Raw genomic sequence first — 72089 nt, forward strand, 5'->3', positions numbered from 1 at the left:
ATGTAACCATTACAAAATCTACATAAGACATATTATCTGATTTTCAGCAGCTTATAATCTCACAGTGAAGATTTTCACCCAGAAGGATGTCTTGAGGAATAATTAAACATGTATATACTGGAGAATTACAAGGCCCTATTTTTAGAATTCATAATATCCTAGAAGCCTGTAAGTCCTTTCCTCATCTCTTGCTCAGAACTCCCACTAACAATGAGTTGTCTCCAGTTAACTATCGTCTCAGTATCCTACCACTGTTATCTCTGTTTCCGTCGTACTTTCACATATAGAAAATTCACATGGGTACACATGCACACCCTGCAGAAGAGATTTAAGTGTAGAAGGCTATACTGAAGATTTGAATGGTGGGGTGGGAAGAAAAGAAGAGATATCAATGTTCGTACAACATACATTGATTTAAATAGAACTTTAAAGGGCAGCAATGACAACCATTCTTTCCCTCCAATAAGAATTTTTTATAAGCCACTTCATTTCATATGGTCCCAAATTCCATATAATTTCAGTATTTATTTATCCAGACAATGCCCTCCCCTTATAATTCACTGTCCCTTCTTTCCTAAGAACAGAAACACATCCCATTAATTAATTTTCTACATAGTACACTTGGTTTCTCTCTTTGGTTTCTGAGGCACTTAGCTAATACCGATACTCTAAAGGTCAACTCCTCTATACCCTAGACATTAAAATATTTTATTACAAATGCATGATTATTTTTAATTAAAATCAATTATTTTCAAGATGCTACTTTTCACCTGGTAATGGAGGTAGACCATGATCTAATTTAAGTAGGCGCTATGGACCCTGAGGTATCCTCCCCTTTTTAGGAGAGAAGCATTCATTTCCCCCTCGCTGCTTAGGCTGACAACTGAACCTCACAGCTGAATGCCCTATGCTAAAGAGAGTCACCTTGTCCAAATGTGGGACATTCCTTTTGAGGGGCAGTCTGCTCCAATGACTGGCCAATGTTGGGGTATAAAGATCTCAGCTCCTTGCCACAATATTTTTCCTTTGCCTAAGTTTGTTCCTACCCCCAAGTATGTTGGTCATTCCTCACTTTCTGCATATATACTCTGTGTATAGAACTTATGTGTTTATCACTGCCAATAAACCTTTGCCTTAGAGTTTTATTCCTAGGGAAACTTACCTGCAAATATTGGCAGGATAGAACAGCAGACTTGAAGAGGATGTTAATGAGATGGATTTTAGATATGTTGGATTCTGTATACTATTAGACAGCCAGTGTAAATTGTTCACTAGGTAGCCGAGAGAATAAAGAAAACAAATTTGAACATACAGATGTTGGCATAATCAATACACTAATATATTTTAAATCACAGGAGTTAACTACTCTCTTCTTATTGACACACACACACACACACACACACACACACACACACATGCACACAGACACACACCAATGACACAAAAAACTGTCTTTTGGTTTCCAATCAGCCAAATTGGTTTCTCTCCGAGAATTTTCCCAAGTTTACTCCTTCTCCTCACCTGCTTATCAAACAGTCTAATTATTCATTAAGTTAAATAACTACTTCATTTGGAGAATATCAACTGAACTCCTATAATGTACCATAGAAGGTCTAAGATATGTTGTTATGAACAAAAGAGAAAAATTTTCACCTAATAATTAGAAGGAGACAGACACGAATGATGTGACAGAATAATAATTGAAACAAAGATTCTGATGGGTGACTTTCTTTGGTGTGCTTGAGATCACAAATAAGACCAGTGTAGAGTTGGAAAGTAGTAAATGAAGCAGGCATACTTACATACAGATGAGTTAAGAGTTTGGCATGTGTTACAAATTATAGGGATTTGAGACCATGCTTTGAATTTGTTATTCATTTTAATAACAGTAGGAATAAATTGGAGATTTTATGCAACAGATAAATTTATGTGTTAATTATTAGAATTTACTAGCACCTACTCTGTGCTAGTTTATATCTTTTAGTACTATGGTTTCAATGGTGAACAAAACAGGTTACCTACTGGTATCTACAATCTCATGATACAAGAAATTGCCAATAGAGAAATAGATACTAGAGAAGAATAGTAGAGGAGAAAAGTAACAATAAATGACTAAATACTAAATACTTGTGTAATAAAATATCAGGTAGTGATAAGATTCATACAAAAAATAACGCAGCATAAAAAAATAATGGCAAAGGATATTAATTTAGAATGTGTAATTGAGGAAGACTTTTCCAGCACAGACCTGAATAAAGGACAAGAATATATATGAGAATAATGGTATTTGTTACAATCATATTTACAATTTAGAATATTGTATTAGCTGTAAAAAATTTCATAGAGACATGAGATTCTCAAGCAAATAGATGACTTTTAGAATACCGATATTGGATAAGTCCACTTTAGTAGAGAATGTAGAAAGGAAAAAAATAAAAACAACAAAAGCAAGGGAACCTCAACAAGAGTCATTCAGTTGAAAAGAAAGAAGAGAGTCCAACTGAAATAGAGTAGAGTATAAAGTGAGAAGAGTATAAAGTGGTGAAAAGTTGTAAGTCTGAGAGCATGACTAAGTTCTGAGAAATTCTCCTGGGAATGGAAAAAGATGTGATAGCTTGGGTTGGGGAGACATGTGGGATCAAATGAGTTTTTTGATGTCCTATTTTATATTTTGTTTGCTGGTGAAATATGTTCTTCATCGTGTCCAATTGGTGATATGGCAGAGAGCAGAAATAATTTTTGGAACAAAATTCTTAATTATGGAGTAGAGACTGTGAACCATGGCAGAAATGGAGGAATCGGCAACGGGCAGGAAGATAACTCTTTCCACTGAAACGTGGGAGAGACTCCCAATTAAAAGCGTGACTATCCCCTCAAAATTAAAAAGTACAAAATGAACTTACCAGGTTTCCCCCAATCTTCTCCTTATGTGTTTCCTAGCTCGGTCACTAGAATAAACTAAATGTCTAAGAAAAAAAAAAAACAAAACCACCATCAAATCCCTTTCTTCATCAATAAATTCCAATAAAACCATCAGAATGATCTCTAAACCCTTAAACTTCAGTGAGAGTGAGACATACGGATGGGGTACAGGTGAAGCTCTTCAATAAGGTCTCAGCCCTGGGGTGATGCCTCCTGTGGCTCTTTCTAAAGATGATGGTTGCTTGTTACACCTGCTGTATTCTGTTCTCCAATATTCTCCTTACTTCTTACTAGTCAATCTTTTATTAATCCAATACCCTATTTTAGTTTATAATTCTTTAGTATCAGTTTTTTCTGCTCAAATTATTGTGTGGGTTCTCTCTCCCAGTTTTAATTTGAACAATTATGCCTCCATCAGTTCACATAAGAAGTGAAACAAAAATTCAAAACCAGATCTATTAAAAACAGATAGTAATATTTATAAAACTGGATGATCAACATTCTATATCTTACTTGAACAAGGAACTCAGATTTTTATTAGATTCTTAGTGATCAGAACTTTTGCAATGGTAACATTTATTACCCATTTAAGTTTTGTCAAGCAGTTCAGTTAGTGATTAGAAAAACCATTCCTTTCGTAAATTTTGAGAGAGCACTTGCCATATTCAGTGTATTGTTCTAAGCCCTTGAAATAGAGAAATAAATTAAACTGATAACATTTCTAATTTCACCGACTACTTCTGAAAAAATAAAAAGTCATAAGTTCTACCAGTGATGTTTTGGGTGCTTCAGCATTGTTTCATAGAGGAAATGGATATGTATATGCTTTGTGTTCTTAGGATTATAAAAACTCATGGTCAAACTTTGTGCATTTCTATACACTAAGTTATTATTGACTGTTACTACTTTACTCATCATATTCTGTATTATGCCCACTAAGTTTACATACATACATGTATAGGAGAAATAAAGAGCAAATGAAGATAGAATTCTAAGTTACTGTTTTATTGGGCTTTAAAAATCATACATTACAGAATATAGAAAGAGATTTGACACCTTTTCTGAAAGACAGAATAGAGCACTCATAATGATGTTTTCTATTCACTCAAAGTACCATTCTAAATGTATGGTTCCACACTAAGTCCCTATTACATAGTTCCACCTCTTCCAGATTAAAATTCCTGATGGGTTGATATCCCTTACGGGCACTTCTAGCCCTTCCCATTTACGTTTTGAAGATTGTTGTGACAGAAGAATTCTTTCTGCTCTGAACTAATGGCAATATGAAATACATTTTCATAAAGGTTTCTTATTTTTATGGAAGTTATCAAGAACTTTTCTCTTTATACTCTTCACATCAAGCATTATACTTTTTTTTTCAGGTGGAAATAGGTTATTTCTTTGACTCTGCACATCAGAATTTTGGCTTTATGTGTGCCTTTGAGATGTTACTCATTAAATAGCAAATGCTCTGGTTAAAACTTACTCTTCTTTGGGGCGCCTGGATGGCTCAGTCAGTTAAGCGTCCGACTTCAGCTCAGGTAATGATCTCACAGTTTGTGGGTTCAAGCCCCACGTCAGGCTCTGTGCTGACTGCTCAGAGCCTTCAGCCTGCTTCAGATTCTGTTTCTGGCTCTCTCGGCCCCTCCCCCACTTGTGCTCTGTCTCTCTGTCTCTAAAATAAAAATTAAAAAAAAAACCCAAAAAACAACAAAAAAAACCACTCTTCTTTAATGAAATAGGTGTCTTTACAAATTAGACAACTACAGAAAACCCACATATTAAAAATCAAGTATCACTTTAAAAATAGACATTGATATGTTTACTTAATAATCAACACCTCCAGCATTTCCTATTTAAAAACGTAAATATGTCGCCAAATATGTGTTTCTAATCATAGTCTACTGATGCCTTTTAAAGAATCGCATGAAAATATGCACAGCATGGTGATAAGACAGAATCTTTAGTAGAACAGACAAAGTTTTGGAATCTAGGAATGCCTTTTTTCTTGAATATTATTACCACTATACACTATTAATTTCTAAATCCCTTTTTTATAATTTCAAGAGAAAGAACTAAAAACTTAATATACTTTCAAATTTAGGAAGGATTCTTATATTTGCACCACAAAACTAATTCTGAAAAACATATAATTTTTAACTTTTTTCTTTTTTAAAGTTTTTATTTAAATTCCAACTCAAAAATTTATAATTATTAAAGTATTTCTTATCAGCTTTTTTTTACTACAAAAAATAGTTACAAAAAATCCCAAACCTTAACCGTTTATTTGAAAAGAATATAAATTGCAATAAGTAAACAATTTAGATTTATGCTAATAATTTGTTAGACATATAAATTCTGTGAAAATATATTCATAGTTAATCTTTCTTAATATGTAAATCATCTTAAGATATCCAAATTCCTTGGTAGTGAAATATTAGATGTAAGTAGTAATATAGTAAATATGGTTTAATATAACATGTTTTATAGCTGAAATACCTACATTCTAAACAAACAAAATCATGTTTAATATGTTAAGAGATGTTTCAAACACACAAAATATTTAAGGACATAATATGCTTTAGAGAAAAATGTATGGGTACTTCATTTTTCAACCCAAGGGAATTTAATTTTTACGCTTACTAAGGATTCCCCAGGTGCCAAGAAAAAAAGTGTCCTCTGTCTCCATTTACTTTGTGTGAATGTGTGAGAGAGACTGTCCAAGTCACTGGAAATATAACAGTAATCAGCTCTACCCTATTGTTTTATTTTTGTCCTCAAACTGTACTGTGAGTTATTAATATCCCCTGTACAACAGGTCATAAAACTGGGAATAATAGAAGTTGTAAGTTACAAAGTCACCATTACAACTCTTGTCTCTCTGAAGAAATAGGCAATTTGAGGCCAACACCAGTTTACTATACTTATTAATAGAAAAAAAAAGTTAATAAAGTCAGCCTTGCCACTTTGTTCCTTACTTCTATTTGTTTAGGATAGAGTTAGTTAATGAAAATGGTTTTACACAAGTTTTACATTTATTCATTCATTGCTGTGTCTGTGTTGAACATTGATTAACTTAGATCCCATATAAAAAAGATTTCTTTTTTTCATTAACAAAGAATCACAGTTTTAAACATCTATTTTCTCTGACAAAGAAAGGGATTAAGTTGTTCAATTACAATCAATAAGAGCATGATTTGAAGGAGATACTATTCTACAGAGTTACATCAGGCAGGAATATTATAAAGATATTTGCTTCTGATTGATAAACCTGAATATATGTAATTAAAATTGTAAAGTCATAATCATAACCAAAGAATATGCAAAGTTTTGAATTTTCATCTAATAATATTTAATTATATTATACATTTTTATTTGAGTGATAATTTGCCTTCAGTTTTACAAGTGCATATGTACAATTACAAGAAATATATCATTTGTTAGGTTCAGGGATCAGCTCCCATTCTTTTGTGCCAAATTATCTATTCTTAAACTTTTCTTGTTGAAGTCAATCTTTTCCTTGTTATGAAATTTTACTCCTGTTTCCAAGAAGTTACCTTCTTATATCATATAGAAGAAGCTAACCCATTATCTAACATTTCTCTTGTTTCTGTAATAAAATATTGTCAAAGTTTATTGAATAAAACTACCAACAAACCATTATTTAATGTTGCCTTTAATTCAGATGATAGAATTTCATCAATGTTTAACCATAGAAATAGTGTCTACTACTAAGTATTTATGTTGTAAAACTCATTTTCCCCTCTTACATCTTCTCATTGATGGCCACATTTGGACTTTTGGATATTTTCCCAGTAATTCAGGACAGAATCACTTGAATTTCGATTTCACTCTTTCTCTCATTTTACACATCTGCTAAAACTTATATTCTACTTTCATCATTTATTTTCCATCCCCACAGTCATGGCTTATCCTTATATAACTCACAGACACATTCACTTAGTGAAACCTGGTGACCCAGCACAGGGCTAGGTGCTGGGGATGCCACCATGCTGACACGTTCCCAGTCCCTGTGGACCTAAAGCCTTATAAAAAGGTACCTCTTGTGTCCTTTAGAAATGTTACCTTTATTTTACCATATTCTAATATAAATCTGTTGACTTCCCTTATTTTTTTATTTTTTAAATTTTTATTTATCATTTTTTGTTTATTTATTTTGAGAGAGTGAGAGAGAGAGAGTGGGGGAGGGGCAGAGAGAGAGAGAAAGAGAGAATCCCAAGCAGACTCCATGCTGTCAGTGTGGGCGGGGCTCAAACTCATGAACTGTGAGATCGTGACGTGAGCCTAAATCAAGAGACAGAGGCTTCAACGACTGAGCCACCCAGGATCCCCACTATTTTTTCCTCTTTTAATACAGGAGAAACATAAATAGATTCTATGCCTGTCAAATGGCAGAGTTCATGGGACGTATTTGTTTTGTTTTTGGTTTCACTCCACTGTGCACTTAAGTAAGATTAAAGCCCTTCTCAGAAGTACTTATGAAAGCAGAGTAATACGCAAGGTAATTTCTAAGGTATTTGTTGTATCAAATATGATTATCTCCTTTCCTACTGCCTGAGTTTCAGGCACTTGAAAGGTGGACCAGGTGAGTTTGTTCAATCTTGACTATACTTTGCAATCCAGACGTTCTCTGACTCTTTCCTTTGTACAGGAGTTTCTTGTAAAGTTATACATTTTCCAGGATGCAATGTGGTATCCTTCAACACTTGATATTTCCTTCCATATTAGTTTGAAGAAATTGCACTCTCTGAAAACATGTAAAAGTGGCCTTGGGAAGTCAAGGGTGGAAAACAGTAACGTTGAGCAGATGGTTATTTTTAAAAAGGTGGTAGCAAGAAAGAGGAGAGAGATAATGTCCAAGTTTTCTGTTTGATATAAACTCTGTTTCTTGGAATCAGGGGAAAAAGGTCAAAAAGAGTCCATGGCCCCATGTTTTTCCAACCGTGCAGGACTTGCAGTTGTTTCACGAGGTGATGGAAGGCTCTGCCACTGATGGGTTTTATAAATGTAATTCACATTTAGTTGAGATTTATACCAATTTCCAGCATTTGTTTTTCGATTAGTCTCAGATTTAGTACTTTTAATGCGTTTTCACGTGTTTCCTGTTTTGGGAATTGTTTAAAAGAAAGCAAGAAGAAGTTGACTCCATTGTAATCCAGAAGTTACCACCCCCAATTTTTTTTTATTGTAGTATAAATATTGAATAGGTTTATTTTACTTTTCTTTTGAAGATTCCATTAAGTAGTTGATTTATTCATCATGCCATCTGTTTTTTCCCCATTTTTACTGTTAGGACACCAAAGGAGGAACATGTTTTGAAACTTTAGTTTAATAAAGAGAGAGAGAAACAAAAAGAGAGAAAAAGCAGATGAACTTACACATGAACATGTACACCAGCCAGCTGTGTTTGCTTTCTTTTGTATCTTTAAACATCAGTTTAATATTACTTCTTTTTTTTTTTACATGAATGCTGCCATAGATCGCCAACAAGGCATTTTTGGACCACTTTCAAAGCATTATAGGAAAATATACCCACATGGCAAACATTTTTCTTTTCCCTTCATCCCACTTATTCCATTTGTGATGGCTGCATTACAGAAGAAATGTATACTTCAAATAAAATATAATTTTATGTAAATTTGATCAAAATAGATTTCCATCTATAACATAAAAGGAAAAAAACTATTTTTATAATAATAACAGAAAATTGAGGAATAATTATTTTAATATATAGTATTATTTTAACTACTGTTAGAATTACATTACTTTAGTACAATGCATCATATCTATATTTTAAGCATACTTTATTATAAAATAAAAACAGGTATGTCTGCCTATGAAGGTCTAATATAGAAATAAGATACATTAAAAAAACAAAGAAACATCTTATGATTTCTTGCCAGAATAATTCGGATGAAATGAAATATGTGATAAGCAGCATGTCCTCAAGGGAAAGAGTAAGAAGCCACAGCTCTAACAGAACTGGTATTCTGGGAATCATCAAATAAACAAGAAATCCAAGTAGGCTATTATTAGGCTAAACAGGAAGTCTTACATTTTTTTTTTTAAGTGCAGAATAGTATCACTTTACAGTTTCTAAAACTTTCTGTTTTATTTTTTAAATTTAATATATAACCAATTAGATAATTCCTTGCCTCACAGCATTGTGGCAAAAACAACATAGAAGAATTTTAAGAACCATTTTAACACATGAATTTTAATGCAGTTGAATAAATTTTAATCTGTAATCATAATCCTTAAACGTTTTATAATAACATTTATATAATATATATCCATTACATAAAATTTAGAACATACTAATAAGAAAAAAAATATTTGTAAAACTTAAGAAAAATAAGTAGTACAAGCTAATTATTTTTCTAATTTAATTCTCTGCTAAGAAATGTAATACATATTATGTTCTTTTTAAAAATTCTTTAAATTATTTATTTATATTAAGAGAGAGAGAGAAAATGAGCAGGGGGCAGGAGCAGAGAGAGACAGAGACAGGGAGTCTCAAGCAAGCTCCTCACTGTCAGCATGAAGCCAGATATGTGGCTCAAACCCACAAAGCCCGAGATCATGACCTGAGCCTAAACCAAAAGTCGGTAACTTAACTGACTGAGCTACCCAGGTGCCCCTACATACTATGTTCTGAGTAAGTATTTCTTGAATGACTAAATAAACGAATAACTAGAAATATCCAAAATAGTTTATAGTGGCTACCAAAATTTATTTTGTCTATGTATTATTTATATTTTAATTTTCATAATCTTTTATACCAATATATTTGGACAATAATCACTGAATAAAATAAAAGAAAAGGAAAAGGAGGAGGAAAAAGAGAACAGAGTGAAGAAGAAAAATAAGAAAGAAGACAAAAAAAGAGGAAGAAGGCAGATGAGAAGAGGGAGAAGTCAGTTAATACATAAAAAGCAACATTTTAAGTGTGGATATCAACACAATGAAATAAGTATTATTTTCATCTCCAATTTTCCAATGAGGAAATCAGGACAGAAATACATAAAGTATCTTGTCCATGTTTACATAACTATTAAATGTTATAAGCATAACTTGATTTTAGGAGTCTGGTTCAAAGTCCACACTTTTAATCAGTATTTATTCTGAGGAAAATAATTTAGACAGGTATACACAATGAAGATGAAGAAGATAGAAGAATAAAATATATTTGCTTTTGATTCTCTATTATTTGTTAAGAGAAAGAGTAAGTTCAGAGCTGGTATTGAGGTTGTGTTCCACAAAGTCCTAAAGGATGTAACTTTCTAACTTTTTGTTCCACTCTTCAAACCTCACTCATATTCCCCCAATTTCCCCAAGATTGAGCTGGATGCTTTAACCTTCACATCTACATTTTAGCCAGTCAGAAAGGAAAGGCACAAACTATACCTTAAAAGAATCATCCTGAATTCAGACACATCCTTTTTCCTATATCTTCAACAGCCAGATTATACTCAATTAGTTATAGCTAATTGGAGTTTTTTTTAACGCTATTAAATGTGATTGTATTCTGATTCAAAGGGAAAGCAAGTATGAGGTTAGAGTTAGCAGTCACTGCCACAGGGAGATACATAGATATTATCACATCTAATACATGCATTTTTTTAAGTTTGCAGTTTATATACATATTAAATACTAGAACTAGGGTTTGAATTTAGCAACCTGAGTCAAGAGAATATGCCATTAAGGAGAGATACTAATAGAAAAAAGATGTTGAATTTTTTTTTGAACAAGACTATAATGAGTATTTATCTAAAATACTAAAAAGAATCTAGAAAAATTAAGACAAATATAAAACCAATATTGACTTTTAGCTTTAGGTAAAGTATTTCCTAAGATGAAAGTAACTAATTTTCACTGGATAGAAAGCTATACATACCCAGTCCAGTGCAGAATTTGTTGAGAATTCATAAAATATATTGTTTTACTAAATATGAGGAAGGTCCCACTAATGAATAGTTAGAAATCATCCTAGCTATAAATAAATTACACTTCAGACATGATTTCAAATTGGGTAAAAAGAAATGTATTTAGTACTAAAAAGTTACATGATTAAAAGTTTTTAGATTAAAAGTTTATAAGAGATTAATCCTAACTCTTTCTTTTAGCCTATGATATAACATAATTGCACTGGAATTAAAGTTTAATGAAAAGTAAAGATCATGTATTATTATTAAATCCAGTGTTCTCTAATTATCAATACAACTAAAGAATTTATATTATAAGAAAGATTACTTATCTGAGAAAATTTATTTAATTTTTACATCTAATTGAAGAAAATAAATTGTTTGTAATTGACTTATATAACCACTTTTTAATGTGCTCATCCTAGTTTTGATGTAAAAATCTTCTATGTCTCTTATGCACAAAAGGAGCAAAAGGCATCTGCTCTTAAGCATTATAGTAATTTTCTATGCCCAATTAATGTACTCATATTTATTAGGATAAAATAAAGAACTCTGGAACTATCAGATAGGAGAATAGAAATATAAGGATCAGTATAGGAGGAAGGAAGAAAAGTATTCATCCCAACGTTCAAATAAACAATAAAGATAAATCTTAAGTACTCCGAGGTGATTTGAATTCTTCCCTGGAATTCCCTAGAGTTTGGTAGTTCATAACAAAACAAAACAAAACAAAACAAAACAAAAAAGTCAACCCATGAAATAAAGCAACAAACACACTTCAACTTCTTCATCAAATGAAGTTAGTTAATATAAAAGGAGTCAAAGATTCTCCTTTTTGAGAAAGAAAATACTCCTCCGTAATACACATTGAGAAGTGGCCATGAAAACAAGCCATTCATATCTCCTACTTTGGGCACCACACCGTTGACTGAGCTGGGGCTGCTCCTCTGGATCCACCATCACATCTGTGCCAAGTTCACCCTTCCCTAGGTTTCTTCCCGCAAGTGACTGACGGGCAGGATACTGGTGCTGAACCATTTCCATGGGAAGTAGGACTCCCCTGATAGGAGACTTTGACTTATGGATTCACCATTACCCTGGCCAAAGTTTTCTCAGAACTGTGCTGTCATCTGAGATTTCCTACTCAACTCTCCTTTCTTCCTACTCTCCTTCACAGACCAGATCTGCATTGTAGTCTGAATTTTCCCCTACTTCCTTTCCCTTATTCTTCATAGATAGTCATTTTCCTCAATAAATTTCTTGCATGTCTGATCCCATCTGAGCATTTGCTTCTTGGGGAAGCAAAACTAATGCACTTCGTTTAGGGAGTCACATCACAGACTCAATACTGGCAGCCAAGACATAGGAAATTTTATAGTAGGATGTAAATTCTCAGGATAATTTTTATTGTCAATGTGTATAAGTCTCATCATTAGAAAATAGCAGATTTTCCCAAGTTCTTTAAAGGTAAGAATAACATGAATATAGCATAATTTGGAATTTTTTATTCGATAATATTTTGACTAATTTAAGAATTTTATTTAATATGGTATACAACTGCTTATATGGGAATATATGTTCTCAGATAATGTAAAGCTTCAGAGGTGTGTTTTTTCTATGTAAAATTTCTCTGGCAACTGCAAATCTAAGTTCTTGAAAGCAGTCAATGAAAATACAATAAACAAAATTGTTGAACAAATTAATGAGATCAGTGAGACCCTTTTGATATTTATATAATGAAGGATTATGCTCTACAAGTAGATTTTGTGCTTTTTCTCATTATATAAACCAATAATTTATATCAATTTCTATGAAAAAGCTCAGTTATATAATTGCATCTTTATTCTTTTGCACTTCAACTGATAGTTTTATTAGACTAACACACAAACATGAAAATGTTTATAGGTCCCCTAGCACAAACTATTGAAAAAGTTAAATTATATTAAAATCACGAGTAGAATTGAGATCTGGAATTAATTATAAGAAAAACAAACCATATAGTCTAAACTAATCTTTTACATGATTTTCAATGATCATGATCTAGTTAATATGAAAATCTTTCTCATTGCTGAACACAATTAGCTTTCTGTGTTAGGACTAAAGGTAAATTAAGAGCCAGTTAAAAGTTACCACTTCACTGCTGTGTACAGATTATCATCCATTCTGTGCAGTCTCTGATTTTAATTAATTATAAAACAGGCATTAGAAACCATAATGCTACCAGTTTAAAAGGTGTATCATCTAGACCTGTAAGAAGACAGTACTAAATAAGCAAGTTCCATCAGCAGAAAAGTACTGCAGTGGACTGAATAATGCATTCCCCAGGCAAAAAATTTATGTCCCCCTGAAACCTCAGAATGTGAATGTATTTGAGAATCCAATCTTTATAGATGTAATTAGTTAAGATGATACCATAGGGATTAGAGTGGGACCTAAGTCCAATGTCTGGTGTCTTTCTAAGAAAATGGAGAGATTCAGACACTGACACATAGGGAAGAAAGCTCTTTGTCAACAGAGGTGCATTGAATTGATACAGCTACAAACCAAGAGTTAAGGACAATAACAAGAAGCTAGGAAAGGGCAACAAAGGATAATTCCCTAGAGCCTTCAGAGGAATAATGGCAGTGCTAACACCTTGACTTTAAACCTGTAGCTTCTATAAAGTGTCAGAGGATATATTTCTGTAATTTCAAACCACCCAATTTGTGGTAATTTGTTATTGCGGCATTAGGAAATTAATACAGATACCTTCCTACAATAAATAATTATTTTAATTATAAGCAAATATTTCTCCCTTAGATTACACACATATTATTTTACCTATTTACAAGGGGATGGGGGATTTAAAAATATAGGACATTTTTCATATCCTGCCACCCAGTATACAGAAGGAGAAATTTTTCTGATGCCAGCACAACAGCATTACCTTTGTATTAAACACATACATATGGAACATTTTAACCTGTCATCAACAAAGTGGAATCATTACTCATGATGGAACAGCATTATCTATGTGTTAATGTGCATACATATACACACTTACCTATGTTAATATTTTTTGCATTTAATGAAACTGAAGCAAAAACAGAAAAGATCATTAACTAATGTAGTATAAGCAGCCTCTGATATTCTAGTGGCAGGAAATATGATTATATTTTGTTAAAAGAAAATTAATAGGTTGTTTTCATAGAGGTTTTAAGTTTACATTATTATTAACTGAAGTCCACAGTATACATTACAATCCATTATTTCTGTCTTACAGTTCTGTGGGCTTTGGCAAATGCATAACATCATATATTCACCACTACAGCATCACATACAATGGCCTTACTGCCCCTAAAAATCCCCCATATTCTATTTATTCATCTCTCCCTTTCTACCCCCAAATCGCCAGAAAACACTGATATCTTCAATATCTCTATAACTTGACATTTTCAGAATGTCATATAGTTAGTTAGAATCATACAATGTGCATCCTTTTCAAATTGAATTTTTTTCATTAAGCCACATGCATTGGAGATTATTTCTTTTTTTCTTTTCTTTTCTTCTTCTTTTTTTTTTTTTTGTGGCTTGATAGCTCATTTTTGTATTATCATTGAGTAGTATTCCACGTATGGATGTCCAAGAATTTGTTAATCCATTCACCTATCGAAGGACATTGGTGGCTTCCAATTTGAAGCAATTATGAATGAAGCTGCTATAAATATCCATGTGCAGGGTTTGTGTGGACATACGCCTTCAACTCATTTGTGTAAATACCCAGGAGCACAATTGCTGGATCATATGGTAAACCTATGTTTAGCTAACAGCTATGTTTAGCCTACATTTAGTAAGAAACTGCCAAAATGCCTTCCAAAGTGTCTGTTTTATTTGCATTCCCACAAACAGTGAGTGAAAATGCCTATTGCTATACATCTTAGTATTTGGTGTTGCCCAGTTTTTTTGGGTTTCCCCATTCTAATAGACGTTTAGTATCTCGATTTTATTTTATTTTATTTTATTTTATTTTATTTTATTTTATTTTATTTTGTTTTACTTTATTTTGTTTTATTTTGTTTTATTTTACTTTATTTTATTTTATTGAGAGAAAGAGAAAGAGAGGAGGGGAGAGGGGCAGAGGAAAAGAGAGAGCATCCCAAGCATGCAATCCCACAACCCTGGGATCATGACCTGAGCTTAAATCAAGAGTAAGACACTCAACAGACTGAGTGACCCAGGTGCCCCTCATTGTTGTTTTAATTTGCAATTCTCTAATGACATACGATGTTGAATTTTTTTTCATATGTTTATTTACGATCTGTGTGTCTTCTTTGGTGAGGTTTCTGTTCATATCTTTTTGCCCATTATAAAATTTTTTTTTAACATTTACTTATTTTTGAGACACAGAGCAAGACATAGCACAAGTTGGGGAGGGACATAGAGAGGGTGAGACACAGAATCCAAAGCAAGCTCCAGGCTCTGAGTTGTTAGCACAGAGCCTGACGTGGGGCTTGAACCATCCATGGACCGTGAGATCATGACCTGAGCGAAAGTCCCACACTTGGCTGACTGAGCCAGCCAGGCACCTCTCTTTTTGTCCATTTTTTAATCAGGTTGTTTATTTTCTTATTGTGGAGTTTGGAAGAAGAGAATGATGAACCTCATTTTGGAAGTGCTGTAAAAACGAACAAAATCTGGAAGCAACTGCCATTGTCAGCTGAAGGGCTGGGGGTGGGCTTTGCTGGCAGGAACAAGAAGCAACTAGGGGAAGAGGTTTTTTTTTTTCCTTCTTCTAATTGCTCTCTAGAGCCCTCTATTGGCAGAGCTTAACAGGAAGTTAGCTGAAAATGAAAGATGGTGTTTCTTTCACTGTTAAGCAAAGGTGAAGTAAACTCAGCAAATGTGCAAAAAGGTTTCAATAATGTGATAGTCTATAAACTATCTTATTAGTTTTCAAAATACTTTACAATTATATGCAGTGTTTTAAAAAAGGGATTCTCAAGAAGGGAGGTTAAAAAGGCAATAACAATAATCAAAAGAGGGACAATTTATTTTTCTGAAAATGTGTTAACCTTAAAATGTCTTCTTATCCAAGGACCTATGTTTCAGTAAATTTTTTGGACTATTGGTGACCGTTAGCAAGTGTTTTAAAAATATTATTTAAGTAAACTAATGTTATAGTGTGACCTAAACTTACATGTAATGCATAAATTTTAATTTGGCTGAAGTGCACATAGAATCCCTTATATAATATAAAAACCTTCTGTGTTTTGAAGGTGCAGTTTCTATGTTTAAGAAATGAAAATTCCTCAATTTGCATGTACCTCGTGGTGCTTAGTTATTTAAGTTTTCTTTGCTGTATACCATTTTATTTTTTTTTTAATTTTTTTTCAACGTTTTTTATTTTATTTTTGGGACAGAGAGAGACAGAGCATGAACGGGGGAGGGGCAGAGAGAGAGGGAGACACAGAATCGGAAACAGGCTCCAGGCTCCAAGCCATCAGCCCAGAGCCTGACGTGAGGCTCGAACTCACGGACCGCGAGATCGTGACCTGGCTGAAGTCGGACGCTTAACCGACTGCGCCACCCAGGCGCCCCATACCATTTTAAATGGTATATAGAACCCATGTGTTTCAAAGTAAAGCTCTTAAAAAAATGTGTATGGCATTTATATTCCCATAGTCCCCATACAGTTATTATTAAAATTTACAATTAGAATTTTGTTTTTGTTTTTGTTTTTGTTTTTGTTTTTGTTTTTTGAGAAAAAGAGACAGAGAGCAAGTGGGGGAGGTGCAGAGAAAGAGAGGGAGACACAGAATCCAAAGCAGGCTCCAGGCTCCAAGCTGTCAGCACAGAGCCCGACGCGGGGCTGGAACTCACAGATTTTGAGATCATGGCCTGAGCCAAGGTTGGACATTTAACCAACTGAGCCACCCAGGTGCCCCTAGAATTTTCTTATATTAACACACAAAGAAACTGTACAAATGTAAAACACAGCACTTATAAACACCACACAGCATTTCATATTCCCCATGTATGTCCAGAGAATGGCTTAAAATAGTTCAAGTGAATTCTGTTTTATATCTTAAAAACCTGGGAATACTTCTGCAGTTCAATTTTCACAATATTGTCTAGATTAATATTTAAAAAAAATCTGTTTGCATAATGGCACCACAATTTTTATTGCTATAAGAAAGATCCAATAGAAATAAATTTACAAGGGCTGTGTGTGTGTGTGTGTGTGTGTGTGTGTGTGTGTGTGTATTTTATTTTATTACTAGACTGTTAAGTGGTTTTTCAGGAATGAATGTGACATTTTATCAAATATTTGTAAATATATCATATATGAAAATAACTTTTATATTGTTATAATAAATTTTATGTAGTGGTAAAATGTTTGGTAAAATTTAATAATAAAATTTAATCATAGAAAATGTATGAAATAAACTTGTGGCAAGACGGTTTTTAGGCCAAATGTTGAAAATTTGAGATTATTGCTGCATATAAGCTACCAAAAGAAACTGATAAGTTCAGAAAGATGTGGAAAGATTTCAAGCAGAATTTAGAGGGAATGTGGAGAGTCCATAATATTGGATGAGAAACTAAAATTTTCTCTTGCTTCCCATCTCTCCAGTCAATAACAGATTCTCAAATTAAGAGACAGTCCAGGGACACAGACAAAATCAGAACAAGGGAGGCACTTTGATAAGATCCCTGAAACAATTAAGATGGCATTTATTAGATCTTTTTATTTGGGCAAAAAGACTTATAAAAAGCATTAAGAACATGGTTTTACTGAAGAACTATGTGCCTAAATTAATTGTAGTTAAATCTACTGGAAAGTGGGTGACCCTAAAATAATTATGGGTATAGATTGAATAGAAAGAGTTGATTGGAACCAAGTATATAGAAAGTCCATGAAGTTTCTTAGAGAAATGCATTTTTTTAACATTTGTTTTGATGTTTATTTATTTTTGAGAGAAAGACAGAGCCCCAGACAGTATTGAGACCCCAGAAATGCATTTTTTAAAGTGCAACAAGCCTTGGGGCACCTGGGTGGCTCAGTCAGTTAAGCATCTGACTTTGGCTCAGGTCATGATCTCACTATTTGTGGGTTCCAGCCCCACGTCGGGCTCTACACTGACAGCTCAGATCCTGAGCCTGCTTAGGATTCTGTGCTTATTTATTTAAAAGTTTTCTGTGCTGGGGCGCCTGGGTGGCGCAGTCGGTTAAGCGTCCGACTTCAGCCAGGTCACGATCTCGCGGTCCGTGAGTTTGAGCCCCGCGTCAGGCTCTGGGCTGATGGCTCGGAGCCTGGAGCCTGTTTCCGATTCTGTGTCTCCCTCTCTCTCTGCCCCTCCCCCGTTCATGCTCTGTCTCTCTCTGTCCCAAAAATAAAAATAAAAAAACGTTGAAAAAAAAAATAAAAGTTTTCTGTGCTGTATACCATTTTAAATGGCTAGGTCATGATCTCAGGGTCTCAGGGTTATGGGATCAAGTCCTGCATCGAGATGGAGTCTGTTTGGGAATCTCTGTCTCTCCTTCCCTCTTCCTCTCTCCCCTGCTTTCTCTCTCTCTCTCTCTCTCTCTCTCTCTCTCTCTCTCAAATTATAATTAAAAGTGAAGTGCAGCAACCCTTGATTTAGTTCAAGGGTAGAAATGTTCTTTGGGTCTTAACTTGGATCCCAAGAAGAATGGGAAATCTATTCACCCCCCAAAAGTCATGTTTTGTAATTCTCACTAGAAATGGCCAAAGAAAGTGACAGTAAAAGAAGGATGTCTTTAGGACAGATCTAAGAGCCTTGGAGAATACTGGAATGGTGAAGTACTCTCAGGAAGCAGAATCAGAGCCTAATCAAATGTATTCTCTACCTCACAGATAGGGAAATCTGGCATCATTTACCCAGCAGGATTTCAGAATGGTTGGAGATGAATAAACAAGTGAGGGACTGCTTTGTGTATCAAATTATTAAAATAGTTTACTATTATAAAAATGGTTTTTACTGAGGGTATTATTTCTTTGTTGTGCTATCATGTTGGAGAGATGTTTTCTTTTTAGTTCACAAACCTTTGAATCATGAAGAACTAATGCAAAGCTGATATTGATATAGATCACAAGATCTTGGACTTGAGACCTAATACTGTAATCAGATTGGGATTCTTGGTATGAGTGTGGACATGTTTTGGATGTAGTAAATTTGTGAATGATTTTGACCAAGATAGCACACTGCATTTACTGGAATTATTGGCTGTCATTCTTTTTTCCTCCCTGATTTCATGCCCTTTGGTAGATAACTCCATAATATCTTCCATTAAAAGGCTAAGTATACTTTTCCCTTTGACTTTGGAATTGACTTTGGTCAATAGTATATGGATGGATATGATAGTGTGCTAGCTCTGAGCCTAAGCCTTAAGTAGTCTCAAGCATTTACAGCTTGTCCACTTGTGTTATGCTAACACTACTAAAAAGCATGTCTCATCTGACCCATAGATTCATTTTAACAAATAGATGTTGCTTTGAATCATTGAGTTTTTGGGTGTTCGTTACATAGCATCATGATAGCCATAGCTAAATGATACAGGTGTGAACTTCAAAGTGAATCAAATGATTAATTAGTTCCATTAAAATTTTTGTAAGATCTTCTTAAATTGTTTTCAATATCATTGTAAAAATTTATACTCTCCTTAGCAGTATTGTCTCTTGTGTCTTTACCAACAATAGTGTTTTTTTAACCAATCTATTGAGTGATTAATTAGGTTTTATTGAAAAGTAAATTTCCAGAGTTCTAGTGATTTTCTGCACCTGCTATGAATTCACTACTCATGTTTGTACATTTTCTTTTTAACAACTTTTATTATTTTATTGGTATGTATGAGGGTTTTTTTGTATCTTTTACATAATCAAATCTATATGCCTTTATTGGCAATCTGAGTTCTAAATATTTTCCTAAATATGAAGATTTTACTGTTAAGTGCTTAATTAATCATTTCCACAGGCAGGAGTATGCAATTGTAGTGTAGTCAAATTTATTATTTTTTATTTTGGTCTTTCAAAAAATCTTAGTATTCCATAATGTCCAAAAGTATTTCTATACTTTATCCCAAGCTATTTTTTGTGATCTTGCTTTATAACTACATTTATTTGTTATGGATTGAATTGTGTCCCCTTAATATATATGTTGAGGCTTAACTACGTTGTGATCTAATTTGGAAATAGGGTTGTAACAGATGGAATTAATTCAGTTAAAATGACATCATACTGTAATAGGGTAGACTCTTAAACCAATATGACTGATGTCCTTATAAGAGGGATTTTTGGACACAAAGACAGGGATAGAGAGAATGCCATGTGATGATGTAGCCATGTGCTGAGGAATGCCAAGGATTGAGGGCCACAGAAGTTATGAAGAGACAAAGAACAGTTCTGCCCAGAATTTCAGAGACAGCATGGTCTTGTTGACACCTTGATTTTGGATTACTAGCCTCCAGAATAGTGAGAGAATAAATTTTTGTATAGGCCACCCAGTTATGATCATTTGTTTCAGAAGCCCTAGGACACTGATATAGATTTTGGTACTGGAAAGTGGGTTGCTGCTATAATTAATACCTAGAAATATGGAAGTGGCTTTGAAATTGGATAATGGGTAAGCATGGGAGAATTTTGAGATATGTGACAGAAAAAGCAGAGATGGCCTCAACGATGTCATTAGTAGAAATAAGGATATTTAGAGATGAGTCAGATGAGGACTGAGGGAAAAAAAAGGCGAGGAGAGCTGCAGAGAAAACTACTGACTTACAGAAACATATATCATCATGAACAGAATGTTACCAGAAATGTGAATGTTAAAGGTGCTTCCGGTGAGGTCTCAGAGGGAAATGAGAAACATGTTTTTGGAAACTGGAGGAAAGGTATTCTTTATCGTACAGTGACAGAGCCTGGCTGACCTATAGTCTACTTTTTGTATGGAAATTAGAATTTTTAAGTGATGAATTTGAATATTTAGCTGAGGAAATGTCCAAGCAAAGTTTGGAAGGTTCATCCAGTTCTTTCTGCTCTTTTTAGTAAGACAAAAAGGATAAATTGAAGGATGAACTTTTAAGTAAAAAGGAACCAGCACTTGATGATTTGGAAAATTCTAAGCCTATCCTAGAAACATGACCCTATGCAAAAGAAGTTATGAATCCACTTAACCATCTCAGCAGAAGCTAGAAATAGACATGGAATTAGTAAAGATTTGTGGAGGACTCTCTTGTTTGATGGCTTGGAACCCTCAGAATTACATGCAAGGCCAAGGAGGTTTTTGAGAATTTTACACCAACAGAAACAATGTGAGAGTGAACTGAAAAGGAGAGAGATGAGAGGAAATGAAGAAATATTGACTCTGAAGGCAGAGCCAGGAATCCAGAGGCCAGCAGGGCTACTGCTATCACCATGGGCCAGAGGGCTCAGGATCTGGGGAAGGAAAGGACACTGCCTCAGTTTCCCTGACCAGAACCAATGGTGCACGGTTACCCCAGTGGGTCCAAAGGACAAAATATAGAGCCACAGAGGATTATTCTCAGGCCTTGACCTCTAATGGAATTTGCCCTACTGTATCTCAGACTTGCTCAGGACATGTGACTTCATTCTTTCTAATTACTTTCATTTGAAATGTAGACATTTATCGTATGCTTTCCCACAATTGTATTTTGTAGGTTAATAATTTATCAAGTCAGAGGTTCACAGCAAGAGAGGAATTTTTCCCCAGGATGAATAATATCTGAAGTTTCACACATACTTGATTTAAATGATTTGATGATGAGGGGTGCCTGGGTTGCTCAGTCGGTTGAGCGTTGGACTCTTGATTTCGGCTCAGGTCATGAGCTTGTGGTTTTTGGGGTCAAGCCCCATCCAGACTCTGAGCTGTCAGCTTGGGGCCTGCTTGAGATTTCTCTCTCCCTCTTTCTGCGCTTTCATCAGTTTCTCTCTCTCTCTCTCTCTGTCTCTCTCTGTCTCTCTCTCTCTCTCAGAATAAACAAATACACTTTAAAAAAAATAAACATTAAAAATTATTAAATTATTTGATGATGAGATTGGGGATATTAAATTGAAAATATTTAAATGAAATTTTGGACATTGAGTTGATGCTGAAATGCAGAAGACTTAGGAGATGTAGGGATAGAGCAGATGTATTTTGTACTTGGGAAGGACTTGAATTTGAGGGGGAGCAGAAGGTGGACTGTTACAGGTTAAATTGTGTTCCTCTAATAAAAGACATGTTGAAATCCTAACTCCCAAATACCTTAGAATGTGATCTGATTTAGAAATAGTCCCACTGTAGATGTAATTAATTACGTTAAAATGAAGCCATTACTGGAGTAGGGTAGCCTTTTAATCCAACATGACTAGTGTCTTTATAAAAAGAGGGAATTTGAACACAGAGACAGACAGATGAGAAGAATACCATGTGAATGAAAGAGACAGAAATTAAAATGGTACAGCTGCCAACATAAGAATGGCAAGGATTCTACTCAGGTCTCAGAAGGAGCATGATTCTATTACTATCTTGATTTTGGATTTTGAGGCTCTACAACTGTGAGAGAATAAATTTCCCAGTTTATGGCACTTTCCTACAGCAGCCCCAGAGACTACTATAATATTTAATACACCAGAGCATATTTTAAGTTATGGTGTGAGGTACAAATGTAAGTTTATCATCATTTTTTTATGTGAATAGCTATTTTTTCCCAGCAATATTTCTTAAGTTGTATCTTCCTTCCTTTCTTCCTTCCTTCCTTCCTTCCTTCCTTCCTTCTTTCCTTCTTCCTTCCTTCCTTCCTTCCTTCCTCTCTCTCTCTCTCTCTCTCTCTGTCACACACACACACACACACACACACACACACACACACACTTCTCACTGTGCAGTGGAATCCTATAAAAAATAACTCATTTTTTTGCTTTTATTTAAATTCCAATTAGTTAACATACTGTGTAATATTAAATAACCCATTTGTTTACTTTGTGTATTTTAACAGTAATTTTGTAATAAATCTTAACGTCCTGTCTCTCCTCCTGCTACTTCAAAATTTATATTTTGAACATTTAATTTTTATATCCTTTTGGCTTAGCTATGTATCATGGTACAAAATTGTAATTTCACTTAAACTATAGATGATATTGGGGAAAATGAACATCTTTGCTATATTTAGTCTTTCCATTCATAAGCCAGGTGTATGAATTCATGTATGTGGAAAAGCTCTTTCATTTTATATGTATTTTCTTTTGTTTCTATTATCCAATAAAATTTAATGAATTTCTTCAGTGAATCTTACATATTTTTGGAAGATTTATTCACAGGTACTATAGTTTTTCTTCCTATTATAATTTGTCTATTCTCTTCAGTTCAGACAGTTATAACAAACTGTAGTAGACAGGGTGGCTGAGACAAAAGGCATCTATTTATTTCTCACAGTTCTGAAGGCTGGAAATCCAAGAACAGGATGTCAGCATGGTCCTGGTGAGTGCACGATTCCTGGTTTGTAGGAAGGGCTGACTTCTTGAATCTTCACATGGCAGAAAGTGAGCTAGCTAGGTCTCTGGATTCTTCTAATGAAGTCACTTACCCCATTCACGAGGGCTCCACTGTCATGATCTAATTACCTCCTAAAGACTCCACCTCCAAATACACTGATATTGGGAATAGGGTTTCAACTTAAGAATTCTGAGGTCACAAATAGCAAATATTATAGTGCACAGAATAGTTCAGAATATATCGTTTATTTTTTGTGGAGATCTTTATTAGTCTTAGAGCTCTTATTGCTTGTTAAATACATGATACGGTTATTGTTTTGCCACGTATCTTTTGGCTACTAAGTACTGGTAAAAGTTTTTTCTATTTCTTCTAACCTTTTATGATAATAATAATAATAATAATAACTTGACTCACCAGTATATAAATTTATTATTAAATAAATAAATAAATAAATAAATAAATAATATCTGGAGCCATAAAAAAGAACTCAAATACCTTAAATAAAATAATCTCCCTCCCATGTGCCATATTATATTTTAGGATAACCAGTTTTTTATCCTCCAATTTAGTCATTAGTATCATTTTACCCTCATACTTGTTTGGATTCACAAGTTTGTATATTGGTTCACTCACTCCCGTTGTTTTAATGGGTCTCTACATCCTTCTGTATTCAATTATCTGTTTCCTGATGTACATTCTTTCCGCAAGGGTGTGAATGTGCCAGTCCCTCTGAATTTTGTCACAGATTGTCTTTGGAACTAGAATACAGAATACAAATTGTTCATTTTTTTTTTTTCTTTGAAACTTGAAAACTTATTCTCCTGACTTTGGGAATCCATTGTTGTAATTGCTCCTTTGCAGTTATTTTCTTTTGCCTTGCCTACTTTGCCTCTACTGTTGCGCATTTTTACCTTCAACATTCCTTGAGTAGATTTAGTTGTATTTCCCTTTCCCAAGATTTATTTGTTTCTTTAATCTGGAATCCATGTCTTTTAACAATTCTGGAAAATTCTTCAAATATTTTCTGTAGCCCACACAATTCTTCCTGGTCTTACATTGTAGAAGTTCTTTTAGGCTTATATGAAACTGAAAAATCCTGTTCTCCTTTTCTCCTAACCTCTCTTTCACAATTTTTATTTCTTCATTTTTTTCCTGTGCTTAGTTTTGCACAATTTCTCTAGGTCTATGCCCAGTTCTATATCTTACATAAAATGTGTACATGATATATATCCTTATATGTAAATTTAAATAATTTAAGTATATATGAATTCATATATGTGGGAAAGCTAAAAGTCAAAATTTCTTTGTTGACTATCTTTATAACTACTTTATAAAACGTTCAGCAGGCAAACCCGAAAGCATCCATGAAAATATCCCATTAGAGGAAACCACTTAAGGGGCAAAGGTATGCAAACAAAAGAAATCATCTGTTCAATTAAAGTCTGTCTGTTCCCTTACCTTTCGAATCTCTCCTCACTCACCTCTATTGACCCTGAAGATTCCCAAACAGCCATTTTCCACAAGTTAGTACTATCCCCACCTTCCCCACCCAAAATAGTCTTCAAGTCTGAAGGAGGTTTGAGACTAAAGAGAAGATTTTGACCCCAAATTAAGTTCAGTATTTTATTACCATCTTGGACTGGAGTTCTGATTTTTGAATTTTAACTGAAACCATGTTTGTAATTTAAAATAGCTGTCATATTTTTCTGTTAACTAAATGTGAGCAAAAAGCAGCTGAACTGCCTGAGTTCTCAGTCACAGTCAGAGCCAGAGAACAAAATTTCCATTGCAATGTGAGGCTTATTTATGACACTGGTTACTTACATTAAGATAGTGCCATGAGAAATAGTACCTAAAGTTTTTAGTGTTCTATTTTAGGATATGCTAGATCCATTTCACACTGTTATTTTTACATTACAATATAAGACTACTTTGCTATTGTATAGGTAATTAACTGAAATGAAATTATCCAGTTACAATCGCATACATTTAATAATTTTAGACACAGAAAGTAGGAGTTAGATCATATCAAATTCTAAAATTGAGCTTTATGGAGTGCACTCAACCTTGGTAATAGATGTTTACTGATATGCCCCGATTCGAGAGACCCCCCCCCCCCCCCCCGAAAACAAACCACCAGAGTCCAGAGCCAAAGCCAAGCGGCAAGGGTCGTTTATTGCAGGTTCGAACCCAGCCCTCCGCGCACTCATTGCCGGTGATGCAAGAGGCCCCTAGCAAGGATCTTACAGCTTCTTTTATAAACAGGCACAAACAAGTTAGGGATTTTTTTGAGGTTACAGAGTTGTTATAGGTTGACATTTAAATTTGAACGCTCAGCAGAACTTGATTAGTTCCCGCCTTTATTTCAAACCATTCAGCAGAACTCGATTGGTTCCCGCCTTTATGTCAGACTACGACCAGGCGCGCCCTGGCTGGTTTCGGGAACAGCGGGGGAAGGGAAAGATCTTTTCTTTGCAGTTGTGAGTACACCTGGTAATTTTTCTCTTAGCCTCTCATTTACCTACTAACATCAAAGAAAGTACCTATTATTTTTAGATAACCAAAAATCTATGATCACACAAAAGGATGTGGAATTTTGGTAAACAGTTCTATCATAATGATGTAGACAGCAGTAAATATGAAAACAGCATAAGTTACTGAAAACAAAACCTGTATCAGCTAAGCAAAAAGTAGAATCTATTATCTATGTTAACCATATATTAACACTGAATGAAAATAATTAGGAAAATAATACATTTATACCCCATTTAACTTTCATAATGAAGTATTATTCTCTTAGTTTAAGTAGTTAATAAAATTACTGAATGTGAAAGCAAACAGAAAGCTTAGCTCCCAGTTTTGATGAACTGCAAACCTGAATGCTTATTGTCTACGTACCTTAGTAATATTATTACCAGAACTTGATCTACAACCCAGTTTTATAAGACGTATAATAATCATGAACATTATAAACCTATGAATGTGCCTAATACCTCACTAAATTAAAAGAAAATCTGGGTTGTAAAGTTCTATTGGTTTTAATAAATGCATCATGTCACGCATTCACCATTATAGCATTATATCGAAGAGTTTTATTACCCTAAAAAAATTTCTGTGTTTTACCTATTTAGAACTCCTGTCCTCTCTCTCAGACTCCGACAACCACTAAAATGTTTTAGGTTGCTGTAATTTTTATCTTTTCCACAATGTCACATCATTGGAATCATATAGCATATGGACTTTTCAGGTTAGCTTGTTTCTATATCAATATTCATTTAAAATTCATCCATTTTTTTTATTCTGAATAGCTCTTTATTTGTTATTGCTGAATAATATTCAGTTGTGTAGATGTACCACAGTTTGTTTATCCATTTCCTTCTTGCTTGGTTCCAGTTTTTCGTGAGTATGAATACAACTGCAGTAAACATTCATGTGCAAGGTTTTATGTGGGTATAAGTTTTCAAATGAGCTGGATGTACATCTAGAGCACAATAACCAGTTTGCTTGATAGGACTATGTGAAGCTTTGTGAAAATTTGCCAAAGTGGCTGTACCCCATTACACCACGTTCCGCCAGCATTGAATGAGAATTCCAGTTGCTCGGCAATGAGTCTTTTCTGTGTTATTAGGTTCTGGTTATTTGCATAGTTTTGTTGTGGTATTTTGTAATTGCTTCAATTTACAATTTACTAATGACAGATGTTGGGCATCATTTCACATGCCTTTTGTCATCTTTATATATTTTTTGAGGAAGTGTCTTTTCAGATCATTTGCCTATTGCTTTTTGATTTGGGCTGTTTGCTTTCTTACTGTTTGCTTTCTTTGTATATTTTGGATGCAAGTTGTTTGCATTTTGCAAATTACTTTTTCCCGGTCTGTGGCTTGTCTTTTGTTAAGAGTTTTGAATTTTAATAAAGTCTAAAGTATCTTTTTTTCTTAATTTTGCCTATTGGTGTGTACTTTTCCCAGCATCATTTGTTAAAAGAATATCTTTTCTCCATTATATTGCCTTAGCTCCCTTGTCAAAGATTAATTGACTATATTATTGTAGGTCTATTTCTAGGCTCTGTATTCTTTTCTATTAATCTATGTGTGTATACATTTACCACTTCCACACTATCTTAATTACTGTAGTTTTATAAGCCTAGAAATCAGGTAGATTAGAGCCTTTTCCTTTCCTGCATCTTATATACTATTCTATGTCTGCACCATTCACCATAAACTTTAGAATCAGTCTGTCAATATAAACAAGAAAGCTCACTGGGATTTTGATTGAGATTGCATTGATCTGTAGTTAAAGCTAGGGTATATTGACGTCTTAACAATCATGAGTCTTTCAGTCCATGAACACAGAATATCTTGCCCTTTATTTAGGTCTTCTTTTATTTCTGTCATCAGAGTTTTCTGGTTTCTATGTACAAATCTAACACCTATTTTGTTAGATTTATACCTAAGTATTTTTTTTATTGTAAAGCTATGCTGAATTATACTTTTTAAAAAAATTCCAAATTCTAATTATTTATTTCAGTGGTATAGGAAAGTGATTGGTTTTATGTATTACTTTTATTATATATTCACCTTATATCCTACAACTTTGCTATACTCACATGTTAGTTCCAGAGGTTTGGTTTTGTTTTTGTTTAGTTTTTGGTCAATTCTTCAGTATTTCCTACATGTAAAATGTGTCTCATATCATCTGCTAATATAATTTTGTTTTTCTTCTCAGTCTACTCAGTCTTCTCAGTCTTTATTTTAATATTTTATTGTACTTGCTGTGACTTCTATCACAATGTTTTTAAGTTATTTTTAATTTAAGTATAGTTGACACATAATGTTATATTAGTTTTAGGTATAATATTGAATGGGTGCAATGAGAGAGGCATTCATCCCTTATTCTCAATCATAAAGGGAAATTTTCCAATGTCTCATTATCAAATATGAAGTTAATAATAGGGTTTTTTAAAGTAAATATTCCTTATCATTGAGAAAGTCCCCCTCTAATACCAGTTAGCTGAGATTTTTTTTAATCCTAAATGGTGTTAGGTTTTCTCAAATACTTTTTCTACAGTGGTTGTTATGTTCATAAGTTCTTATATTCCAGCTTCTTGATGTGATAAATAACACTGATGTCTGAATGTTGAATCTACCAGCCTTATTTACCTGAAATAAATCCCACTTGGTCTTGGTGTGTAATTTTTGTTAAGCGTTGTTAGATTTGATTTGCTAATATTTTGTTGAGGATTTACAGCTATGTTTATGAGCTTTATTAGGTATAGAATTCTTTTCTTGTAATGATTTCATCTAATTTTGTTATGATGGTAATTTTGACCTCATAGAATGAGTTGTAAAATGTTTCCCACTGTTTCTGGTTTATGGGAAAGTTTGTGGAAACTTGGTATTGTCTCTTTCTTAAATGTTTGGTAGAATTCACTGTGGAAACAAACTAGGTCTGATGCTTCCTTTTTATGAATGTTATTAATTATTAATTCAATTTATTTAATAGATATAGGTCTATTAAGATGACCTGTTTCTCTCTGAATGAGTTTGATAATTCATGTCTTTCAAGAAATTGGTTCATTTTATCTAAGTTATCAAATTTGTGGGCATAAAGTTGTTTATAGAACTATTTTATTATCTTTTTAATGTCCATAGAGTTAGTAGTGATTACTCTCTTACATTTATGTATTGGTAATTTCTTTTTTTTTTTTTTTCCTCTTTTCTTCTTGGTTATCCAAGCTAGAGATTCTTCAATTTTATTGATCTTTCCAAAGAACCAGTCTTTGGTTTTGTTGATTTTCTCTATTGTTTTTTTCTGTTTTCAATTTCACTGGTTTCTGTTTTAATTTTTATTGTTCCTTTTCTTCTACTGCTTGTAGCTTACACCGGTCTTCTTCCAAAATATATTCTTTTTAATGTTTATTTATTTTGAGAGAGAGAGAAAAAGCGTGAGTAGGGGGTTGGGGGCAAAGAGAGAGAGGAAGAGAGAGTGTCCCAAGCAAGTCCAATGCTGGACTCAGACCCACAAACCGTGAGATCGTGACCTGAGCCAAAACCAAGAGTTGGACGCTTAGCCAACCGAGCCACCTAGGAGCCCTCCAAAATATATTTTTTAAGTATTGTAAGCCTAACTACAAATAGCGCTATCACTTCACCCATAGTGCAGGTTCTTTACAACAAAATATTCCCAATTTCTCCCTTCCTTTGCTTTATGACATTGCTGTCATTCACTTCCCTTATTCATATGCTACAATATCCCAATACATTGATCTGTGTTTAATATTCCATTGTCTAGATGTACTACTATTTTTGTTTAAATAAATAGTTATCTTTTATATAAGTTAAGAATAAGAAAAATAAAGACTTTATTTTACCTCTGTTTATTGCTTCTCTAACATTCTTTCTTTTTGTAGACGTGACTTTCTATCCTAGATCATTTTCCTTTTGCCTAAGATCTTTTAACATTTCCAACAAGGAAAGTCTAGTAGTATTGAATTCCCTTAGTTGTTTTTTTTTTTTTCCTTTTCTCAGAGGATGTCTATTTGTCCTTCACTTTTGAGGAATAATTTCACTGAATATAAAATTCTAGGTTACTGGGGCTTTTTTTGTCCTTTGTATACTTTAACTATTTTACTTGACTATCTTCAGACTTTGTGTTTTTTGATGAAATACCCATTGTGATTCTTTCCTTGCTCCTGTATAGGTAAGGTACTTATTTTTCTCTGGCTGCTTTCGTGTTTTTTGTTGTTTGTTTGTTTGCTTTGCCTTAGATTTTCCACAGTTGTGTATGATATCCTCAGTGTAGTTTTGTTGTTGTTGTCTTGTTTTGATTCACATTTGTCCAGTATGATATTTTCTGACCTTCTTGTAACTCTGGTTTGGTGTCTGTAATTAATTTATGTTCTCTGCCATTAATACATCAAATGTCTCTTCTGCTTTCTTCTATCTTCTCCTTCTGGTATTCTAATTATGTGTATTTTCATCTTTTTAAATTGTGCCACATTTTTTGGTTTCCATCCTGTTTTTTTCATTCTTTTTCTCTTTGGATTTCAGTTTGAAAACTTTCTATTTACCTATCTCTAAGTTCACTGTTTTGTTTTGTTTTCTACCATGTCATTTACTGTTGAGCCCATAACAAATATTCTTAATTTCTCTTAAAGTATGTTTTTCTAACTTTTGCTTTTGATTCTTTCTTAGAGTTTTCTTCTTTTTGCTTAAATACATATCTATTTTTGCACATTTTCTACTTTTTGTCTTAGAACTCTCCACATATTAATCATAGTTATTTTAAATTTCCTGTCTGATAATTCCAACATCTGTCTCATGTCTGAGTCTGGTTCTGATGCTTGCTTTGTCGGTTCAGATTTTTTTCCTTCCATTGATATATCTTGTAATCTTTTGTTGAATACCTGATATGATGAACCATGTGAAAAAGAACTGAGAGAAATAGGACTTTATTGTGAAGTTTCTTGTTTATCTGGCTAGGAGTTGGCTAGGTTTTAATGTTTGCTATAGCTTTAGGTTCCAGCGTCTTCAGATTCCTTGTTTCTTGTTTTTATAAACTCTCTTTATTTTGGACTTCCTCAAGTACTCCTCCTCAGGCACAGTCTGTGTCCCACAGCTCTTTTAGGTGTTATCCACTGTTATACTGCAGCCCTTTGGTGTGGTGGTAAGGTGTTGGAGAGGAGAAGCATTTTCTGACCTCATGATTAAGTCAAGCTTGTGGTAGGCCTTTGTTTCCAGGCAGTGAATTTCAAAAGTGCTTCTCCATTGGTATGGCTTGTGTGTTTCCCCTTATGTGGGGACAGAGAAGGTGGAGTTTGGGGCGGGGGTTGGGGGGAGTATTAAAAAAGAGGGATAAATGCCCTTCTCCAGCTAGGATAAGGCTCAAGTAAAATCTTTTCACCTAGGAAGTAGTCCTTTGTGATGCAGAGTGTTCTGGGTGTATTTCACATTGATTAAGTTTCCCTGCTCCCTGCCAGAGCTAGAAGGAGATCTTTCTCAGATCCATGAGACCATTGTGGTCTCTGGAGGTAATATCCATAAAAATCTGTGTTCCTCTAAAATGGTAGCCCCAGGAGCTTCTCATTCTCAAGCTAGTCCACTAGCCTTCAGGCATGTTTCTACACACTCAAGTGTTTTCTCAGAGGTTTTTTGTTTGTTTTTGTTGTTTGTTTGCTTACTTGCTTGTTTGTCTTATTTAAGCAAATGGCGGAGTCTTTTACCTTGCTTAATTAATCTCTGAATAGAAATGGCACATGAAGCATGTTGTAGAAGCCAAAACTCAAACAAAGTGTGTGGACTCAGAAGCCCAGAGCTAAAGATAGTACAAATCTACCATCCCCAAGAATTTGTAGAAATCTTGGGGAATACTTAGATTTCCTTAAGGATTATTTATGGAAGTTTGATCTGATTTTATGTAGGTCTTAAGGAATTCTCAATTATTCCAGTTGATTTAAGACACAGGGTCTTCTCTGTTTCTTTGTTTCCAGTATCCCTAAGTATCAATCTTTATAGTGGTAAATTGAATCCTAGGATTTGGGGATTTAAAGAGAATAGTCTAATATTTTAGACCTCAAAGATTCTATAATTTTGTGGGGAAGCTTTGAAGCAAATATAAGCAAAACAATGACCTAGTTTTGTATTTTTAGAAGTTATTTTTAGTAAACTTTTTAAATAAATTAAAACATTTATTTAGAAGAGTATATAGATTTTAAGTGTACAGATTGATAAATCTTAAGTGAACAACATGTGTAGCCAGCGTTGATGAATTTCAAAAATTATACGCACACGTGTGAACAAGATCCAGATCATGAAACAAACTGTTACCTGTAGCCCTCATCATTCCTTCCATGTCCTTCCCAACCCAGAGCAATATAAGTGTTATGATAGCAACCATAGAGCATGTTTTGGGATACCAAAAAAGGACTCAATTTACTTTTAGGAACAATCACTAGATAAATCACTGTAATTATTATTTAAGTGTGGAAAGATAAAGCAAAACTCTTCTATGGTGTACTTTCCTTAGATGGAGTAGATTAGGATATGTATGCTACATGCAGAACAAACAAAATCTATCAAAATCTCAGCAGCACAAAAAAGGAAATTTTTTATTTCTCGTCATGTATTGAAGTCTGGGTGATATTCCAAGGGAAGCTATTTTCCATGTTGTTATTCAGTAATCCAGGCTATACCAGTCTTGTTCTATCTCAATAAAGGTTGATGTGGTTGTTCTGGCATAGGAAGAGGTCCATGGAGTCTTACACTGTTCCATATCTTCCTACAGTGCACTGGCTAGAATGACGCACCTGGTTTTGCCTAAGTCAGAAGAAGAGAAATTGTGATGTGCCTCTGTGCCTACAGGGAAAGGAAAGCTGGCTAGGGATGAGGAATAAAAGCTTCTTCTATAAGAGATTTTTGGGGTTTTATCCCTCTGGTATGCTAAATTATTCTGCTTAACAACAAAAATATATATTTTGGGTGACGGGCAGAGTTGTTCTAAATAGAATATTTCTTTTTTTTTTTTTTTTTTTTAGAATTCCTTACTTTTCTTAATCCTGAGTTAGTCTACTTTATACCAGTTTATGTTTTGGTTCTTATTGTGTGTTTTATGTCCTGTTATCTTTCAAGGAATGGCTTAAAGATAAACTGGAGGTGGAGATTCTAGTCTTCATCTTGATGTCAAGGAGAATTTCTGAGAAGTAAGTAAACTGGATTGTTTAATTTGCCTTTAAAAGCTTAGATGTTGGATGGCTGTGTTATGGTTTTGGGGAGAGGAGAGCAAAGAATGCCCACACATTTGAAGGTATTGGTCTGATTGCTCATAAAGACAAAGGATAATCTCATTGTAAATCTTTCTGTGAAAAAGTCATTATTTGGACATGGGACAAGACTCTGTAGGCAGGACTGCATCACAAATAGAGGGAAATGTCTTCTTACTAGGCTAGGCCTACATTTGGGGCATTGAGATTTCTGAAATGTTGCTAATGGTATAAGTTCTAATACACTTTTCCTCCTTAACCTTGAAAAGGAGGCAAGGAAAATATGAACCTATGGCCCAAAGCGATTTCTAAAGATGAGGCATAGAGAATTAGCACAGAATCCCAACAAAGACAAGTAGACTGGAACTCAACATTGATTCATATCCAAAGAATCAAAGCATTTTCTGAATCTTTAGCAAGGTGTACACAAACGCACTCACACACACACACACACACACCCACACACACACAAATACACAATACACACACAGTCACAGACTTAGAAATTTATTATCCATCTAAAAAATCTACAATTTTTTCACATATACTTTTTGAAAAATCTACAATTTTATAATAGATTTTAAATTATAGCATATTAGTGCATGGTGCTATGCATGGTCCTATGCTACTACTCAGTATATTAAGCCCTCACCAGTCTATGCAAAAGAAAATTATGGAATGATGTGGAGAAACAAAGTTAGGTCCACAATATCCAAAGATCTGAGTTCTAGACATTGCCTTATCATTAACTAACTTCAATGCCTTGTAGGTGATATTGAACCTGTCTGGATCCATGTTCTCATTTCCTCATTGACTTTTTCACTGATTGTTCACTGATCCTAATGGATCAGAATCACTTGTCAAAGTGTCATTTTAAGTACCATACAAATTTCCAGGTCCCATTCTTGATGATTCTGTGTTTAAGAGGTCCTGTAGAAAGAAACCATCTGAACAGGCCAGCTCCAGCCGTGTTTCCAATTAAATACTGCCAATGAGAATCCATAAGTGATACTAGCAGGGGTAAACAAACAAACAAACAAACAAACAAACACACCTAGCTTAGTCCCAGGCAATGAACTCAATTATGCAATATCATAATTTGAAGTTATTTTAAGCTTCTGAATTTGGGGATGGTTTTTATGTAACAATACCAGGTAACATAAAATGTAGATTTGAATCATGTCCCCCGGATGTCTAAAAAAAATCTCTCTAAAAGATTCTAATACCTAGACAAATTTGGAAATGGCAAAATTAGCTGACACTTGATGTATTTTCCAGTTTCAACATTTCAGGAGTCTAGGATCATGGTCTGGCCCAAAAGTGAATGAGAGTCTTAATGTGATTCAAACTGAATAAAATTCTCCACATCACCTCCTTCCAATGATCTAGCATTTAGGTTGTCTAAATAGGCACTGGCACAAATTCAGACTCCCTACCTGATATGGTAGTGCTAAATGATAGAAATACCACAAAAACTCAGTCTTTTGCAACCTTCATTGTATATTCCAATTGGCAACCTAGTAGTTGATTCTTAGGTATCATGAGAAATATTGCATATAAGACTGCAACTCAGGAAAACTTATTCTACCTTATAGGATTCCAATTTTAACACTAATCTATGTTTGATTATTGACTTCATCACTCAAAACAAAACAATAGCAAAAAAAAAAAAAACATCGCTGCAAAATTATTTCATCAGACTCAGTGGTAAATCTGAGCAAACATGGCTAGTATGTAAATATGCAGCAGAGCTGATGGTTGAAGGTTGTAAGAGACTTTCACAGCTACTCCAGGCCAAAGCACGTAAGCTTATGATCTCTAAGTAAAAACATTGGAAAGAAGACTTCTGGTCTAAAGAGATAAGGGCTTAATTTTACTGTTTCTTGAGAGTCAATAGTAGACCTTTGGCAACAATCAGTGCTATGAGCAATATTATTTAAGGAAGCAAGAAACCAGTCCTTTAATACTTTTATAAACTATCTCATAAAACTTTAAGGAAAGAGATGTTTTTTCTTACCTCCCTCTACTAAGAAATTCTCATGCATGGAGCCAGACCCTGATAAGAGAAGAGCTCTAATTGTTGCAGTAGATTCTATAACAAACTTTGCATCCGGGCTCATTTTTATGATTTATTTCTCTGGCCAGACTTTTGGCTTTTGGGATAAGAATTTTATCTACCTTCAACGTATGTTTATACAGCAATTCAAGATCCAGTTCTATACAAAAAGAAACAACTCTATTCCTTTCCTTTCAGTTTTCGAAAAATTTGAAACAAAGAAAGGAATAGATCGTTTTATAAGTTATTTAAATTATTTGTTGGGTCTTCGTGAAAACTGTGAGTAGACCACATGAACTCAACTCATGTGAATTATGGGTCTATTTTTCACCATTGCACAAAATGTTCTGCTCTAACTTCTGTTTGTAATTAGTTATTTTGGAAAGAACTAAGCAGATGTGTTACAGTTTTTTGAATTATCAGCATATATTTAAGACAAACTGCATCTTCTGAAGAAATTGTGTCCTCAGGGGAATTATTTTTCTTGTGTTAACAGACTTTTATTTGAGATGTAGAATTAGTTTTAGGCTTCAGGTGTGCTGGCCTGAAGTTAATATAGCTAATTTATAGCATAATTTTTTTAACATACAAGATCATCACACTTGGTTCTGATCCTCTGATTTCTAAGAAGGAATATATTCTCAGGATTTAAAAGGTAGAAATAATATATGTACAAGGATTTGTAGTAATTAGGATTGATGCAACAAAAAAAAGTTAATTCTACAAATGTCTTTAAATAATTGTGAAGGCTTCCCTACAGCACGTTGTGGGCTAATTCTATCACAAATGTTTGTTTTTATAGGGAAGAAAATGTTCAGAATAGAGCCATATATATCCATCAAAACAAATGAACAATTCTCAACATACAGCTTTCAGAGCAATAGTACTTTTCATTTTGGGGAGAAAAAATGTAGTATTGGGAAAAATAAGTGCTTTAATCATATGGTGTCATAAATACAATAACAATATGAAAAAAATTCAAAGGAAAGCAGTGCCCATTACTATTTATTTGAATATATATCCAATTATGATCTATCAATCAGAAAACAATGTTACTCTTTCTGTTATGTTGCCAATTTATCATCATTTTTCTACTTCATTATTTATATAACTGCTTTAAAATCCTATCAACTTCTCAATAATACTTTTAGTTCTTTTGGTTGAAGTAGTCATCCGGAAATAATGTTATGCCACTTTTATTTTATAAATGACTTGGTTCCTAACCATTAGCCAAGCAAAGCATCATTCACTTGACAAATGTACTTTGAATTGCATAACTAGTAAAGTTATGTTTGATGTAAGATAGCATTTTATGTTTTATTTAAAGTTTTCTCCACATATTTTATTCTTTTATGTGTATTATAAACTAACAATCTAAAGCAAATATATCAAAATTAAAAAGAATATTACTTTTAATGAAAATATTGCATGTCAATATACCATGGCTTAAATATTTTCAGGGCCTTTACTTTATAAACTGCATTAATAAGATTTTCATATTTGAAATCTCTCTTTAGTGTTTGTCTATACCTGGCCATCTTACTTATGACAACGATGACACCTTTTGAAAAAATAAACCACATTTTGTCAAATCTCAAAAAGAACACTTGGTGCAGCCTTCTCTAATTCTTAAAATGAACATAACTGATATCTTAAGAAAAATTTAACTTGAATATTATTCACTCCATAAAATATATTAATTCAATTTAGTTACATAGTTCATCGTTTCTAGTTAGCTATATGTTTAACCTACATTCTAAATAAAATGCTTTGGGAAGGCTACTAACTTCACTTCCAATATCTTTAGAAAATAAAAATGAGAAAATCTTTTGTCTAAGAAATTTATTTTACCCGGACATTCTCGTAAGATGAAGATCCTGCTTCATATATTGTACACTATTTCTTCATGTTGTATTAAAAAACAGACACAAGTTGAAAGTAAGGGAAGAAAAGGCCAGCTCTTCTTCTCATCCGTAACCTATACACAGTAAAAATGGGTATCCTATTTTTCTTATTTTGTTTTAAAAATAAGACCTTGATTCTAATCTGGGAGACCATCAAAACTGTGAAAATGAATAATGACTTTGATTTGGCTCAAATCTGCCATCTGTACATTCACATAACTCCCACTGAAACTAATTATTTTTTTTCTTCAATTTATGTTAGTAGGAGTTGGGCATTCAGAAGTTTCAATTAAATTGCACATATTGAAGTCAATGGGAGTTCACGGATGTTGAGGGAGTTACATGCATGAAAAAGATATAAAAGAAGATGTTAAAATTTGTTCAGGTTAGATCATTTAGCCAGAAATGTGTTTCCCAAAATTAAAGGAGTATTTAGTTGTCCTCTAAATTTGACTTTAAATTTTATCTATGCTAAATTGTCAAGCTTTTAAAAATGATTTAAAATCGCATATTCAAAAGAGACATATACAAATACCTGAATTCTCCAAATTTATCACGTATAATATATATAGTTTTCATCTTAGTGTTAAACCTGGGTTTTTTTTTCCTATTCATGTATAACTGCATCTTTTATTGACCAAAATTCAATTTAAATGTTGGAAAAGGCAGCCTCGTGTGCATAGTCCATTGATCTTCATTCAGCCATATAACAATCAATTTGGGGACTGAACATTTTCTTACCAAGAGATAAAGAGCTCGCACAGTCTGTACTGGACTTGTACCTCATGCTGGAATATCTTTTCCCGTTTCATGATCAGAGTGTTCCTTTGTTCTACTTACATGTGTATGTCAGTGGACCTCAGGCGTGCCCCGCTTTCAGTATTCCATACTCCACGGAAGTGTAGTCAGGTCCTTCTACTGGGGCATGAGAGTGGAACACACAGGCCGATTGCCCTGCGTCAGCTGCCAGGAGGGATTGTAGCCAGTGTGTGTAACCACGAGGGATTACACACACTATTAGAGTTGATCTTCTGGCTCTTCTCTGTGTTAGTAAAAGTATCATTCCAATTAGTGTTGACTCTGTTATATTTTCCTTGGTGACTCAGGTACCAAGCTTCAGTGGACAAATTATTTGAACTTCAATTCCCAGTGGCTAGCATTGTGATAGCCTTTGCTATTCCCCCTGTAGCTGGAGTCCTTCTCTGCCATTTGTAAAGGGGACATGGTTTTCTGCCCAACGTAAAGGTATTTAAAAGGGAGGAGAGGGGTGCCTGGGTGGCTCAATCAGTTAGGCATCTGAGTCTTGGTTTTGGCTCAGGTCATGATGTCACTGTTCATGGGTTCTAGCACAGCAACAGGCTCTATGCTGGCAGTGTGGAGCCTGCTTGGCATTCTCTCTGTCTCTCTCTCTCTCTCTCTTTCTCTCTCTGTCTCTCTCTCTCTCTCCACCTCTCCCTCTCTCTTTCTGCCTCTCCCCTGTTCATGTGCACTCTCTCTTTCTCCAATAAATAAATAAATAAATAAACTTTAAAAAATACAAATAAATACATACATACGTATATACATAAGTGAAAGGGAGGAGGAGGTAAGCAATGAATAACCACACAGCCAGTCTATTTATGCATAAGAATTTCACTAGCTATGGGTCCTGCCATCTCAGGAACATATAGAACTATCAATGGAATGAGCTCTGAAAATCTTAGTACAACACATGATAGATAGCTAGATAGATAGGTAGATAAACAATACATAGAAATATTGAAATATAGGACTTTTAGTTTGTATATCAAATTTTAACCCACAAAAGTTCCATGGTATATCTTTTTATTCAAAGAGAACTTCATATACGCTTTCCTTGCACAAGGCATCATGTAGTATTGTAACGTATTTTACTGACTTAATGTTCAGAACAATTCTGTGGAATTCCAGTTTTGTGGAAGAGAAATCAATATCTCTATTATACAGATGAGAAAACTAAAGCTTAGAGAATTAAAAAGCAGAGTCTGGATTTCAAAGAGAATTAAACTTTTGTCTTGTGACTACAGTTTCAATTTTGTTTACATCATGCCAGACTGGCTCATGAATCATCTTCAAAATTGCTGTACATATGTAAATCCACTGATATATTATTTGATGAGCATATCATTCCCCATTTTATTGGACTTCAATAGAGTCTAAATAGCTTAAACCGTCTCATTCTTTAAATCCCAATTCCCAGTTAAAATGTTACAAAAACCTTAGTAAAGGGATGTAACTCATAAATCTACACAGAATTCGTAAGATTTTTTATACCGATGTTTTGCTAAGATGTATGTGAGTAATTATGGCCATATGCTTTCAATTTTATTTAATAAGATAAAGCAATGAGAAATGTTCTTGACAAAATATTTTTCTTAGACCAAGACACTCAAAATAATCTGGGGATGTTTTGTGAAATCAAAATCCTCAAGTCCATTCATCCATAGTTTTTTTTCCATGTTTATTATCGTCATTTTTTTTTCCTCAGCAAAATGAGTAATAAGAGTTGGATATATGACAATCTCTGATACCTGATACCAATGCTATTCCCAGCAGAGTGATAACTAATTGCAGGAAACCCTATTGTCTAGGGAATAAACCTGTTGAGCAGAGATCTCTTGGAGCTCACGTTACTATTGTATAATGTAAATTGACATTAAAAAAGTGTAAATAATATAGTTTTAATGAATGAATATGACATTGGAATTAGTTTAAGTAAAAATAGGATGATATTGATTCTTTCAACTCCAAATTAAATGAATACTTTCCTACAAAATTAGCAAATGTTATTTTCAAGATCTTTCATTTTTTCTCTTTTCTTACTTTTTATGAGATGCCAAATATGTCCTATATTTACTGAGATTTGATAGTTACACTGTTATCATGGTTTATAATCAGAGTCTCTTGTGCATCATACTATCTGGAAATCCAAGGAAAGAGAAATAGATAATAGATGCACTATTATATGACCATAGATATATCCATCTTGATCCTCTGTCTTATATTTTGCTCCAAGTTTTTCTCCATTTACTAATCCGCTTTTTAAGTAGCAAACGTCCCCCTTTTCAATTTTTTGTACCTTCTATATAACTCTTTGGTAGACCACATAATCATGTTATTTAACCATGGTTAAATTAATCATAAATGGTTAATGACCCAGGGTGGGTCAGAGAGAGAGGGAGACAGAATCTGAAGCAGGCTCCAGGCTCTGAGCTATCAGCACAGAGCCCGATGCAGGGCCCAAACCCACGAACTGTGAGATCATGACCTGAGCCAAAGTCAGATGCTTAACCAACTGAGCCACCCAGGCGCCCTGAAGCATGAGCATTTATATTCATACTTTTCTGACCTTAGACTTTTCAACATTTTACTAAGCCATACTTTAAAGACAGTATGCTACTTTATTTTTTTTTAATTTTAAATGTTTATTTATTTTTAAGAGACAGAGATAGTGCAAGAGAGTGCAAGCAGGGGAGAGGCAGAGAGGGAGACACAGAATCTGAAGCTGGCTCCAGGCTCCAAATGTCAGCACAGAGCCTGATGAGGGCTTGAACTCATAAACCACGATATCACAACCTGAGCCAAAATTCGATGCTTACCCAACTAAGCCATCCAGGCACCCATTAGATAGTATGCTACTTTCGATTTCTTGATTTTCTTTTAGAGTTATTACTTTATTTTCTTTAATAAAAGTAAAGGAAGACACTGGTGCTATTCGTTCTACATATGCAATAAAATTACATACATCTGTCCCTTTGAAGATAGGTGTGGCTAAGGGATTTTATTTGGCCAAAAAATTTCTTAGTGATGTGACACATGTACACGATTGTCTATCTGCCATGGCATTTGACAGTGACCAAATAGTGGCGTCCTGATTCCTGAGGAGGAATGTGAAGCAAACTCCTACAACCCACAAGTGAGAATCCTTGCTCTTTAAGCCATTGAGATTGAGGGATTGTTTCTTACTAAAGATCTACCTACCTAGCAAGTTCAAGGAGTTGATGGTGACAAAAATCCAATTTTAGACATGTTTTGGCTTTTGTTGACTAAAATTCCAATGGAGCATTCAGATATCAGTCAAGAAAACTCCATCAGGGTGGTTCAGTTGGTTAAGCATCAGACTCTTGACTTTAGTTCAGGGCAAGAGCTCACAGTTCTGGGTTCTATGCTGACAGCACAGAGCGTGCTTGGGATTCTCTCTCTTCCTTTCTCTCTGGCCCCCTTCCCACTAAAAATAAATATATAAACACTCAAAAAAAAAAGAAAATTCAGGGAGTAAAAATCAAATCCTTTTTAACAGCTTTATTGAGATACAGTTGATATGCAAAAAGAGACATATTGATTGTATACAATTGAATAGTTTGGGCATCTGCAAATACGTGTGAAAACTTCACCACAATCAAGTTTATAAACATGTCCAAAACTTCTCAAAGTTTCTGTGTGTCCCTTTGTTTCGCTTTCATTCTCTGTAGTGAGAACACTTAACATGAGTTCTACCCTTATAACAAATTTTGAAGAACATGATACCTTACTGTTAACTATAGGCACTGTGTTTAATAGAAGGTCTCCAGTACCTATTTGTCTGTCATAACTAAAACTTTATACCCATTGGACAATAGAGGAAGTAATACATTTTTAGTTCAAGTACACAGCAATTATTTTCTAGTCAAAGTCTAACACGAGTAGTAAAGATAAATAAAAAGTGGCCAAATAATTAAAAATTAAAAACTGTGTGAAAATGCAATGAACAAAGCTATATTGAAAACAACTATTTACATCTATAAGATGAATGAAGTCTGAGGGTCTAATGTAAAACATGATGACTATAATTGATAATACTAGATTGTATAATTGAAATTTTCTGAGAGTGGAACTTAAATGTTTCCACACACACACACACACACACACACACACACAAAGTGAGGTGATGAATGTGTTAATTAACTAGATGAAGAGAATTCCTTCAGAAACACAATGAAAAAACAGCTATTTTTAAAACGTGATGGAAAGGAAAAGTCTTGTATTATTCTACAAGAAATAAGCCTTGTTTATTGTCCCATTTAAATAAAATTTGCGTCATTTTTAAGTGTGTGTGTGTGTGTGTGTGTGTGTGTGTGTGTGTGTGTGTCTTATAGTTTTGGGAGCCATTCTTGTAAGCTCCTTCTAAAATTATAACAGTATAATGAAATAGATGCACAGACAAATGCAATTGTTGATGAGAGATTTAGGGCTCCATTTGATATTATGCTCATATTTCGTGTGACAAAATATTACTTCGAACATTATTTGTTCACAAATCCCACAATGGTTCAAATTAAATAGATTTAGAAATTGTAGAAAAAAAACACAAAATGCAACAAGGTATTCTAGATTATAAATTAATGACTGGAATCTGAGAAGGTCAAGCTCACAAAGATTAAACCTTGGGTCACTATAAAATTATACACATATATAAATATTCGTAAAAATCATATTCTTGAGTATTTCAAGGGCCGAGTACTATTATAACTAGTTTGACTTAAGAAGTAACTTTATTCATATGTATTAAAATAAAGCAAGCCATTATTTTACATCTAAAATAACACCAAAATGTTTGCCTGAAAATATAGTCATTTGGCAGTGTTACTGACTACATGACAAAAATTAACGTCTGACTTTTACAGTTTTTACAGTTTACTGATTATTTTTTGATTAAAGAAATCATCTGTAGTAATATTGTTTGCAATAATGTATTTAGATTTGAACTGCTACTATGCTTTATGAAAAAATGAGATATGTGTGTACTTAGCTTTACAGATTTTTCAGTCAATACTGGCTTACCTATGTTGCTTTAATCTTAAATGATTCTTTTTCAGTTCTATGTCTTCTTTTACAAGAAGTTTTATAGAGCCATTTCTTGTCAGTTGAGAACTTTAAAGTACACATAATATTGTTGAAAAAAATTAAGAATTTTTGCTACACAGTTATTAAAAACAAAGATAGGATTCAGTCTTGCATAAGACCAGCTCTATAAACAAAAACAATGATAAACTATAATCCTGTTGATCCTCTTGAATGACAATGGCGAGATTGCCTTTTCTTTTTTATGTTTCTGTATTTACAAACACATTGAATAATCAAATCAGAAACTTATTAACAAAGGAAAAATATTTACATTAAGCAAGAAATAATTTACTTGCAAAAGGAAATAGAAATAAATATATGAGCATTTCTTACCTCACAATGAACTGGGGGATGTATTTTTATATAATAAGCTGAGACTGTATCAAAATTTATTCTTTTGACTAAAGCAGGGATATACACAGAATTATAAGGCTACTCCAGAGTGTATATTATTAGGTTTTCACCTTGGTATTTGGTTGTTTGGTTGTTTGTTTATTGGTTGCTAATGAAGTGTGAAAAAAAATAATTTTGGTTAAAAGATCAGAATATGCCCAAAATTTATAATTGTGACATATTGCCAAGATTATTAGACAAGATATATAAGATTTATAGGTAAATCACTCAGAATATTGGTTTCAATGTCTTCATTTGTAAATTCGAACTTTAGGTTAGATGACCCCCAAAGATTTTTCAGTTATTAGTTCATGCAATATTAAAATTATAAGCTATTTATTACACATTGACTTTTAGAGTAATTCTTGTGTGTTCTGGACTGATATCTTTAGTTAATATAAATCAGCATTAGCTTTTTCAATCATTAACTATGTTGGAAATATAAATCAGCATTAGCTTTTTCAATCATTAACTATGTTGGAAAGCATTTTCTAAACTCTAAATATACATACTCTTTATACTCAGTCTTTTCACACACTTGCCAGAGTAGGAGAAATCAGACACTGTCAGCAGACACTAAAATTCTTTAGCACTTGACACTTCAAATATCTTCTGGCAACATCCCCGAGATGATGTCAGCTTCTTGTATAGTACCAAACATTTAATACTCCCCTAGAGCATCTCACTTTCAGAGTTGGTGCACTTTCAAATATCAAGTGCACTAATGGTTTTTCTCCAACCGGTGACTGAAATCTTTAGAAGTTATGCTCTGATCTCAACAATGAATGATATTATGAGATGGAAAACAAAATGAAAGAAACATAAAATACATATTAAATGTCTGAGAAAACATTTGTAAAATGAACAGATGCCTTAAAAAGCATTCCAGAGACAACTATGGTAAATGGTATGATTAAAACTGAACTTAATTATAATAATATTTTAAAAGAAAACATTCCCCCTAAATAAAAGTATGTCTCTTAAAAGGCTAATGAGTGTTTATTTAGAGTGTAGGTATTCATCCTATTTCTTAACACCACGTTTCAGAGATTGTGATTCAGAATCACAATCAATTATTGTGATTCACCATGTATTATTACTTCATGCATTTAGCATCCATAGGTAAATAAATCATTGCATGTATGTCAATTTTATATACTAATAAATATTGTTAAACTAGAAATATAGCATATTTTTAAATAAAATAACACACTTTTTCCTGCTGTCTTAAAAAGCTAACTCCAAATCTGACTAAAGTTTTTCTAAGAAACTTCAATACAATATTATAATCACTAGTTATTATAATAGACTGAAATACTTTTAGGGATTCTCACTTATGTATGGCAAACTAAATGTTCCAACATTATATTTATGTTGATATCAATGATCTTTGGTATATTTTGCTGATTGTAAAATATGACATACACTCATAAACAAGACATTGGGAATTATGTGAATGAAAGGAGCTGAGAAAGTCCCTTATTATTCCACTATCTACAACGGTATTTCCTCTCTGATTTTCTTCTTTATGGCTTTCACATGGTTACAGTAGTATTTTTTTGAAGTTTATTTATCTATATTGTTTTTGAGAAAGAGAGAGAGCACAAACAGGGGAGGGGCACAAAGAGAGAGGGAGACACAGAATCCAAGCAGGCCCTGGGCTCTGAGCTGTGAGCACGGAGCCAGACATGGGGCTCGAAGTCACTAACCGTGAGGTCATGACCTGAGCTGAAGTGGGACACTTAACTGACTGAGCCACTCAGGTGCCCCTAGAGTAATCTTTCTATTAAAATTATGCATGCTGTATTCTTTCCATAGCAAATATCATAACCACTTCATTAAAATCTAAAACTCCATCTTAATGAAATAACATACATTCTATTATGTTAAGGTACCTATTACTGGGCTATTAGATGATCTCTCGTGTTTTTTTTTTTCCTCTGCACAATAATGTATGTTACATCCATAAGACAATAAATATAATGTTATTTAAGTACCTCTTGAAAAATAGTCTAGAGAAAAGTAGTTCATCAATTAAGTGATATCAAGCCTCTGTGCCATTTTTTCAGTTCTCTCAATCTTTCCCTGATTGTCAGGTGGTTACAAAATCTCCAGGCTTCATTTCCTTACACAACTTTATTCAAAGGCAGAAAGTGTAACAACCTAACCAGAATGACAAGAGACTTCTTAATATATCTTTGTCCTTTGGTCATGGAGGAAATAATCTCTCCAGGAGGCCACCAGCAACATTCTCATGGATTCATTGGCCAGAACTGAATCACATAAGAACACTTAATTGCAGGAGAAAGGCTGAGAACAAGGGATAAAGGATCAGAATTGGACTAAATTAATTTTGCTTCATCCCCTTGATCTGACACACTGATGTACAAAGAAAATCAGTTTACTGGTGGCAAAGTAGGAGCAGGCATCACTGTTGACTGGGCAGATTACTGTAGATTAAGAAAATCGCTGAATGGCATGTTTATTACCTAACAGATATTAGCAATTAATATATACATTAGCAGTACATGAGAATGTATTCAGCAAAAATGTGACTTGTTTCTAAGTTCTTATTAGCTGCAGTTGATTTTTTTTTTAATGTTGTCTATTAATTTTTATTTTCTGAACTTTTGGTGCTTTGGTGAAATTTTTTTTAAAAAAATTACTCTTGTATACTTAAATCTATCCCATAGGTTTTTTAAAATTAAGTTTTGATAAATTATAGTTAATTAACATATAGTGCAATATTAGTGTCAGGTGTACAATATTCAACACTTCCATACAACAGCCAGTGCTCATAATGCACTCCTTAATTCCCATCACCACCTCCCCTCTGGTAACCATCAGTTTATTCTCTATAGTTAAGAATGTGTCAGGGCGCTTGGGTGGTTCAGTTGGTTAAGCATCCGACTTCGGCTCAGATCATGATTTTACAGCTCACTGGTTCAAGCCCTGTGTTGGGCTCTGTGCTGACAGCTCAGAGCCTGGATCCTGCTTCAGGTTCTGTGTTTCCATCTCTCTCTGCCTCTCCACTGTCTCTCAAAAACAAATAAACATTTAAAAATTTTTAAAAATGTGTTTCTTGGTTGGCCTCTCTCTCCTTTCCCTTTGCTCATTTGTTTTGTTCCTTAAATTCCACATATGAGTGAAATCATATGGTATTTGTTCTTTCACTGACATTTCTCTTACTGTAATACTCTCTAGCTTTATCTATGTCATTGAAAATGACAAGATTTTATTCTTTTTTTTTAATGCTTATTTATTTTGAGAGAGACAGAGCATGAGTGGGGGGAGGGGCAGAGAGAGAGGGAAACACAGAATTTGGATCAGGCTCCAGGCTCTGAACTGTCAGCACAGAGCCCGACGTGTGGCTCAAACCCACAAACCATGAGATTATGACCTGAGCCAAAGCCGGACGATCAACCAACTGGGCCACCCAAGCACCCCAAGATTTCATTCTTTTTATAGCTGAGTAATATTACAGTATATATATACACACACACACACCATATCTGCTTTATCTATTGATCAGTCAATGGACATTGAGGCTGTTTCTATAATCTGGCTATTGTAGATAAGGCTGCTATAAACTCTTTGAGTAATTACCTAGTACTGCAATTGTAGATTGTAGGGTAGTTCTATTTTTAACTTTTTGAGGAAACTCCATACTGTTTTCCAAAGTGGTTGCACCAGTTTGTATTCCCACCAACAGCACAAGAGAGATCCTCTTCATCTACATCCTCTCCAACACCTGTTGTTATTTATGTTGTTGATCCTACCCATCCTGACATGTGGCAGATGATATCTCACTGCAGTTTTGATTTGTATTTCCCTGATGATGAGTGATGTTAAACATCTTTTCATGTATTGTTGGCCATCTGTGTATATTCTTTGGAGAAATGTCTGTTCATGTCTTCTGTCCATTTTTAATTAGATTATTCATTTCTTGGGTGTTGAGTTTTATAAGTTCAGGGAAAAGAATGTGTCTTCAACGAATGGTACTGGGAAAACTGGAGAACAACATGCAAAAGAATGAAGCTGGATCACTTTCTTACACCATACACAAAAATAAATTCAAAATGGATTAAAGACCTAAATGTGGAACTTTTTCATAAAGATTTTTCATAAAAATCCTAGAGGAAAACACTGGCAGTAACCCCTTTGACATTGGCCCTAGCAACTTCTTTTTAGATATCTCTCTTGAGTCAAGGAAAACAAAAGCAAAAATAAATGATTGGGACTCATCAAAATAAAAAGCTTTGCACAGCAAAGAACACAATAAAACTAAAAGGCAATGTATGGAGTGGGAGAAGATATGTGCAAATGACATATCTGATATAGGGTTAGTATCCAAAATGTATAAAGAACTTATATCCCATAGTTTAAAGTTGCTGAGTGGGGAATGTTTACATAAGGAAGATGGTACTTAAACATTCTACTTTCTAAAAGCCCATATTGCCTGGTCAAGATTATGGAATTAATTGATAATAACGAAAATAGGGCCACCAATGATTAGCCCATCAGATGTCATGAACCCATGAACATCCTTCTGGATATTCTGGAGTTACTGTCATTTAAGAAGAGGCAATTTGCCAAAAGATGCAGAGACAGGAAGCTCTTATGTAATATGAAGGTGAATCCTTGACTGTAATGGAACAAATTCTGGTATAATTGGGAAAATTCTTCTCTTCAAGGACCATATTGCTAAGAAGGTAGATGTAGTAAGCCAAACAGAACTAAAACATTGATAATGTGATGTTTAAGAGTATATAAAAAATCTTTCACAAAAAGCTTAGTCTTACAGCCTTCTATTACTGTCTGAAATTGTTTCTGATCAAGTTGAGCAAAAATCTATGTCTCTGCTTGTGCCTTTCACCTTTTTTCAACCTAATTCTGCTACTACTCAAGGATAGCCACTTTATCTGAACCAGACCTTGAATTCGTTTGGCTAATTCCTAGTTAATTTTATGTCTATTTTAATCTTATAAAATTACATTTTTTAAGGGAAAATACAAAGATTACTTCTCACATAATAAAAATGCTTTTAAAAATATATGTAACTTATTTCTACTACCCTGAATTCTCTTTTCAATAGGTGGGTACAAATCAATTGAGTTCAACATCATCAAAGTAAATATAGGTATAATCCAAATGTCAGATAATATTAGAACAGATATACAGAAATAATATTAAGTTCTAATTGAGGTGAACCACCAATGGTATTTTCAATTAATAATGGCAATGATACTGGTCATGTATTGAAGATGATGATTGTGGGAGTTTTTGTGCTAACTATATAGGCCTGCCTCTGAAAGCTACCTTTTCTATCATTCATTTTTAGCACATGGGAAAACAGGCTATGGAAGCTTAAGTAAATTTGCTAAGACACTCAGCTGGCAAGTAAAGAGTATTTTATTCCAGCATATATCTGTTTGACTTCATTATCTATAGGCTAAACCTGCGTGAGAAAGGAAATATTATCAATTCTAAAATAACCAAATATGAAAGCAACAGATAAAAAATGGAAAAAACAGAATCTACGAATTTTAAAATTATAATAAGCTATACTGAGAATATTTTTTCACCTTTAAATGAATTCAAAGTGCCAGAATTAAAATATAAACTACACTAATTATGGAAATCTTTGCCTTTATAAATATTCAAGAAAATGTGTGGCTCATGAACTTGTAACACTACAATAAAAAATGAATTCAAAATAACTAACATTGTTATTCAAATATGACACCACAGACTAATATCTAACTAGTCTAACACTGAAACATTCCAAACCTTCATCTTATATCTGACAATAATTATAATAATATCAGTTTTAGAGTTATACTAAAACTATTAGTATATGAATAACTGTATACCCTAAGTTTCATCAGAAAGTTTAGACTTAATTATTTCACTCTATCAATATCAATATATATTAATAGAGTTATATCTATATCTCTTTCTCTTTTAAAGTGTCTCTCTCAGAGACAAAAGAATAATAAATAAGAGAGATTCTTTGAAAAAACAAATTCCCTCTCCCAGCACCTTTCAGTGATCACTGGCTTCACTATCAACATAGAATTTTAAATAGTTCATATGCTTTGGAAACAGTCCTAAGAGATTCAAATTTCAGTTGTTCTATTTATTAACTTCGAGGTCCTGTCGGTAAGCCTGACTAATAATAAAAAATGTTAGTGCCTCCACACCATTTCTTTGGGTTAAGATTTCAGTTATATAAAAAACAAATTGGCTAACACAGGAAAAGAAGTAAACTAAACATAGCATATGGTACAAAATGAAGCCATGCACTGAAAACCATGTACTTAGCCCCTGAGTTTGGAACGCAGACAGAAATTTGAGTTCCGTAATAGATGAACATATATTCACTTTGAAACAAAAATATAATTTGCTACTTTAATTGTTCTCATCTCATTAATATAACTATGCATAAAAATAATAAATCATGAAAGATAGCTCCCTTTCCAAACTGAAACTGTTTTTTAGTTCTACTAATTGCCTAGGCTGACAAAATTGATTTCACATGTTGCAGGAGCTAACAATTAAATTTTTCGATTTAAGGAGGTCAAACCATAATGGCAAATGAAATTATATCACAAATTGAATTATTAAATATAGAAATATAATGTAGCTTACAGTGGTCACTTTAGGTAGCTCCTTAAAGAGATCCAGAAAGTACAAGTTTGACCTAAACCTCAATTTCAGTTCCTTATGTTTTGTACTATTTCCTCCATTTCCATGAATCACTTCAAATCTGCGCATGACCTGCTTGTCTATTCTGTCTTTCTGCTGTCTGCATTTGCTTCCCTTTTTGGCTCTAGATTCTTCCTTGGGTTGTAAAATCTAGTTCTTTAATTTGCTTCCATAAGAACATCCTCAATCAAACATTTTTTAGTAACTTTACTGAAGAACTGGGCACTCAGTCAAAGGGAATTTGCACTTTGCTTTCTTTTCAATCCACTTTCTCTCTCTCTCTCTCTCTCTCTCTCTCTCTCTCTCTCTCTCCCTCTGTCACACACATACACACACACACACACACACACACACACACACAATATGTTCATCAGGTTGTCCCATAAAGAGAAATTATTTACTTTGGAAATCTCAGGTCCCTCTACATACAGTTTATCAAGGAACTCTTTCTTTAAAATCCTCTGCTCTTTTTCAAGGATACACTGCTTTGTACATAATATTGCTCATTTTGTTACGGCAATTCTGTCTAGAACTTGATGAGATTGTAATATTTTTCTCTGGGCTTGAATCTAGTATGTGTCCATGTAGACAAATGCCACACAGAAGATGCCACTGGGGCTTTTAGGCTGGATCATGCCTCCATTGGCAGTTGTGTTCATTTCTTACATGATGCTTGTATAAAGAAATAGAAGCTGTCAGTCATTAAAATGGAAGGCATTCAGCTTTGTGCCTGTCTGAGGATAAAATTGGATTTCTCTGTCTGGGCTCTGCTGATTCCTTTTTATTCCACAAAGCAAATTGCTTTTCCAAGGCGTCAATATTAACGGAAAAAGCCTTTGCTAGGACAGGTGGTACTAAAAGCTTATTAGGAGCAATACTTTGTATTCTCTACTGAATATCCTACCATTGGAGAATAGATTTACGAAATACAAAACTCATTTTGAAAGTTTTGTGCAATTTCATGTGTTTTACTATTTTTTTTTATCTTTCATTCCCATTCCCTTCTCATCTTGTTTGTGTCGAATGCATCACATTTTTCACATTTATTGACAGTGCAGTGCTTCATTTTGGAAGCAATAGACAGCTTTAGCAAATGGCTACATTTGCGATGAAAAACAAGATAAAAATTTTAACATCAAAAATAAGATATTATTTTATAGCCTTTGTTGAGAAATTTGAAACAGTGTTTCAAGCATGCTAATTTATTCTGTAGCATTCTTTGTAGAATTGATGGCCTTAAGTGCAAACCATCAGTATTTCCCTGTGGAATTACTATGTATTTCTACTATAACATTTATTCAAACACGAGAAGTTTGTAATGCAGCACATATGATTTATACACATACAATTAAATCAAATGTGTTTTAAACAAAAAGTTAGAGTACATATTATGTAAATTGATATCTTCATCATTTATGATCACTAACACCACAGTAATTTCCAAAGGTTTGATGTAAATATAGTAATCAAGTTGAAAGGGAGGTATTTAGATTTTTTTCAACTACTTAAATTTACTTTTAATATATTTAGAGATACATGATGACTTGTCACTGAGGTAAATGTGAGTCAAAGTTTACTACGGTACTAATGAGTTCCATAAAGGTGTATCTCAACTAAAGTAATTCAGGGTTCATCTATCCCTGCTGTGAGTCTGATTGAATATAACTGTATAAAAAGCAAAAATTTGGTAGCCAATTGGGTTTTTAAGTTTTCTAAGCCTAGAATTTTATTTGTAGTTTATTTAGCGATAATAAATCACTTGCCCTTTTTTTTTAATATATGAAATTTATTGTCAAATTGGTTTCCATACATCACCCAGTGCTCATCCCAACAGGTGCCCTCCTCAATACCCATGGTTATCATGTTCGCCTGACACTTGCCCTTTTTTGATGAATGGAAATAAAACTCCACTTATAAGCATAAAAACTTCATTGGTTAAAATGATAGTTTAAAACTATTTTAAAAGATTAGTTTTGATTTAGTAAAAATTAGTAAACTTTCCTCAAATAGTTCTTTGTAAAATCATTTGAAAATTTTAACAATTTGTTGAATATAGAAAATAAACATCTCAACCAAATTATTACTGGCTCATCTTTTCTTGCTGACCCCAATTTAAAAATAAATAAATAATGGGAATGTCTTACATTGCATTTCAAAAGAATATATCCAAATTATAAGTGGTTTATATGAAAATATGAATAATAACCGTGACAACAGGGCATTAGCATTTGCCATTGCAATATTACGTTTTTGCTTATTTCATCATGGCCTCTTTGTTTTCATAATACTACATTTGAGTTAATTCATACATCCAATCATTTCTTGACTGATTGCAACTGTCTCATCCTTTCCCAGCACTTTCCTCTCTGTTATTTTAATCTAACAAACTTTGCTATAATTGTCTAAGCCTGGTTATTTAGAAAAACTTGGAAAATTCATCTGTCAAAAACTTCCCTAACACTTCCATATTTCTGCTAAAAATTGGATAGAGAGGTACATTGTATGGAATGCTGAATGTTGCATTCTTGCTTGGATATTAGCATCGTGTATTATCTTAATTTTACTAGGTATCTATATGCTTTCAATGATTTCTTGTTTTATATTAGTTTATTTTGATTGTATTTTTTACAGCTTTAGTGAGAGATAATAAAAATCTTAAACCATTTATGTTTAAAATGTACAATTTGAAATTCTATGTACATATTATATATAAAAGTATGGAGCCACGACCACAGTCAGGATACCTCTCTCCTTCTCCTTTTTTGCTCAACATCTATCTTAGTCCCCACATAACTATCAATCTGCATCCTGTAACTATAGATTAAGTTTCAGAATTTTTATAAATGAAACTATGTAATATGTGTATCTTTTTTTTCACCCAGTGTAATTATTGTGATATTTATCAATGTCATTTGTGGGTGTCAATAATTCAGTTATTTTTGTTGCTGAGTAAAATTCCATGTATGGATATATCATAGTTTGTTTATCCATTTACCTATTGCTTGAAATCTGAGTTGTTTACAGTTTGGGGCTATTATAAACAAAGTTACTAGGGACATTTATATATAAGTATATATTTATAGTATATATAAGTATTTATATTTATAAGTATTTATATTTTCTTCATGTCCTTATTTGCTCTTATTTTTCTAGTTTCCTAAAGTGGAAACTGAGGTCATCATGTCATGGCTGTACTTCATAACAGAAGCATTTAGTGCTACAAATCTTTCCCTGAGCATTTAGTGCCATCTGCAAATTATGATATTCTGTGCTTTCATATTAACTCATTTCAAAATACTTTTTATTTTTCATTTGATTACTCTCTTTTTTTAATTTTTTTAATGTTTATTTATTTTTGAGAGAGAGAGTGAGCAGGGGAGGGGCAGAGAGAGATGGAGACACAGAATCTGAAGCAGAATCCAGGGTCTGTGCCGACAGCACACAACCTAACGCGGGGTTCAAACTCATGAGCCATAAGATCATTATCTGAGCCAAAGTTGGATGCTCAACCGACTGAGCCACCTAGGTGCCCCTCATCTGATTACTCTTTCAGCACATGAGTTATTTAGAAGATTGTTAATTGTAATAAATATAGAATAAATATTTTATTTAGAATAAAAACCATGCATATTTATTATACAATAAATACATTTATACTATATAATATATAATATGCAGGAATTTTCCAGAAATCTTTTTATTTTTGATTTCTGATTTAATCCCATTATGGTCAAGACACAATTCAGTATAACATCAAAATTAAAAAAAATATTTGAGGGGCGCCTGGGTGGCTCAGTCGGTTAAGCGGCCGACTTCGGCTCAGGTCATGATCTCATGGTCCGTGAATTTGAGCCCAGCGTCGGGCTCTGTGCTGACAGCTCAGAGCTGGAGCCTGTTTTCAGATTCTGTGTCTCCCTCTCTCTGACCCTCCCCTGTTCATGCTCTGTCTCTCCCTGTCTCAAAAATAAATAAAAAAACGTTAAAAAAATTACAAAAAATATTTGAACCTTTTTTTTTACCAAAATATAGAATATATAAGTAAATATTCCATGTGTACTTGAAAATAATGTGTATTCTGCTGTTGTTTGTTCGAATGTCCCATAAATGTCAATGTCATCTTGTAGGATGATATTTGTTCAAATTTTCTATGTTCTCATTGATTATCTCTTTTCTTGTTCTATCAATTATTCACAGAATAGTCTATAAAGCTCTGTTTATGATTTTAGATATGTTTACCTCTCCTTATAGTTCTATTATGTTGTGGTTTGTTTATTCAGGAGTTTTGTTGATAGATACCATTCTTTTCTTGTAAACACGCATGCATTTGAATATTCATTTGTTTTTTTCTTCAGTCTGAAAACAGATCTTTAGTAAGTGGATTGTTCAGGTCACTTACATTAAATGAGTTTATTGATATTGTTACAGTTAAAGAGAACATTTTGCTACTCGTCTTCTATTTGTTCCGTGTGTTCTTTACTTCTTTTTCATGCTTTTGTTCCATTACTTGATAATTTTGTTTTTTAATTTTATTTTTTTGAAATCTTATTAAGCATAACCATTCATTTTGTTATTTTGGTGGGTTTTTTAAGGCTTATGGTATTCGCTTTTAACTTATCACAGTGTAGCCTGTATATAGTACAAGAGATTTGAGTTGAATTATATTTTTTCATATAAATTATTGTTCCAGCATGATCTTTCCCCACTGATTTTTCCTTTCTTCAAGGTATTTTATTCTTTATGTGTGAAAGAAATAAAAGATTTCCATCCTTTTACTTCTTGTCTTGTCTTAGAGTCTATATGTAAAGTGTATTTTTTGTAAACAGCATACAGTTGTGTCTTGCTTTCTTACCCAATCTGAGAATCTCTACCTTTTATTGGGCTATTTACATTTACACTTAATGGAATTATTTATATGGCAGGGTGTAAGTCTATCATCTTTCTATGTATGTTCTATTTATCTTACATTTTTCCTGTTTTTCCTTTCCTATATTCTTTTAATTTAACATGTAGTATTTTTTTATTATGAAATTTATTGTCAAATTGGTTTCCATACAACACCCAGTGCTCATCCCAACAGGTGCCCTCCTCAATACCCATCACCCACCCACCCCTCCTTCCCACCCCCCATAAACCCGCAGTTTGTTCTCAGTTTTTAGGAGTCTCTTATGTTTTGGCTCCCTCCCTCTCTAACCATTTTTTTTAATCTTTTTTTTTTCATGAAATTTATTGTCAAATTGGTTTCCATACAACACCCAGTGCTCATCCCAAAAGGTGCCGTCCTCAATAGCCATCACCCACCCTCCCCTCCCTCCCACCCCCCATCAACCCTCAGTTTGTTCTCAGTTTTTAACAGTCTCTTATGCTTTGGCTCTCTCCCACTCTAACCTCTTTTTTTTTTTTTTTCCTTCCCCTCCCCCATGGGTTTCTGTTAACGTTTCTCAGGATCCACATAAGAGTGAAACCATATGGTATCTGTCTTTCTCTATATGGCTTATTTCACTTAGCATCACACTCTCCAGTTCCATCCACGTTGCTACAAAAGGCCATATTTCATTCTTTCTCATTGCCACGTAGTATTCCATTGTGTATATAAACCACAATTTCTTTATCCATTCATCAGTTGATGGACATTTAGGCTCTTTCCACAATTTGGCTATTGTTGAGAGTGCTGCTATAAACATTGGGGTACAAGTGCCCCTATATATCAGTACTCCTGTATCCCTTGGATAAATTCCTAGCAGTGCTATTGCTGGGTCATAGGGTAGGTCTATTTTTAATTTTCTGAGGAACCTCCACACTGCTTTCCAGAGCGGCTGCACCAATTTGCATTCCCACCAACAGTGCAAGAAGGTTCCCGTTTCTCCACATCCTCTCCAGCATCTATAGTCTCCTGATTTGTTCATTTTGGCCACTCTGACTGGCGTGAGGTGATATCTGAGTGTGGTTTTGATTTTTATTTCCCTGATAAGGAGCGACGTTGAACATCTTTTCATGTGCCTGTTGGCCATCTGGATGTCTTCTTTAGAGAAGTGTCTATTCGTGTTTTCTGCCCATTTCTTCACTGGGTTATTTGTTTTTCAGGTGTGGAGTTTGGTGAGCTCTTTATAGATTTTGGATACTAGCCCTTTGTCCGATATGTCATTTGCAAATATCTTTTCCCATTCCGTTGGTTGCCTTTTAGTTTTGTTGGTTGTTTCCTTTGCTGTGCAGAAGCTTTTTATCTTCATAAGGTCCCAGTAATTCACTTTTGCTTTTAATTCCCTTGCCTTTGGGGATGTGCCGAGTAAGAGATTGCTACGGCTGAGGTCAGAGAGGTCTTTTCCTGCTTTCTCCTGTAAGGTTTTGATGGTTTCCTGTCTCACATTGAGGTCCTTTATCCATTTTGAGTTTATTTTTGTGAATGGTGTGAGAAAATGGTCTAGTTTCAACCTTCTGCATGTTGCTGTCCAGTTCTCCCAGCACCATTTGTTAAAGAGACTATCTTTTTTCCATTGGATGTTCTTTCCTGCTTTGTCAAAGATGAGTTGGCCATACGTTTGTGGGTCTAGTTCTGGGGTTTCTATTCTATTCCATTCGTCTATGTGTCTGTTTTTGTGCCAATACCATGCTGTCTTGATGATGACAGCTTTGTAGTAGAGGCTAAAGTCTGGGATTGTGATGCCTCCTGCTTTGGTCTTCTTCTTCAAAATTACTTTGGCTATTCGGGGCCTTTTGTGGTTTTTTCCTTCCCCTCCCCCATGGTCTTCTGTTAAGTTTCTCAGGATCCACATAGGAGTGAAAACATATGGAATCTGTCCTTCTCTGTATGACTTATTTCACTTAGCATGACACTCTCCAGTTCCATCCATGTTGCTACAAGGCCATATTTCATTCTTTCTCATTGCCACATAGTATAAAAAAACATGTAGTATTTTCATATGCATCTTATTCCTCATATTGCTATTACTTCATGTTATTTAACTATTGTTCTAGGAATTGCAATATGCACCCTATCTTGAATTAATTATATACCATTTAACATTTAATGTAAAGCCGTTCAACAGTATATTTTTATTTAGCTCCTCTCGTCATTTATATTTTATCACATTTTTCTTTCTACATGTTATAACCTTCCCTTAATAAAATATAATTTTCTTCAAATGGTCAATTTGATTTTAAATAATTAAGGAAAAATTTTTTAAAAACAACTTAAAGTGACCCCCACATTTATCAGTTCTGGTGGTCTTCATTAATTCATGTACATTCAAATTTCCATAAAGATTTTCCTTCAACTTAAAACCTTCCTTTATCATGTTTTGAGGTGTGAATCTGTTGGTAACCAATTCTCTTAGCTTTGTTTTATATAAAATTTTCTTTATTTCACTTTTATTTTTAGAAGATATTTTCAATGAATCTGGGATTCTGGATTAATGTTTTATCCCTTGAGAGTATCATGATCCATTGACTTCTGGTTTATACTTCCAATGAGATGTCTGCTATAATTCTTAGTTTTCTTTATGTAATGTGCCTTTTGAATTGTAGTTGTTTTCCTTCACTTTGAGTTTTACCAGTTTGACTATGATGTAATTTACTTGAAATTATTATTCTTAGGTTGTATTGTTTTTTCTTTGTTGTTGACCTAATGTTTTCATCTAAATTTAGAAAAAAAATTCAATTATTATTTCACGAACATTTCTGTCCCATAACATTCCTTTTCTCCATCTGGATCTCCAATTATACAAATGGCAAACTACTTGATATTGCCACACATGTCTGTGAAGCTCTTTTAAAATTAAAATCTTCTTGAGTTCCAGCTTGCAAAAATTTTATTTGATCTCATGTTTACTGACCCTTTCTTCTGGAATGTTCCATGTGTTGTTGGTACCATCCAATGCATTTTTAATTTTAGAGATTGTGTGCTTTTTATTTCTATAATCACTGTTTGTTTTTTTTTTTTCTTTTTAGAATTTCCTTGTCTCCTCTGAATTCTCTAAATCTTCAGTTATCATATCCATCTTTACCTGTAGATTCTCCACCTCCTAAAACTGTCATATAAGAGTCTTTATTTGCTAATTCCAACATCTGGGTAATCTGTGGATCAGAAGTTATTGATCATTTTATCTCTGTATTATGCACCACATATTTTTACTTGTTTGCATATCTAGTAACTTTTAACCACACTCTAGATATTGTAGATAATATATTAGGGAGACTCCCAATTCTGTAATTTTTCTAATGAATATTGAGTTTCGTTCTAGCATACAGTTAATTTATTCGCAATTCTTTTTGATCCAATTCAGACTTGATGTTAGGCTATTAGGATGAGTCTATTGAGTTTCCTAGGAAATAAGTTTCAAGAGTCTCAGCCCATTCCTTTGTAGACATATAGATCCATTTCTAGTTACCAGATTTTTTTAGATACTCTTATAGGTTCTACTTTTGATCTTATCAGTATGTCCATTGTGTCCTAAGTCTCGGAGTTGGCAATTACTCACAAGAAAAACTTGCCCATTATATCCGATGCTTCCTGCATTACTGTTTCCAAAATTCCATTTTTTTCTCTCAAAGCATCCTGAGGAGTGCCTGATGCTACAGCTTTTCATTCCCCATGCAGGAAATCAGAAAATTTCCTGAAGAAAAAAAAAAAAAAAAAAAAAAAAGGAAAATTGGCCAATATAGGGATCAACTTAATGCATTTTGTTTTCTCAAAGTTCTTGCCTCCTCAAATCTCATCTCTTCCCTTGGAAGTTTTCCAACACTTCAAACTGCTAAATTTTTATAATTTATTTATTTTCTAATATAACTTCAGTAAGAGCTTAATCTGATACTAATAACTATCATTTCAAAATAAGGAAGTCTCTCTGTTTTGTATTTATTACTGCATTGATATGTAGTTGAATGGTTTATTTCTGTATCCAATAATTCATTAATTTCTTTGATTAGCCATTCATTCAGCAACTGTAGTTTATATACCAGACCTTCCATTAATTATTGAAACAACTGATAAAACTAGATAACAATAATTCATAACAATTTTGTATTAAACAAAAACTTATGCATTCCTACTGCCTAGTATTTATTAAATACCTAAGGACTTATATTAAAAATACATCTGTTTGCACACACATACTTATCATCTTATGCACATCATACTTATCACATACTTATCATCTTATTGAAAAAGTTCAATATTATTGATGATGATGATGATGATCTCTTGAATTCTTGGTAAATTGAAGCTTGACATTCCCACATTTAGTAATGCATTTACATTTTGGTCCCACTTACATATAACTTCATGTAGCATGCACCTTTATTGGATTTGAAGAATAGTAACATTAGTGAAAAGAACTATACTTTCAGAGATTATTATAATTCCCAGTACAAAATAGGCATGCTGGAAATAATTGCTTAATATATAATTAATTGAGTCTCTGGAACAAAACATTCTGCTTATACAGAAACTGAATCTATATCAGTTGATCTAAATCTTGTCATTTATACAACATTTTCACCAGTTAAGCAACTGGCTACTTCATATTCACCATCTTGCCTAAAAACCCTTAACTTCCTTACCCACATATACACACCATATGTAAATAGAATATGTTATAATTATTGAAGCTAAATTCAAACCACCTAAAAATATCCTACAACACTTATTGAATGGATACTTATTCAATACTTAACAATACAATACTTATCACTGTGATATTTTTATGCAAAAGTTATGAAACATATTATATATATCCTTCTGTAACTTTTTCATAGGTTAAATATAGAATTATGTGAACCAACCATTTATTAAACAGTGTGGGATTGATTTTAGCCAAAACTGGAGTTCCTAGGCTCCGAGAATGTAGACATCAATAAAAACCATGCTTTGCCTAAAGCAAAGTCTAGAAAAGGAGGCTATCTATAATTTTGAATCACAGCCTGATTAATTAGAGGGAAATATTCAAGTTATATTTGGTTTCCCTACACTCATGGAACTATGATATTGGTACAAATCTATGTCATTAAATTATTAACTTAAGCCTATTACCAAAAATTATATGAACACATCACCCTTTCTGTGCTTTTATTAAGTAACCTATGGTTTTACTATTTATACAGCTTTCTACTGGCACTTTTATCATCACAATTATTTGCCTCTTGACATGGTTAAATTACATTATCTTTATCAAAGAGGAACTTCCAAGTTCAAAGAGCTTTATCAAAGCCCAAGTTTTTTAAATTGCCCCTTTGTAGAATATATAATTACATTTTCTTGTTTTATATTCTAATAAAAAGTGTATTTTGATGTAAGAATTTGTTAGTTTTCGACCCCTTCGGGAGCGTTTTTAGATATTATCTGAAACTAGTTCCTATGTGGGAAGGGCAAAAAGAAGGGAACTTACTCATAAGGTTTATTTTGGGCAATCTCAAGATGAATAGATCATTTCACAAGCCTGGCAAATCTTAAAAGTTTACATAGAGGCCTTAACTGAGTTCAAACACATATACCATCCGAATAATCTCAACACCACATTTCAACCTCAAGGTTGTTTCCTTGGGACAGCTTCTGGAAATGGGAAAGGTAAATGCAATGCACATTCTCAGGACAGGGGAACTTACAATTGCCTGGATCCAGTGTGAAGGTCAACCAGTGGTCACATCTTATCAATGACTTCCCCCCAAAACATCACTGGTGCCCTTGGTTATCAAAGAAGGAATGGCATTAGAACCAAAGTAGTCCAATGAGATATTACCTCCATTTGTTGACAGAGAACTGAATTCTTGGCCAGGCATCAAAGAAAAACTAATGAGCCTCCAAAGAGAATGATTTTTTTTCACTTTTTAGCTAATATAGAATATAAGAGAACTGATCTGAAGATTTGCAAAGTTCATCACAGGATGCATCTGCTTTATTGGGTTGTAGTAAGGTTTCACTTACAGTCAAAGACCATAGGACACAGCTGGTCTCCAGCTGGTGCTTTCTACTATTTCACTGGAATGGAATGTTCGTTACACCAAGCTTCATTAAAATTAAATTCCACCTTCACTGTATTTACCATGGAAATTAATATGTTTTATAAGCTATAGCTCAGTATTCTACAAGATACAGAATAAGAATAAATAACATGTTATATACTAAGATATGTATAATTTAATTGAGCAAAGAGAAGGATTTGGAAGAAATTTTTAAAGAACTGTTTAAAGGAAAGTCAGCATTTACAGATTAGTAATATCCAAGTTTTGATGAAATTGATACTCTTTATGCTGAGAGTCCTGTATCAACCAATCCAGTTAAGTAGTAGCCTTGAGATCAAACTAGGGCAGAAGCAACTGACTTGAAAAACATTTATTAAAATGAATAAATAAACAAACAAACAAAACCAGAAATAATATCTTTTAAAAAACATTCATCTAGTAATAGTAAACACCATATAAGTAATTCAAATATGAACTTAAGATCTGAGACTTAGGAAAAGAGGGGCAAAAGGTAAAAGGCAAAGACAATGAAAGTGGAGAAATCATTTAGAATTTGCTTCCAGTATAACTGGCTTTAGACTTGTAGCCATTCAATTTTTGTTATAAATTGTAAAATACCAATAGAATAATGGCTTAAACAATTCAGACATTTATTACATAAATTGACAAGAAGGCTGGAAGGGAGCCATTTCACAGTGCAGTGACTTACCGATGTCTTTAAGGATCCAGGTTTTTCTTATTATTTTGTTCTGTCATCCTTAGCATAAAAATAATATTCATTTGGGGCGCCTGGGTGGCGCAGTCGGTTAAGCGTCCGGCTTCAGCCAGGTCACGATCTCGCGGTCCGTGAGTTCGAGCCCCGCGTCGGGCTCTGGGCTGATGGCTCGGAGCCTGGAGCCTGTTTCCGATTCTGTGTCTCCCTCTCTCTCTGCCCCTCCCCCGTTCATGCTCTGTCTCTCTCTGTCCCAAAAATAAATAAAAAACGTTGAAAAAAAAAATTAAAAAAAAAAATAATAATATTCACATGACAGTTGCAGTGGATATAAACCTCAAATGATGTGCAACAAGGTACCAGTAAGAAGGGAAAATGAGTTAAAAAAAAAAGTGTCTTTGCTCTCCTTTTCATACAGGAATAAGCTTTTCTCCTAAAATCACTTAGCAAACATTCCTTTGAGGATCAATGACCAGGAAACAACCATTGTCCATCAAAAGACAAATCAATGGCAACAAGGACAGAGTTTCTATAGTTGGCTTTTATCCATAGACTTAAAAGTACCACACAGTAAAAAGATTACTTTTATATAAACAATCTTACACACAATTTATATTTTAATAAAAACAGAAATTCTATAAAACTATATTTTCCATACACTGGAAAAAAGCACTTTGATGTTTTCTTTACAATTTAAATTGGTTCTGACCCACTAAATTAATTTTATGACTCACAGTTGGGTAATATTCCATAGATTGGAAAATGCTGACTTACTTATTTCCTGGGACTGGCAGGTTGCTAAATAGGTTCCTGTGAGCCAGGAAGATGTACAAATAAGTTATTAGGCATGCATTCAACAATATCCCACTACCAGAGACACAATGTGGTAAAGGGGCTTGTCTTTGGCTTTTCAATGCTTTCCTTTTGAGAACTCTCTCCTGCCACCTAATTCCCCAAAATGGACGTGCCCTACCAGATTGTGCCCTACCAGAAAGTTCAAGGTTGCTCTGAAATTACGAACATTCTCCATGCTTGACAGGGGAAACCATGTTCATTAGCTCAGTGTACGTAAGAAAGCAAAACTTTTATTAATTCGGACAATGTGTGAAGGAGTATCAGGCCGTCACAACCCAGCATTTTAAAAATAAGATGATTTCTAGCCAAGCAAATATTCATTTGGTGTCAAGTCATACAACCAACTAAAGCAAAAACAAAAATCAACAGGATAAGGAAAATGCTTAGTTACAGAAGTGTCTGCCACTAAGCAAGTAAGATTTTTCTGGGATTGTCATCTTGGATCTGCCTTTTAGGCCATTCTCAATTTTCATAGGTATAATTTTTCCTTCTCTGGAAACACAGGCAGTATTTTACTCCAAATGTATGAAATACAGAAGAACCGAATGGGAAGTAAGTACTGTGAACTGCTTGTTAACTTTAAAGGCAATATGGTTTTATAAAGATCAAGTACTGCAGATAACCCACTATAAGGTATTAACATTTACCTTCAAATCAAAGGATTGCCCCTATAGAAACTATGTATTCAACTTTTTTTTTTTCTTTTTCTGATGCTAGCTTTTTGTCATCCCTGATTGGGAGTGATAGAAGCAGCAAGCAAGCAAAGAATCTCATAGACTAAGATGTAAAGCAGTCTATTTCTGACTAAAGACAGAATTACTTCTCAGAGAGGGTTCTAGATTATTTGACAGAGAGACAGAGCGTAAGCAAGGGAGGGGCAGAGAGATGGAGACACAGAATCTGAAGCAGGCCCCACGCTCTAAGCTGTCAGCACAGAGCCTGATGTGGGGCTCAAACTCACGGACCTGGAACTCACGGACCATGAGATCATGACCTGAGCCCAAAGTTGGTCACTTAACCGACTGAGCCACCCAGGTGTCCCTAGCTTTGCTTTTCTTTCTCAAGATTGCCTTGGCTCTTTAGCAAATGTTGTGGTTCCATATAAACATTAGGATTGTTCTAGCTCTGTGAAAAATGCTAGTGGTATTTTGATAGGGATTGCACTAAATGTCCAACTGATGAATGGATAAAGAAAATCATCAGCCATCAAAAAGAATGAAATCTTGGCATTTGCAACGACGTGGATGGAGCCAGAGAATATAATGCTAAGTGAAATAAGTCAGTCAGGGGGCACCTGGGTGGCTCAGTCAGTTAAGCTGACTTCAGCTCAGGTCATGATCTCACAGTTCCTAAGTTTGAACCCCGCATCGGGCTCTGTGCTGACAGCTCAGAGCCTGGAGCCTGCTTCACATTCTGTGTCTCCCTGTCTCTGCCTTGCCCCACTCGCACTCTCTCGCTTGCTTTCTCTCTCTCAAAAGTAAACAAACACTAAAAAAAAAAAAAATAAGTCAGTCAGAGAAAGACAAATACCATATGATTTTGCTTATAGGTAGAATTTAAAAAAGAAAACAAATGAACGTAGGGGAAAAAAGAGAGACAGAGAGAGACAGAGAGAAACAACCCAAGAAACAGACTCTTAACTATAGAGAACAAACTGAGGGTTGTTGGGTGAGGGGGGAGTGGGAAGGGCTAAGTGAGTGATGGGTATTAAGGAGGGCACTTGTGGTGAGCACTGGGTGTTGATTGTATATGATGAATCACTAAATTCTACACCTGAAACTAATATTAAACTGAATACTAACTGGAATTTAAGTAAAAACTTGAAAAAAGTAAAATAATAAAATAAATAAAACTTGAAAAAGTAACTCAATTAATTTTTTAAACCACAAAAAAATATATACATTGCCAAGCCCCATTTAAAAAATAATTAATATTCATGTTATACTCCTACCCATCGTAGGTATCATTTTGTAGATTAGAGGGGTGGGGAGTATGTCTTGTTTTTGGACATTTCTTATGTAATAATATTCTTGTTTGTTTAATTATATTTTTGTTTGTTTTTGTCTATTTTTAGCTTTCTGGTTTCCCTGAAAAACCGTGTCTGAAAACTGTTAAGTACAAAATACTTCTGTTTCAATTTTGTGACAAGAAAAACATGTAGTGAAGTGATGTAATTTTTAACATTAAAACGAAGAGGCATGCACATTCCTTAAAATTATTTTTTTAGGAAAAATAGAGGCTACAATTATTGCTAAGACTTAACAAGATATTTTCCTATGACATAACCTAAAACTTAGTTCATTTTCTTGCTGAAGAGTAAGAAAAAGAAAACAGTAATACTTGACCACTTTTTTTTATTTGGGTTCTAGGGATTTGTCAGATCTACAATTTGTAGATGACTCAATAATACTTTTAAATATAAAGGGGAATGAAAAAAAGACTAGAAGTAGGATGGTCATATAATTTATTTTCCAAATAGGAAAACTTCTTGAGGGTAACAAGGAATACTACTAATAACTATGTAACAAAAGTAGGTATAAAGCTCCTGGTCAGGGACAAAAGGAACCATAAAGTCATTCTAACTACAAGAGATATTGAAGAAGTAATTCTCATGTTCTTTTACCTAGAATAGTTTCTTTACTAACAAAAAGCAGGGTTCTTTATTCTTTATTCTGGCATTATTGCCTGCTTTCTGTGCTTGTCCTTTGGTAAGTATTATGCATGCATCACTTCATTTTTTTAATGTTTATTTTTTATTTTTGAGAGAGAGAGAGAAAGCAGGGGAGTGGCAGAGAGACAGGCAGACCGAGGATTTGAAGCAGGCTCTGTGCTGACAGCGGAGAGCCTGATGAGGGGCTCGAACTCATGAACCATGTGATCATAACCTTAGCTGAAGTTGGGTGCCTAACCAACTGACCCACCCAGATGCCCCCATTTTTCTTTTATAAAACCTATGAGGTAGACATTATTATTTTGTTTAGCTCATGAAAAGAAACTGAGATGAAGCTCAAACTTTTCATTATGAGGATCTTGGGTCTTGCACTGCTTCAAGCTATATTGTGTGCCTCCCTAACTAAGCCACTAAAGCAGCAGAAGAAAGGAAAAACAGTTCTAAATCTTCCTTCCTTGGGGGCTTTATAGAGCACTTGCCTCACAATATCTGTGAGAACATTGTATCAAACAAACTACAAGCCTGTTTTCAAGCAGGGATGAGAAAGGAAACAAGGTACCTTAGATGATGTGGGCAAAACTCATTCATCCATATAGAACACAGTTTTTGAGCAACTACCAATTATGAGACCCTGAAATAAATAAGATGGAAGAAATCAAATTCTTAACTTCAAGGAGCCAACATGTAGCATGAAGATATGATAGGTAAAAATACCACATGGCATTATTAGATTAGGAGCCCCTCTGCAGTGTGCTGCCATGGATGGAGAATGATGGGGAATGAAGGGCTTTCCAAGGGAATGAACGGAACTGAACAAAGAAAGAAACGCTCGCTTTGTCTTCAGGAAAAAAGCAAATTGCTTTTATTGGAGAGGAAATACAGAGTTACATCTGCATATGCATGCATATGTACTTGTATGTTTGCATATATACATGTACTCACACCTTCACAGATAGGTACGTGCAAATACATGAATACATACATTCTTAACAGCTCTGGGAAATAGGGCAATGAGGGCTGCGTGACTTTCTTTAATTATAAAAATCTATTCTGAAACTCATTTTGAATCTGAGATACAGAAACTTGGTTTTTTTGTTTTTTGCTTTTTTGTTTTTTTTGTCCTCAGTATACTTAATCACCAAGCTTCCATCATATAGAAATCATATGTCTGTTATTTGTGTAAAAGGAAACATACAATTCCCTTGGCACTTTCCCTAGTATTGCTTAGGAAATTGTTATATTTGTCACTGCGTTTTCAGGGCATTTTTCAAAGAAGAATAAAGCTGTAACTTATAAAGCTGAGGCTAACATGTTGGCCCTTTTGAAATAATAAAAGACTCATTCAGGAGCTTCATCTATGGAAAATATGTTTTTCACAAAATAATATATTTTATAGATAAAAATCAAAAAGGGAGGTGAGGCAAGGCGAATATGTGTGTTACTTTACTTAAAATGACACTTAGAAGCAGAATAAGAAAGAAGAAAGAGATCTCATTTCAAGTATATTTCAGTATTGGAAAATAAAACCGTGTGTCTCTTTTTCTTAAATTTGACGTCTCTTGTGAGAGTTTTAAGATCTTGCCTCACTGGGATGAAAAAGACCACAAAAAAAAATTGTCAAAAACATTAAAACTTCATTCATTAACCAGTTATTTTTATGAGTTATAGAGGAATATTTGCTTGAGTACATTTTCTAAAAGAGAGATTGCAACATGTGGCAGAAAATGTTAGTATCCAGGAAATTAATATCACATACAAATTGTGATAAATGTTTCAATAATACTTGGAAATCAAATGCATAAAATAATTTTCATCCTGATTTCTTCACACCTCATTTATTTCCCGTTTCTACATTGGTAGAATTGTTAATTTAGACTTTTAATGGAAAGGAATTATTCTAAGGCAAGATGATTTTCCGTGACATTATTTTCTGCCCCTCTCAATGACATCATCCTCTGCTGTAGTCTGTTTTTGTGCTCAGAATATTTTAAGATTATAGAACCCAACTTTCAGTGTTTCCATAATAAGGTAAACATATTTAACATATTACATATCACTATTTTCACAATTATGTACTTATTCAATGAACATATTCATATCAATTCAATGAACATATTCAATGATAATATATTCCAATCTCAAAATTATGATTACAAAAATTAATATGTTGTAAAGTGTTCTATCACATATGGATGTGTTTAGTTATTATAAAGTGTTAATAGTTTCAATGATTCAGTCTAAATTTTAAAATACTGAAGATAAGTTTTAAAAGATTTTTTTCTAGTGGAATGCTGTGCAATTTTTCCTTGTTTTCTTCTATTAATTTGTAGCATGATTATTAGGCATTTTTGACTATATTGGTGTATTCCTAGTGTACTTCCTAGGAATATTATTAAAATTATGTAGCACAAAATATAATTACTTGTTGGTTATCCAAAGATTTTATACATTTATTTATTACTAAAGATAACAAAAGTCAATTTTATTGGTACTAGAAGCCCACATTCTGTGGGCTTTTGAATGCCTAAGTAAATGAAAATATTACATAAATATTTATTTAACATTATATAAATATTTATTTAAAGTAACATAAATGTGTAACAAAATAGGAAATTCTAGGCGGCAAATGCCAATCACTTTACTATGTTTATCTTTTTTACATTAATTGACATTCAAATTTGAGTGTACACATATAAACACATATATGTATTTACACATGATTTTTCTGTATGATTTTAGAATAAATTGCCACATTTTAGATGTACATGTCACATTAGTCTTAAATATTCAATGTGCACTTCATAAGAACAAGAACATTTTCACATACAATCCTAGTACAGTTATCAAAATCATATTATTTAACCTAATTTACCCTAAATACAGTTAATAAATATAAGCATTTAATAGCTATAATTAATAAATATACTTATATTATTAATATATTCATATTAATTTATAAAATGTAATCTGATACAGTTAACTGGTTAACAGATCATATATACTCTGCCTGTTTTCCCAATATTGCCTTTTTATGTAAGATAGTTATCTGTGTTGATCTATGGTCCAATCAGGATCACACATTGCACTTAGTTTTCATGTCTCCAAATCCTTCTTAAATCAGAAAGAGTTTGTCAGTCATGGCCTTTCATGAATTTGGCATTTTAGAAGAGAGAAGGCCAGTTATTTTGTAAAAGTTTCCTCACTCTGGGTGTGTGTGTTATTGTGTTATGATTAAGAATACCACAAAAATGATGTTGCCTCCTTCTCATTCCCACCCAAGGCCCTAATCTCCATGGCAAATCTTTGTTAATCTGGTGACTCCCATGATCTGAAATAAGAATAAGGGTAGTCACAGGACCTCCATCAGGTTTTGACCATACCCTGGTTTGTTCTTTCTCTATTTAAGTTTTCTAGCATAGTTAGAAGTGGCCGGATTATTGTAATATCTTTATATTTCTTAATTTTGCCATGATAATTTATTGTGGCAGACCCTCAGTCTATTAAAAATTTGTCTTCAATAGGTATTTCAGCACCATAGGCTAGTTAAGGTCACTGTGTCACGATAATGTCTTATAAAAAACCAATCTCCATTTTCTAATGTTAATGACGACATCAGTGACTTCAAACTCAGCCAGAAAGATAACCAATGTCACGCTTTCATTTCCCTGAGTGACTTTTGCCTGTGAAAATTTCTGGTAGTAGCAAATGCTGTAACAGGATAAAAAGAGCAGAAAAAAAGAGCAAACTCTTAAAGTAGTTTTTAGGAATGTGCCCTAAGCTGAAAATCACAGAAACAAGACTCCAGTTGCCACTGCCTTATCTGTGTTTCAGAGAATGTCGTCATTGTTGTGACTTCAATAGAGATCACAATATCAGAAGCCCATCATATTCAGGAAGCTGTATGCTCCAGAAATGTGTGGCATCTGCCAAAGGGACATCCCATGCCTTGACTCTTGGCATCCGTAAGTTAGTGCCTGACGCTTTGCTAATATAACACAGAAAAACATTCCTGCAATTGCACATGTCAGTAGAAACGGCAGAACCGCCAGAAGCTGGAGCCCTACCTTACTTCCAACTTCACTCTCCCACACAGATATATCTGGTTGGCCAAATCTAAATTTTATCTACAACTGAGCCACAAAGGAATCTAGAAAAATGTAAATTTTAGCTTTTCAGCCTCTATAGTACAAGGAGCCATGCAGCACCAGGAGTGCTGAACCACTGTCTCCACTACCGTTGGGGAGAATGTTACAAAGTCCTCAGAACTTCACCTCTTGGCATCTTCTACGTCAGCTTGCTTAATGCAGATTGTGGGCTTGGCTTTGCCTCTTTCTGCCAGTAACTTTTTGAGTCCTCTCTTTAGCTCTGGCTTTTTCTGGGCTATCTCTTTTTTAGAAGCATGATGTCACTCCAGAGAATCCTTTTGGAAGTTTCTTTTTAACAGACAACCCTAAGCTGGTTACCTTCTCTGGGACCAGGTATGTGTACAGAAGACAGTTTATATTTTAATTTAGGAGGCGATACAACCAACTTCCGGCACAGCCTTCACTGTCATTGCTCTGAAACTAGAGGGTATTATGCTAAGCGAAATTAGTCAGCCAGAGAAAGACAAATATCATATGACTTCATTCATATGAGGACTTTAAGAAACAAAACAGATGAACATAAGAGAAGGGAAGCAAAAATAATACAAAAACAGGGAGGGAGACAAAACATAAGAGACTCTTAACAGAGGGTTACTGGAGGGATTGTGGGAGGGGGGTGGGCTAAATGGGTAAGGGGCATTAAGGAATCTACTCCTGAAATCGTTGTTGCACTATATGATGATTAATTTGGATGTAAATTTTAAAAATAAAATTAAAATAAAATAAATACATACATACATAAATAAATAAATAATTACCTACATAGTTGTAATTCTGTGCATGTCAGATTTAGAGAACACAGCAGTAACTACTTGTTTTTGACTTCAGGATGGCATGCTGAATGAGTTTCATATTTCTTGTGTTTAATAGAATAGAATGTCTATTGTTTTCTTTTGATGACTATGGAAACTCCAAATTTGAGTAAGTCTTTTATACCACTCATTGGACTATGCATAAATATTTTTAATTATAAAAGCTAGGCCATTTTAATTTTGGAATATTAATCACTGAGGGAAGATGTTCACTGCATCTCTTGTGTTAATTTTATACCTGGCATTTATCCTTGGTATTTTTAAATTTTTATAGCTTATTTCATCTCATCTTTTCAGAGGAGGATTCAAGATGAACTGATTTATATCTGATCCTAGCACTGAAGAGTAGGAACCAGAGGAGAGAAAGGTCCTAAAAAAATCAAAATGAATGCTCAAATGCTTCATAAGTCACTAAACTAGCTTAATCATTTTCTGCTTTTAAAATATGGAAGTGGAAGATATATACGGACTTTTCCTCCCCTTTTGTAATTCATAGCACGATTAGACTGTAATCATTGCTATACAATCAGAAAAAAAAAGAACAAAGTGCTGCCAAGGAAAATAGAATGACACTCTAAGATTAATTATAGAGAAACATACATAATTATTTTAAAATTGGTTCAATTAAAAAGAGAAATATGCCAATAATGAACAATAGGTAGTATTTCATTTTGTATTTTTCCTCCCGTCGGTTTTCCTATTAAATGGAGACTAATGATATAAACAAGATATTCTAGATGCAGTATGTCTTCCATCCTCTGTTTAAAAACAAACAAACAAATAAATACAGGGGTGCCTGGGTGGCTGAGCCAGTTACGCATCCAACTTCAGCTCAGGTCCTGATCTTGTGTTTCATTAAGTTCCAACCCCACATCCAGCTCTGTGCTGACAGCTCAGAGCCTGGAGCCTCCTTCAGATTCTGTGTCTCCCTCTCTCTGTTCCTCCCCTGCTTGTGCTCTCTCTCTCTCTCAAAAATAAATAAGATGTTTATGCTCTCTCTTTCAAAAATAAATAAGATTAAAAATGTTAAAAATTAAAAAAATACAAATATACAAACTAAAGTTAATATATTATCTGCAATATTCAAGGTTTAGCTTAGAGTATTCTTTTATTCACCTCCGAGATGTGTGAAAGTGGCATGTCATTCCCTAAAGTGAATATTTTATGGGACATAGTCCCAGGATGTGCTCCAGCACCAAAAGTTTCAGGGGGAAATGATTCTATGCTTGAATGCTATTCTTTTCTTGAGTAGTCACGGATACATTAGTGCACTGAAGATACCTAGAAATCTTTTAATTTGATAAAGCAGCTTATTTAGTTTTGTTAATCTACTCTTTGTCAACCTAAACTCAGTTCAGGTTATTTCTCTTTATATTCTTTGTTAAAAACCACTCTCTTCATAGTCAATATTACTTGCCAATAAAGTGGACTGTGGGTCAGAATGCCTAGGCTCAAATCCTGGCTCTGTCAGATTCTAGATGTGCCAACACAAGTTCTAGAATATTGTTTTTAAGTAATGTTTTTAAGAACAGTTTTAGATTTACAGAAAGATTGTGAAGATGATATAGAGAGTTCCCATAAATTCTGCAGTTTCCCTGTTACTAGCATCTTATATTAATATGGTACATTTGTTATAATTAATGAACCAGTATTGATAGATTACCGCCAACTAAAGTCCATATTTTATTCAGATGTCCTTATTTCTGAACTATTTTTTTTCGGCTTGAGGAGACTTTTGTAAATCATTTTTACATGAATATTTTTAGGCTGTGGAACAAATCATCTGAGTTTCCGTTATTTCTTATGGGGAAATATACAAGTGCTTTCGATTACAAGCATGTTTTTGGAACGAATTATGCTCAC

Source organism: Panthera uncia, chromosome B4 (genome assembly GCF_023721935.1).
Source record: "Panthera uncia isolate 11264 chromosome B4, Puncia_PCG_1.0, whole genome shotgun sequence".
Classification (NCBI taxonomy): Eukaryota; Metazoa; Chordata; class Mammalia; order Carnivora; family Felidae; genus Panthera; species Panthera uncia.